General features: G+C 46.2%; 1 long non-coding RNA gene across 19 annotated transcripts; it reads left to right on the top strand.

Moving 5' to 3' along the window:
• The first annotated feature begins 40286 nt into the window (after window positions 1-40286).
• LOC120672881 lies at window positions 40287-49684 on the top strand. Of its 19 annotated transcripts, none has more exons than XR_005674374.1 (14): window positions 40287-41569; window positions 41778-41856; window positions 42752-42815; window positions 43927-44370; window positions 44553-44683; window positions 44760-44868; window positions 44995-45123; window positions 45255-45327; window positions 46168-46860; window positions 46967-47070; window positions 47241-47294; window positions 47615-47700; window positions 48774-48898; window positions 49165-49684. It is a non-coding gene; the product is annotated as an uncharacterized LOC120672881 (long non-coding RNA). The 19 variants fall into 19 exon arrangements; XR_005674382.1 differs by having other exon boundaries at window positions 40297-41569; window positions 41778-41939; window positions 44301-44337; XR_005674387.1 differs by having other exon boundaries at window positions 40302-41569; window positions 41778-41798; window positions 44301-44337.
• Window positions 49685-72089: the final 22405 nt, after the last annotated feature.

The following is a 72089-nucleotide window of genomic DNA, read 5'->3' as shown; positions in this document are numbered from 1 at the left end:
ATGTGAAGTAAGGACCTACCCTTTATTGCTTTTCAGCAAAAGGAAAACTAGAGCCTCACAGAACCCTGCATAGTCTAGTTAGGTGGGCTATGTATACCCGTTGACGGTTAAGTCTTCCTGAGTATTAGAATACTCAGCCTTGCTGTTGAAAGCTTTTTCAGATATGAGGTTTGAGGACCAGATCGCTAGTCTGTCTTGGCCCTGCTCTTTGCCTCCTGGCTGGTCCGTAGAATGGGATCCGTCTTCGGCCGGCAATGACCCCGATGAGTGATACCTTGCTTGGGCTAGCTTGGTATACTTTTGCGACGTGTTGTAGCCATCGTGTTTTCTTTCCGCTGCTTAAACTTTGAACATGAAACTTATGTCTTGTATAATGTTTTACTAAGTTTGGATCTGTAATAAGTACTTTGAAACATGTTGTAATCAGTACTATGCCTATGTTGTAAAATATGTATGGTTGTAATATCTCTGGACTCGCCTTCGTGCGGGGTTTGCTTGTTCGATCCGAGATCCAGTGGTTGTATCGGGACGGTACCCGACAGACCAAGAATTGTTCCGTTTGAAGTGCGTTTGAGCCGGTGTTGCCTTTAGGGTGATGGCCAACGCACTTGAGCTGGGATAATTCAGGTGGTTCTGCCACAAAGAACGAGGATAATTCGGGTGGAGAGTGTTGGAATGAGGAAGGAGGGGAGGCCTCTCGGTTTAAATCAACTCAGATTGATCCGAATGCCCCGGAGATGAACGTTTACAATGATTTGAACATTGCACGAAAGGATGAGGGCGAACGGGCTCGGAGCTAGGCCGGTCGGCCTCCCTTAGACCGGCCGGCTCCACCTTGTCAGGTGTGACCCCGAGCTTCTGGAATCTTCCTCCTCGGTCTTTCTATTTTCGAGCATTTGGGTGCTTTGGTCCAAAAATGGAAAGAAAAACATGGGGGAGAAGAAGAGAGACACTAAACCTAGGATACGGCCCGTTTAAGGTACGACAACAACTGTAGATGCGTGCTCTAACTCGGATAACTCGTAGACATCTACCTCTTCGAGTTCCGGTATTTCGGGCTCGAGGAATATTTTCAATCTTTGGCCATTGGCCTTGAAAATGTTCCTGTCATTATCCTGGAGGGTTATAGCTCCGTGGTCGGCGGCGTTAAGCACTAAGAATGGGCCTTCCCACTTACTTCTAAGCTTACCATGACCAAACAAGCGAATGCGGGAGTTAAAGAGGAGTGCCTTGTCTCCCGCTTTGAAATGCTTGATCTTGATTCGCTTATCGTGCCATCTTTTTGTCTGCTCCTTGTAGAACTTGGAGCTGTGGTAGGCCTTCTCCCTCCATTCATCCAGTTCAGGTAGTTGGATTTGTCGTTTGATCCCGGCTGACTGGAGGTCCATGTTCCACCTCTTGATCGCCCAATGGGACTTATACTCGAGTTCAACTGGAAGATGGCAGTTTTTGCCATAAACCAGTTGGTACGGTGTCAACCCTATCGTTGTTTTGTAAGCTGTCCGATAGTCCCATAGTGCCTTGGGTAGTTTGCTTCGCCATCCCTTCCCCATGGCATTGACTGTCTTCTGCAAGATATTCTTAATTTGCTTGTTGGACGTCTCTGTCTAACCACTTGTTTGGGGATGGTATGGTGTAGCAACCCGGTGGTCCACTCCTAACTCTTTGAGGCACTTCCTGAAGGTTTTTGTCGCTGAAGTGTGAGCCTCCATCGCTGATCACGACTCTAGAAACTTCGAAGCAAGGAAATATGATTTCCTGGAACATTTTCTTTGAGCTTTTTGAGTCAGCCGCAACACAAGGAGGTGATTTAACCCATTTGGACACGTAGTCCATTGCCACAAGAATGTACTTGCACTACTCTGACATTGGGAAGGGACCCATGAAGTCGACTCCCCATACGTCGAATATTTCCACTTGAAGATTGCTCTTTAGTGGCATTGTGTCTCAGGAATTGATATTCCCATGCTTTTGACATCTTGGGCAACGCCGCACCAATTCTTTTGCATCTCCATACATGTTTGGCCAGAAAAATCCGCTCTGCCAAACTTTTGCATGGGTACGGAAGGCTCCGTAGTGTCCTCCATATGGCGAGGAGTGACAACACCCAAGAATTTTGCAGGTCTCACACATTGGGATACAGCGTCAGAGTAGACCATCCGCACAAACTTTGAATATATATGGGTCGTCCCATAGGTGAAATCGGCTAAGGTGTATCAATTTCTTCTTGTCTTTTCCTGGAGGTATGTACCCAGCCACCATGAAGTTCACCAGATTTGCATACCATGGACAGGTTGTAGTAACCTTCATAAGAGTATCATCTCTCAAATAGTCATTGATCGGCAAGTCCAATCCTTACATTTGCATTCTGGAGAGATGATCTGCTGTTGGCGCTCCTTAAGTATCCATTTTATCCCCTGTTTAACTTTGATAATGGCATGAATTTAATATCAAAATCACTAACCATCCTAACCTCGGGCCAATTATTGGTCATTTTCACGTTTGCACATATATTTTGGAGGTACTTCGTTTTTGCAGGTTTTTGACCAATTTTGGAGCATGAAATGGCGAGGCCCACAATCATGCGATGACACGAAGAATGATGAAGGCCAAAGCCTGAACAAAGGATCAAAAGGCCATGATGATTAGAGGCCCATTCATGCACATCCACCCTCCAATGAAGCCCAAAAGACAAAGCCCACAAGATAAGATTGAGATACTTCGGAGCTAAGCAAAGCAAAGAGATATTTAAGGAAGGATTTTCCATCCTATCCTTCTCCTCGAAGAAATCTCAAAGATAACGACGTCTAATGGGGTGCAATCGTGAAAGACATGAACTCTAGAAGATTCCAAGGAGACTTGGGGAGAAAGTTGAGCACCAGCCGACGAAGGAAAGACCCAGGCCGGCCGGCCTAGGCTCATTGGGCCGGCCGGCCCAGACCTTTTTTAGGTCGGTTCGACCTCCCCTTTGACCGAGGGTTCCCTGAGGCTATTTAAAGAACCCTCCCCAAGGTTCACGCAGAGAGCAATTCGGAAGACGACGCCAAGGAGCAGTAGAAGATAGAGGGACACCTCTCGGAGAGCCGAGGGTCATGCTAGTTGTCTAGGGTTTGCCCTAGCCGACGTGGGAACCTTGCAAGGAAGACCACGTCGGAGTTCTGGAGCTAGGATAATCAAGATCAAGGTAGGGCCCTGGTTGTGATCTTGTGATGTACTATCATTCATGGTGAAGTTATTTGTGTTTCCGAATGTTTAGTGACCATGTTCTCCTCTTTCGATTTCGTTCTTTTCTTTGGGTTCGCTTCATCTTAGATCTATTATCGAGATAGATCACTTAGCATGATCTTGTAGTCATGGTGGCTAGAGGTTCATGGCGGAACTACCAAAGTGAGTTCGACTTGCTTTAGGGTATCCCGTTGAAAAGGGGGGCGTCGTGACAGGCCGTCTCCACAGAGTAGGTTGGGTATCGAGGGATCGGATTGGAGATTTTGGGTTTAAAGAGGCTTTTCATTGAGATTCACATCTATCTTACTTCACTTTATCTAGCTGGAACTACAACATATGCATGATCTAGGTGATCTAGATTGGTTATCTCTAACTTTCTCTTGCTACCTTCGGTGTTTGTCGTGTTTTTAGTAGATTAGATTCGTTTTCACCATCTCACACAAAGGAATCTCTATGCTAGTAGATTGTTTCTTGTCTCTTTGGTTCCGTGGATTGATAAACCTTGGGGGAATACTCTAAGGGAAAAGCTACACGAAACCGTGCGCTTGCGGTATATAAATCGGGGGCGCTAAGGAGCGTCAACATCTGCCACGCAGTTATCTGCTCCTTTCTTATCTCTTATCTCTAGATCGAACTCTTGGAGGAGCAGAATCCAACGGATTAGTCATGGCTTTGCATCCTTCATGGTCAAGAGGTACTTTAGTGCTGCATGATCTGTGTATACAATCACCTTGGCACTGACCAAGTAGGATCTGAACATATCCATGGCGAATACAACCGCCAAAAGTTCCTTCTCCATTGTGGCATAATTTAGCTGGATCTGGTCAGCGTCTTACTAGCATATGATATGGTATAACACTACTTATCTTTGCACCGACCGGTGAATCTCGAATGGAAGTTTTCAATCAGGTGGCTGGATGATGGGCGCTGATATAAGTGCCTTCTTAAGGGTGTAGAAGGCTACGAGGCATTCCTTGTCAAAGTTGAACAGGGCATCTTTTGCCAGTAAGTTTGTTAAGGCCCTGGCTATACAGGAGAAGTCCTTGATGAACCTCCTGTAGAAGCCAGCATGGCCCGAGAAACTCCTAACTCCCTTGACATTTGTCGGGGGTGGTAACTGCTCGATAACATGGATTTTCACCCGGTCCACTTCTATCTCTCTTTCAGACACTCTGTTCGAGGACTATCCCTTCTCTGACCATGAAGTGACACTTCTCCCAATTAAGGACTAAGTGTGTCTCTTGGCATCTCTTGAGAACTTTGTCCAAATTCTCAAGGCATTGATCGAAATCCTTGCCGTAGACTGAGAAATCATCCATGAACACTTCCATGATGTTCTCAATCAGTTCCAAGAAGATTGCCATCGTGCACCTTTGAAAGGAAGCCGGTGCATTGCAAAGACCAAACGACATTCACCGGTAGGCAAATGTTCCGTAGGGGTAGGTGAAGGTTGTCTTACTCTGGTCATCAGGATGGATTGGAATTTTATGATAACCAGAGTATCCATCGAGGTAGCAAAAGTATGAGTGTTTTGCCAACCGTTCAAGCATCTCATTGATGAAGGGCAGAGCGAAGTGATCTTTTCGGGTGGTTTTGTTGAGCATATGGTAATCGATACACATTCTCCAGCCGGTGACTGTCCGCTGAGGTTTGAGCTCATTTCTATAATTCCGGGCAACTGTCATGCCTCCCTTCTTTGGGACGACTTGAACTGGGCTGACCCACTCACTTTCTTGCACGAGCTATATGATATCTGCGTGTAGTAGTTTCAGTACCTCTTTCTTGACTACCTCCCTCATCGCATCATCGAGCCGTCGTTGATGTTCTCTTGACGGCTTATGTTCCGGTTCCATAGGGATGCGATGGGTGCATAAGTTGGGGCTGATCCCCTTCAAGTCTTGGAGAGAGTACCCGATGATGGATCGATACTTCTCCAGGACTGCAACAAGCCGCCGAGTCTCACTCTCTGTCAGCTTATCACTAATGATGACTGGCGTGGCTCTGTTGTTGTGGAGGAAGGTATACTTCAAACCAGGAGACAGTGGCTTTAGCTCTGGAAGAGGAGGTTGCGGTGTCTCCTCTTCACTGAGCTTACTCTTGCCGGCCGGATCTGATTCCTGGGCGAAGTGTGAGACATCTTCTTCCAGAATGAACTGAGTTTGCTCTTCCTGACTGATGTTCACAGCTTCCTACAATGGGTCTTGCTCCGGCCTAGCCTCTGCAATGGTGTTGCATGAACGAACTAGACTGACCGGGATCTTTTCGTTGCCAACCTTAACCTCGAGTGTTGCTCGGTCTCCATTTGGGTTGACAAGTGGTTCTATTGGCCATCCGATCAAGATGAACTGTTCACCTTCCGGGATATCGAAGACATGGAAGTCCAGGAAGACTTTGTTGGTGCTCATTTTCACGGGTACCACTCACAGAATTCCTTGATTTTCCACTATCTGGCAGTCGATCGACTTCAGGTGCTTACAAGAGAAGGTCAGGGGTTCTTCGGATGCAATGTGATTCACCAAGGTTTTGGCCATCGCATTCACCCCGACCTTTGGATCGTAAAAAGTTTCTTGTGGTACGGCGTCCCCAATAGAACAGAGGAGTATTCTAGGTCGGCGGTAGATTTGGATGATACTACTACTGGCCTCTGCTTCCTCTGTCCATTCCTTACTGATGATCGTAGAAAGACCCTCTATCTGCGATGTTGCTTCTGGAATGAATGCCTCAGATCTTGAGCATACACACTTATGCTCCGTCGGCATGCCTGAAACATTGCCGAGTTCCATGTATTCCTCTTCTGTGAAGAGGTCTGGTATGAACATTGGTATATCTTCATGGAGAGGCTCTTGATCTGAGGACTTTGGTGGTTCGATAATTTCCTCTATATATGGTGGAGGTGGAGAGGATGCAGCTGATAGAACCTGAAGTTGTTGCGTCTCATTGTGCTGCTCTACTGTCTCTGGTGGATCATCATATATGCCGGTATATTCGGTGCTGTTTAGGACCTTCTTCAAGAGAGTCCTGACTTCAGCCACTGTTTTGTACATGACTAACCCCTCGGAGGACACATTCAGGAAATGTGCACTCTCCAGCTTGAGACCATAGCTGAAATGTTGCATCAGTATTTCCTTCAGGTTTTGTTGTGGTGGCCCAGATTCTATCAGATGCATGAATCTAGCCCACGCCACTCTAAGTGACTCATCTCCTTGCTCGAATGTCATTAGTTGATTTCGATGAGCAATCACCTTGGAGATAGGGTAGAACAACAAGCAGAACTCGTCCTTCAGTTGTATGCAATCTCCTCCAACTCCTCTTGCAGTCCGGTTGTACCAAATTCTTGCTCCTCCTGTCAGAGAGAACGGAAATAGCTTCCACCGTAGGGTGTGTTGAGTCATACCGGGTATAATCAGAACAGAACAATTCTCTTCGAAGACCTGCAAGTGAGCATTGGGGCATTCGTCCTCTCTACCAGAGAAGGACTGAGAGCGAACCATGGCTACGAGACTGGGACAGATCTCGTAACCATTAGATAGTATGAGATGGCAGGATGGTGGTGGTTCCAAATACTCGCTAGATGGAACTACCGGATAACTAGGAAAAAACTCCATAGGATAAGATGGAAAGTCATATGGCTGACTATCTCTAAATCTAGTGTTGCTACCGTTCCCCGGCAACGGCGGCAGAAAGCTTGTTGGCACTCCTTAGCCTAAACGAATTACTCCGCAAGCGTACAGAGACCGATGTAGCCTTCACCAGGGAGTATACCTGGGATATCAAATCCAACGAACGGTAAAGCTTCAACCAAACCTAGAACTACTCAACCGGACACACCAAAAGAGAAAAGGTAAGAGGGAAGAGGGCCTAACTCCAGATAACTAACTACTCTACCTAGCGACAAGCTAACTACTGACTCGATCTGATTCGGTGGCCTCAGGGAAGGACTCAGACTGGTGTAAGAAGGGAGTCCAACGGCAGTCAGCACTACTGCTATGAAAACACCCGAATGTAGTAGGCTACGAGGGACAGATAGGGCTGTCACCACCTGCCGCCTACCACAACGGTACCGTGGGGTAGAACACAACCTGAGATAGCTAACCAAGCCTACGCACCACACCCACAACTATTGAGCTATTTGCTCCGACCGTGTACTTAGATAGAAAGTAACCTCAGATCAGTAGAACTTGCTACTTACACAGACTCAGGATCCCGCAGATCAAAGAAAGTAATTAAACAAGTAACTAAAGCAGAAAGTAAAGCTAGCGAGAAACTGAAGTTGAGACGAGGAACTTACTCAAAGATATATTCCTCCGAGGTGGATACAAAACATGGAGTAAGACCGAGAGAACTCGAGTCCGCTCCTTTAAGCTTGGTTTGCACCAAAGCTCTCACCTCACTCTCTCCCTATTCTAATACAAAGAGAGCACAAGAGTGAACAATCTTCTCTAATGGATGGTGTGTGTTACAAGTGAGAGGTGGAGTTCTATTTATAGTGCTTCAGGGTCGGTTCAGAGCTTGGCATTGGTTGCAAGCATGTAAGGTGGTTGTGCTTAACTTCCAGGCCAAGGGGGAGCCCCAGAGGATGACAAGTGGGGCTGGCCGGCCTCCCCTAGGCCGGCCAGCCTAGGAGTGGCTCTGATCCTGCACCGCCTTCTCGTGTACGCTTCTGATTCTCTCCTAAAGTCGATAAAGGTTGCGTGGCGCCAACGGTGACAGTTAGGGGCCGGCCGGCCTGGTTCTGGCTCGCCCCGGCCGTCCCTTGCTCTGTTGTGTTGATCACATGTTGCACATTTGTTCTCAAGTCGGTTCGGGTCTTACTTGAGTGGTTTGTCACTGTTTGTGGACCCAAATGAACTTGGTACATGCCTTTCGGTCTTAATGGATTGTTCTTGTGTCTAGCACTTGGTCTTTGCTTGATATCATGTTCAGGACCATCTCTAAGGAGTTGCACTGTGGATTTGCACAGGGGTAGGCCGGCCGGCCGGCGTGGGATTTCTCCCATTTTGGATCAAATTCGTATGTTGTGTTCCTGAAATCAAATAATCACCAAAACTCATGGAACTCATTAATGTTAGTGAAAAATGATGCATTATGGTCCTGAGAGCCTGAAATCCAAAGGAATGATGGCGGTAGAAATCACTGAAATCGACCGCCAATAGGACTATCAGACAAATGAGTGGTATAGTCCAGCCTAGACACCATGTCTACACTATTCCCTACTAACTCTAGAGGCGATCAGGGTTATCATTTTCTATCCGGAGCCCAACTCTAGAGTCAAATGCTACTCTATGAGCATACACTCATGTAATATAAGGCAGAGATGATAACTTGCAATCTAAACTCTAATTCTAAATAAGAAGGTCTCGAACACTTACAACCGAATAAGCATCCATCGAGATACAAGCGGACAAGAGCGCCGACAAGCCCGGCACATCTCCCGACTCCCCCTCACTCTCTGGTAGAGGTACAAATTGGAGAAGAGCGCCATTACCGGCGCCCCTCCTGAGTACCTCTACTCCTAAACTCCCTAAGACAACTCTCTGTCAAGTGAGAACTCAAGAGAAGAGTGAATTGTTGATGTGTGAAGTGTGTCCTCATTTGCACCCCCACCCCTTGTATTTATAGGAGGGAACCACCTACTATTCACCCGAGGATTGAGCCAAACCGACATTGGGGACCAACCACACCTCGCCACATGTCATCTGAGAGGCAGTGGGGCCCGTGGGCTGCCACCACATGCTCGGCCGACCCTGATGGTCGGCCGATCATACAACGTGTCCGTTCGGCCCAAATCTTGGTCTGAAGGCTGCTAGGTGGGCCCTCATGTCATGTATATAGGTTTGGGCTTGTCTTAAGTCGGTTTGGTGGCTCTGGTGGGCCCGTAGATCCTCGTGAACGTGTCTGATTCGTCAAGAAGTTGTTATGTCAGGTCCATGATGTGTCACCTGTCTCTTTGGGCTACATTCTCCTCTCATTTCCAAGCATAAGCAACCTGCACATAATATGTACACCAACACTTTGTGGAATTTGTTAGCAATAACTCCTACCACAAGTGTTGACGCTCGTCTTTCATATGCCCATATAGGAGTTGATAGCTTGCTCTGATGGTCGGGTTTGTATCTTGATGCTTGGAGCCTATTTTACCTGCATTTCTGCCTGAATTCCAATGTAGTAATATTTCTAAGAGGAAACATGGAATTGGCTCTTTCTGGATAACATAAGCAGGTATGATACTTTATTCTCATGATTTTAGGTTCAAGATGATGCCTGAAATTATTCGTTAGCGAGCATCAACACCCATCGCATTCCCTTGGATTCCACTATCGCACCTTCGAGGGAACCTCAGAGTAGGTTGAACAATGCATTGAGGGAGGTTGTCAAGAAGGAGGTCCTGAAACTCTTAGACGCCGCGATTATCTACCTCGTGCCACATAGTGAATGGGTTAGTCCCATTCAGGTAGTGCCTAAAAAGGGTGGGATGATAGTTGTTCCAAATGATAAGAATGAGCTAATCGCTCAACGTCTCCCTTCTGGATGGAGGATGTGTATTGACTATAGGAAACTCAACAAGGCCACAAAAAAGGATCATTTCCCGCTGCCCTTCATTGATGAAATGTTGGAACAGCTTGCAAACCATTCTTTCTTTTGTTTCCTTGACGGCTATTCCGATTGTCACCAAATCCCCATCCATCCCGATGATCAAGACAAGACCACTTTCACATGCCCCTATGGAACCTATGCTTATCGTAGGATGTCATTCGGGTTATGCAATTGTAACACCCTAATTTAAATTTCAGTATTTAATAATAAATTTAATTGGCTTTATTTAATTTTCTAAGGTTTATTATTCTTAGCCTTCCATTTAATCTAATTTTGTTTCACAAGTAAATAAAAAAATTTCTTAGGTCAACATGTTGTGCATTCATGCTGGTGCATAATTTTATTTGATTAAGTGTGGTTTTAATTCAAATTCAAATTTGAATTCAAATAGGTTTAGTTTGGTTTGAAATAGGAAATAGTGAAGAAAAGGAAATAGAAAACCCAACCCAACCAGCCCAAACCCAGAAATCAGCCCAACCCGCGAGCTGGCACAGTCCCTCTCCTTCCTCTCAATGTACTCAGTCCATCTCCCTTCCGGTCGGCCCAGCTCCCACGCAGAAGCCAGCGCTCCCCTCTCCCGCGCCAGCAGCCCAGCCCGGTCCGCTCCCTTCCTTCCCCGGCCGGCCCCGCTTGCCAGCCAGCGCAGTCGCGCGCGCCTCCGACCCTGATCCCGCGGCCCCACCTAGCAGCCGCAGTGAGTCGCTCCCACCCGCGCCGTGCGCGGACGCGTCTCCCCGTCCAACTGGCCCCACCTGTCGGCACCCGTTGTAACACCCGGTTTATAAAAGGACATAAACCGAGCAATCATATACGTGCCAGGATCAAGTCACACGTATATACAACAGAATGAACAATATATCATAGCACATATCACGTAAAAAGATATAATAAAGCGATTACAAATATCATTTATTAATGACAAAATGTCTAATACAGTGGAAGCATAGAATACATATACGAAGAAACTCTCGGAAGCAGGGCGCCACAGGGACGTCAACTGGGAGACGAATGCCTAGAAGTCCTTGTAGTCTTGGTAGCGCTGAGTGAACTCCCTCGCGTCGGCAGGAACTGAGTAGCAGTAGAGTATCCCCAAGAGGAAAAAGAGTAGAGTAGGCAAGAGTGAGTACACAACTTGTACTCAACAAGTATAACACAAACTATGAGGCTCTAAGGTTGGCTGACTCAACTGCATTAGCTTTTAAGTCTTGGCAAAATTTTATTAAAGCTATTTACTACAAGTTGATGATTTACCATAAACCCAGTTACATAGTAATTAATCAAAATTTATCATGTTACTACTGAGAACCATACCAAACCAAACCAAGCCACCCAGGGAAACCTGCCTCGTCAAAGGAAGATAACCCCACTAATCAAAAGGAGGATCTGGGCCGCTCATGACCGTGAGCACGGCTAGTATATCAGTTTTACACTCTGCAGAGGTTGCACATCTTTACCCACAAGTCGTGAGCTACGCTAGTTGTTCATCACACTTCATTAGGTGAGATGGCTAGAAAACTCACTACGAGGCCGTTACAAAGGATCACATTGGTAATGCGTAACCGCTAAGGATTCAGGCAATGCAACGATGGTGCCCACCACGAGGGGGTACATAGACCAAGCCTCATAGCGTAGGGACCATTGAAGCTCGACCCCCCTCTTGCCCCGTCGGTAAGTTACTCCCGAACCAAAATGACCTAATTAGTAAGCCAAGACCGTCCCATTCCAATCTTGTGGTAGCGCTGTTATCCCAGGTTGTCGCTCTATGAACCGGTCCTTATGGAGAGTGGCCAACCCAGCAGTAAGCACCGTGCTGGCCCCCTAAACCATGTTTCTAACAAAACATATTTTAACGAGACGTGAGCCCCTCAAACGGGCCACTCCCAGAATTAAGTTGCATATACCATTAATCAAATAAATTAAAAAGGACCAAGTGTGTTATAGCATAGCAACCTAGCACAACTAACCAAGATGCAACCCAAGGGATATATATAAGGTAATAAAGTGGCTAGGAAAGTCCTTATAGGCATACAGTATTAAAATGCAGTATGAAAATGTATTTAAAGTGATAGGTGTTGTTCATGTTATACTTGCCTTCCTCAAACTGCTCCTGCTGCTACTCAAACTGATCTAAAAATGGCTGCTCCGGGTACCGGTACTGGGACTCCTCAGATGGATCGTCTACTCACGAACACAAGGCCAAAAATAATACGCAACATAAACATACATGCAAACAATAGCAAAAACTAAGAAACAGTACAACCATACATGAAAACAGCAAACAAAACTATGCTAGAACTATTCTACGCGTTACAACGATCGCGTGGACATAAAGAACACCTAAAACGGAGCTAGAACGCGAAAACTAGGCCTAAAACAAGATCTAGGGGCTTAATTGTAAGAAAAACAGAGTTTCTGGGGGTTTTCTCCAAAAACCAGGGACCTATATGTAATTAAACATTAACTCTGGGTCCTAACTCGGAAAAATAGCAGGTCTGGACGGCGGGTTCAAATTCTAAAGAGCTCAGGGGGCTGGGCGCTAATGTCTGGACTAAAAAGGAAATAAATTTGAACTATCTGGATCGCGGGTTGAATAAAGAAAAACTGAGGGGCTCTTTATCAAAAGTAGCAGCGCGAAGGGGTATCTTCTAATTTGGGCCCCCAGTTTTGGATCTGACGGCCCGGATCAGGTCTGGATCTGTTTTTATCGCGTCCGTTGGGTTCTAATCGGGCGGCTCAGGGGATTTGGGTGCGCGGGCGGCGGCGGAGCTCGCCGGAGCAGAGCTCCCATGGCGGCGCTCGACCGGAGCAGGTGATCTGGGGGCTACAGGGCTCGGTTTGGGGCCGGGGTTTGGTCATGGAGGATCAGCGTTGAATGCGTGATCCACCTAAGGCGACAGCAAGGGCCGGCGAGGCTCAGGGCGGCGAGCACCATGGCGCAGGCGGGTCTGCGCGGCGAGAGTTGCCGGCGTACGCGTTCGTGCGCGGCTCTAAGCACAGGAGCGGTGGCAAACGGTCGTGCATGCATGCGCAGTGCACAGGCAAGGTGGAACGGGCTCGGGCGGGGTCGTGCTGCGCTACAGGGGTGCTGCCATGGCGGAGCGGCGGCGGCGGGACGCTGGCGCTGGTGTTCCGACCTAGGAACGGCCCTATGTGCTATGGTAGCTAGCGCAAAAAGAAGGAGAGACTATGCTGATGCTCACCGAGGGGTTGTGGTGGCCGGAGTTGCGGCGTAGGGAGGTCGTCGGCGAAGTCCGGCGGCGGGATGTGGTGGAGCTCATGGAGGAAGGTCGAATCGGGGTCGCTCTAGGCTCCTGGACTCCTTGGATCGGCGCGGGGTGCTCCTGCGGCGGCGGTGGAAGGGTCAGCGTGACTGGAGCATAATCGGCGGCGAGCAATTGCTCGAGGAATCGCTCACATGCGGCGGCGGTTGTTCTGCTCCGAGCGCCGGGGTAGCGGGCAGCTGCGGCTAGGGTTTGGGCTGTGGGATGGGAGGAGCGCAGGGGTTCCGCAGGCGGTTTAAAGGAGACGGCCGGAGATCTCGGGGTGGGAGCACGGAAGGAAGGTTGCGGGAGTTTCGGCCGGAGATCTCGGCCTGGCAGTTCTGCGGGGAAGACGACCCTGCCAAACGGGCCCGGCTGGTCAGCGGGGAACCGCGCGCAGGCTGGCAGGTGGGGTCATGTTTGTAGTGGGGGCGCGGGCGACACACTCGCGGCCGGAGTGTGGGAGAGGGGGCGCTGGGCTGCTGCTTCGCGTGAAGGAGAGCTGGGCCGCGTGCGCTGGTCCCTGGTGGAGTGCGAGGCAGGCTGGCGGTGGCGGGCCTGCGGAGGGAGCGGGGACGGGCCGAGCTGGGTTGGAAGGTTTGGGCTGGCCTGTGTGGGAACTTGGCCGCAGTGCTGGGCTTCGCGGGGAGAGGGGGAAAGAGGAGCTGGGCTGGGTCGCTTGGGTTGAGGCCCAATAGAGTTTTCCTTTCTTTCCTACTCTTTTCCTTTTCTAATTCATACACCACTCAAATCTATTTGAATTCAAACCAAATTTGAATTCAACACTAGCACTCAAACAATTAAAACAATGCATCAGCATGAATGCACGCACATTTTAGCCTTAAAATAAATTTTAATTAATTTATGAAGCAAAAATAAATTATAAATGCAAGGCTAAGCAAATTAAATCCTAGAAAATTAAATAAAGCCAATTAAATTTATTATTAAATATTGAAATTTAAATTAGGGTGTTACAAATCCTACCCCCTTACAGAAATTTCGTCCCGAGATTCTGGGCTGGCTAGCAAAGAGAAACAAGGATGGGATTAAGGTCTACGCACAACTGAGTTGGATTCTCGTACCCATATCTCTTGAGTTGGAAGTATGTTGAACCTCATGCTCAATTTGCTCTCCTGACGAGGTCTGGACCTTTACCATTCTTTTGGTAGGCTGCATCACAAGTTTGTTTCGATCTGACCAATTTTGACCAAGAACGATGTCAATTCCTGTTGACTCCATCACAATAAGGTACTCAGGGAAGGTTGCCTCGCCTATCCTCATGCTGACTCGAGGACATATGTAACTGGAGATCTGTTCTTTTCCTGATGATTTGACGACCATTCTCTTCCTTATGGGAAGCTTCAATATCTCATGCTTAGCAGCAAACTGCGTGCTGATGAATGAATGTGTAGCACGAGGGTCTATCAACACTGAGACTGGAAAAGAGTTGACCAGAAGCATACCAAGAATGACTGGACTATCACCCCGAATGGTTTCTGCTGACACATGGTGAACTCTACCCTGGAGGTACTCTTTTAGTCTCTTCTTGGATTGCTCACGCTTTGTACGATCACTGCACTCTGGTATCACTTGCTGCTGAGCCTGATCATTCTGGGCATCTTGCTTAGAGCAGTTCCCGGAAATAAGGTGGGTCTCGTCACCACTGGTATGCGGGATTGGTGAAGAGTCCTGGACTGGTTCTACCGGTGGCAGGTGATTCTGTGGGCAACTTTTGGCATAATGACCTTCTTGCCTACATTGGTAGCACAGGCGGCGGTGGTGAATGGCGCTACTTGGTTGACCTCCCTGTGAACTTATCATGACATCTTGCATTATTTCTTCTGCTCGCTTTTTGGACTCCTTGCGGCCATGTGGCTGAATCACATTCATAATGATGGTCAACCCATCAACATAATCATAGAGTGCTTGGTTCTTGACCTGTGTATCTCTAGAGCACTCAGGATCCTTTCTCTTCTGGATGGTCTGTTGCTCATCGACCGATGGGGAGTCAAGGAAAAGAGAATCCTCTGCTAGCTGCTCTTGATGGGACATCTTTCTCTTTGTATTTGAGAACAACCTCTGGTTCCTCCTAGTTGTGGCTTCATCTTCAGTCGCACGAACTTGACGACAAGGAACGCCATAGAATTGGCAACACGGGCAAGCTTTCTCACCATTCTTCGGATGGTATGTTGTTTGCGAAGACTGGTCTTGTAACGTCATCGGCTGCTCCATGGAAACTGTTGCATGAACACCATCACCCATTGCACTGTCTTCAAGGCCTTTTTGTTCTGCCGACATCTGAGCTGGGATAAAAGGAAGCATAGATTGGTAAGGTCAAAGAAGAGAGAAAACCTCACTATGTAAGGTTCTATCTTATTTGGACAACACTACCCAAGCATTACTGCTGCTAACTCTAGATAGATGTCACATAAACCCAGAAAAGAGAACTATAGAATAACTCTTCTGCCTCATCTGAGAGATTCTCAAATTCTCCAGTACTATATGTAGGCCGGGGTGTCACATCCCTACCCCCTTACAGAAACCGACGTCCTCGTCGGTGAATCCTGGAATATCACATCCTCTTTGCACTATTCTTCTTCTCAACAAGCATGACAGGAGAAGCCCAAGGCATGATAAGGTAGAGGGAAACAGAGTGGATGGTTTTACCCCCAACGATTTAACTCATCTTATCAATTAATTAAACTTTAACTTAGGAACTGATTTTCATTTAAACAAATTTAAACTACAAGCTATGCAATCAACCAAAGATCCAAATCAAACATGTAGCATAATAACAAGCATTCAAAGTTCATTCTTTAGTCGAGTTTAACACACCACTCGACCAACACAGCTCGTCGCAGAATGTTCTATCGTGCTATTATAAAGGGGTCATTTAACTTTACTTATGATGGTTGGTCGACTTACTTCCGGCCAGAGATCTACAAAAACTTATTCCATAGAGAAGATCAAGGCAAGACGAGTAAAAATCTTAGAATTCAAGGAGTATAATAGCAAAATAGTTTCAGCAGACAAGACTGAGAGAGAAAAAATACTAAAACTCGACTAGTTCTATCTAGGCTTTCGTCCTACAGTCGATATAGCTCTGATACCACTCTGTAACACCCGGTTTATAAAAGGACATAAACCGAGCAATCATATACGTGCCAGGATGAAGTCACACGTATATACAACAGAATGAACAATATATCACACCACATATCACGTAAAAAGATATAATAAAGCGATTAAGAATGTCAATTATTAATGACAAAATGTCTGATATAGCGGAAGCGTAGAATACATATACGAAGAAACTCTCGGAAGCAGGGCGCCACAGGGACGTCGACTGGGAGACGAACACCTAGAAGTCCTCATAGTCCTGGTAGCACTGAGTGAACTCCCTCGCGTCGGCAGGAACTGAGCAGCAGTAGAGTATCCCCAAGAGGAAAAAGAGTAGAGTAGGCAAGAGTGAGTACACAACTTGTACTCAACAAGTATAACACAAACTATGAGGCTCTAAGGTTGGCTGATTCAACTGCATTAGCTTTTATGTCTTGGCAAAATTTTATTCAAGCTATTTACTACAAGTTGATGATTTACCATAAACCCAGTTACATAGTAATTAATCAAAATTTATCATGTTACTACTGAGAACCATACCAAACCAAACCAAGCCACCTGGGAAAACCTGCCTCGTCAAAGGAAGATAACCCCACTAATCAAAAGGAGGATCTGGGCCGCTCATGAACGTGAGCACGGCTAGTATACTAGTTTTACACTCTGCAGAGGTTGCACATCTTTACCCACAAGTCGTGAGCTACGCTAGTTGTTCATCACACTTCCTTAGGTGAGATGGCTAGCAAACTCACTACGAGGCCGTTACAAAGGATCACGTTGGTAAGGTGTAACCGCTAAGGATTCAGGCAATGCAACGATGGTGCCCACCTCGAGGGGGTACACAGACCAAGCCTCGTAGTGTAGGGACCATTGAAGCTCGACCCCCCTCTTGCCCCGTCGGTAAGTTACTCCCGAACCAAAATGACCTAATTAGTAAGCCAAGACCATCCCATTCCAGTCTTGTGGTAGCGCTGTTGTCCCAAGTTGTCGCTCTATGAACCGGTCCTTATGGAGAGTGGCCAACCCAGCAGTAAGCACCGTGCTGGCCCCCTAAACCATGTTTCTAACAAAACATATTTTAATGAGACGTGAGCCCCTCAAACGGGCCACTCCCAGAATTAAGTTGCATATACCATTAATCAAATTAATTAAAAAGGACCAAGTGTGTTATGGCATAGCAACCTAGCACAACTAACCAAGATGCAACCCAAGGGATATATATAAGGTAATAAAGTGGCTAGGAAAGTCCTTATAGGCATACAGTATTAAAATGCAGTATGAAAATGTATTTAAAGTGATAGGTGTTGTTCATGTTATACTTACCTTCTTCAAACTGCTCCTGCTGCTACTCAAACTGATCTGAAAATGGTTGCTTCGGGTACTGGTACTGGGACTCCTCAGATGGATCGTCTACTCACGAACACATGGCCAAAAACAATACACAATATAAACATACATGCAAACAATAGTAAAAACCAAGAAATAGTACAACAATACATGAAAACAGCAATCAAAACTATGCTAGAACTATTCTACGCTCAACAACGATCGCGTGGACATAAAGAACACCTAAAACGGAGCTAGAACGCGAAAACTAGGCCTAAAACAAGATCTAGGGGCTTAACTTTAAGAAAAACAGAGTTTCTGGGGGTTTTCTGCAAAAACTAGGGACCTATACGTTATTAAACATTAACTCTGGGGTTTAACTCGCAAAAACAGCAGGTCTGGACGGCGGGTTCAAATTCTAAAGAGCTCAGGGGGCTGTGCGCTAATTTCTGGACTAAAAAGGAAATAAATTTGAACTATCTGGATCGCGGGTTGAATAAAGAAAAACTGAGGGGCTCTTTAACAAAAGTAGCAGCGCGAAGGGGTATCTTCTAATCTGGGCCGCCGATTTTGGATCTGACGGCCCGGATCAGGTCTGGATCTGTTCTAATCGTGTCCGTTGGGTTCTAATCAGGCGGCTCAGGGGATTTGGGTTCGTGGGCGGCGGCGGAGCTCGCCGGAGCAGAGCTCCCGCGGCGGCGCTCGATCGGAGCAGGTGATCTGGGGGCTACATGGCTCGGTTTGGGGCTGGGGTTTGGTCGTGGAGGATCAGCGTTGAATGCGTGATCCACCTGAGGCGACAGCAAGGGCCGGAGAGGCTCAGGGCGGCGAGCACCATGGCGTAGGCGGGTCTGCGCAGTGAGAGTCGCCGGCGCGCGCGTTCGTGCGCGGCTTTATGCACAGGAGCGGTGGCAAACAGTCGTGCGCGCATGCGCAGTGCCCAGGCAAGGTGGAACGGGGCTCGAGCGGGGTCGTGCTGCGTTACAGGGGTGCTGCCATGGCGGAGCAGCGGCGGCGGGACGCTGGCGCTGGTGTTTCGACCTAGGAATGGCCCTATGTGCTTTGGTAGCTAGCGCAAAAAGAAGGAGGGACTATGCTGATGCTCACCGAGGGGTTGTGGTGGCCGGAGTTGCGGCGTAGGGAGGTCATCGGCGAAGTCCGGCGGCGGGATGTGGCGGAGCTCGCGAAGGAAGGTCGAAGGGTCGCTCCAGGTCCTGGACTCCTTGGATCGGCGCGGGGTGCTCCTGCGGCGGCGGTGGAAGGGTCTGCATGACCGGAGCATAACCGGCGGTGAGCAATTGCACGAGGAATCGGTCACCTACGGCGGCGGTTGTTCTGCTTCGAACGCCGGGGCAGCGGGCGGCTGCGGCTAGGGTTTGGGCTGCGGGATGGGAGGAGCGCAGGGGTTCCGCGGGCAGTTTAAAGGAGACGGCCGGAGATCTCGGGGTGGGAGCAGGGAAGGAAGGTTGCGGGAGTTTCGGGCGGAGATCTTGGCCTGGCTGTTCTGCGGGGAAGACAACCCTGCCAAGCGGGCCTGGCTAGTCAGCGGGGAACCGCGCGCAGGATGGCAGGTGGGGTCAGGCGTGCAGTGGGGGCGCGAGCGACGCACTCGCGGCCGGAGTGTGGGAGAGGGGGCGCTGGGCTGCTGCTTTGTGCGCAAGAGAGCTGGGCCGCGTGCGCTGGTCCCTGGTGGAGTGCGAGGCAGGCTGGCGGTGGCGGGCCTGCGGAGGGAGCGGGGACGGGCCGAGCTGTGCTGGAAGGTTTGGGCTGGCCTGTGTGAGAACTGGCCGCAGTGCTGGGCTTCGCGGGGAGAGGGGGAAAGAGGAGCTGGGCTGGGTCGCCTGGGTTGAGGCCCGATAGGGTTTTCCTTTCTTTCCTACTCTTTTCCTTTTCTAATTCAAACACCACTCAAATCTATTTGAATTCAAACCAAATTTGAATTCAACACTAGCACTCAAACAATTAAAACAATGCATCAGCATGAATGCACACACATTTTAGCCTTAAAATAAATTTTAATTACTTTATGAAGCAAAAATAAATTATAAATGCAAGGCTAAGCAAATTAAATCCTAGAAAATTAAATAAAGCCAATTAAATTTATTATTAAATACTGAAATTTAAATTAGATTGTTACACCCGTTCACCCGCACGCCGCTCGCGCGTCGCTCGGTCGCCCACGCCAGCACCCGCGACCACCCCCACCTGTCAGCGGCACTGGCCCAGCCCCGCATGGTCCCGGGGCCGCACGCCGAGACCCTGGCCTTCCCCTTTAAAACCCCACGCCGCGGCCCTGCGACCCATCTCTACCTCTACAGCGCCACCCCAAACCCTAGCCCACCGCGCCCGCACAGCTCCGCTGCGAAGAGGCCCCTGCGCCGCCGAGGTCACGCTGCTCCGCCACACCGCAGCCTCCCCCGAGTTGCGCCGCAGCTTCGCCTCGAGCCCAGGAAGCTCCCCGAGCTCTCTGCACTGACCCTGGTCCACACCTGCGCCGGGATTTCCCCGGAGCGCCGCCGCAAGGTAACCCGGTCCGCCGCCCGTTTCCTCGCCTCCGGCGATCCCGGACCTCCCTGATCCCCTCTACACCTCCGCAGGACCTGGACGGATCGAATGGGCGGATCAGCAGACTTGGAGCTCCACCACATCGCCTCCTCCTCGAGCTCCGTCCGAGCTCCGCCTGCACGTCAGCGCCCGACCTCACCGCCGGCACATCTGCGTCACGCCCCCGCCCGTTCCAAGTCTCGGTAAGCCACCTCCTGACCTCCTTTTCCTTTTGCGCCCGCACCTGTAGACAGTAGGCCACCCTAGGTGCCAGAGCACCGGCCGCTGACGTTTCTCCGCCGCCGCGCCATGGCCAGAAATGGTCCTGCTGTACGAACTCCCACGCTAGGGCCACCAGTGGATCATGCGTGCCACGGGCATGCTCCAGAGCCAAACCCCGGCCCGAATTAGCCACGGGAACGCCGGGATGGCTTTCTCCGGCGAGCCCCGAGCCGCGTCGCCGCGAGTTTTGTCACCGGCGGTAGCGCGTTGCCGCCCTCTGTGCCCCATTGGATCTCAGCCGCACGATCTATTTTGTACGTCCAGGATTAGATCCCTCATACCGGTTCGCTGGCTGTTTTGCTAAAGAGACCCCCGCCTTTCCTAATATAAACCCGCAGTCCTGATCTATGTAAAAATAATTACAGATAGGTCCAGTTTTTAATGTTTAGGACCCTGAGTTTCTTTCAAATAGAACCTGCAGTCCAGCCAGCGTAGTTTTGCACGTTAGCCCCTAGATCTAACCATTAATTATGTATAGATCCCTGGTTTTTTGCGCATAAGCCCCTAGAACTCTGTTTTTCTTGTAGTTTAGTCCCTGAACCTTGTTTTGGGCCTAGTTTTCGCGTTCTAGCTCCGTTTTACGCGTTCTTTATGTCCACGTGATCGTTATAATGCGTAGAATAGTTCTAGCTTAGTTTTTTTTGCTGTTTTAATGTATTGTTGTACTGTTTCTTAGTGTTTGCCTTTGTTTGCATGTATGTGTATGTGCTGGACTTGTTTTGGCGTTGCAATCGTGAGTACACATTGATCCTTTGGAGGAGTACCAGTACCCGGAGCAGCCACCGTCTTCAGAGCAGTTTGAGCAGCAGGAGAACTTTGAGGAAGGCAAGTATAACATGAACACCACCTATCACCTTTAAATACAATTTCATACTGCATTTTAATATTGTATGCCTATAAGGACTTTCCTAGCCACTTTATATCCTTTATATATATCCCTTGGGTTGCATTTTGGTTAGTTGTGCTAGGTGCCACGCTATAACACACTTGGTCCTTTTTAATTAATTTGATTAATGGTATATGCAACTTAATTCTGGGAGTGGCCCTCTGTGATCTGTGCTTGAGTGACTCACGTCTCATTAAAAATTGGTTTTTGTTAGAAACATGGTTTAGGGGGCCAGCACGGTGCTTAGTGCTAGGTTGGCCATTCTCCTTAAGGACCGGTTCATAGAGCGACAACCTGGGACAATAGCGCTACCACAAGATTGGAATGGGATGGTCTTGGCTTACTAATTAGGTCTTTTTGGTTTGGAGTAACTTACCTGTCGGGCAAGGGTGGTAAGCTTCTATGGCCCTCGTACTGAGTGGCCTCATCTATGCTTCTATGTCTTGACGCCCACTAGACCTGCTCCGTAGTCGCCGATCCAACCCTCGCGGTTACTCCTTACCAACGAGATTCTTTGTAAAGGCCTCGTAGTGAGTTTGCTAGTCATCTCACCTACGGAAGTGTGATGAACAACTTGCATAGCTCCCGACTTGTGGGTAAAGATGTGCAACCTCTGCAGAGTGTAAAACTGGTATACTAGTCGTGCTCACAGTCATGAGCGGCCCAGATCCTCCTTTTAATTAGTGGGGTTATCTTCCTTTGATTAGGGGGTTTCCCCGGGTGGCTTGGTTTGGTTTGGTTCTCAGTAGTTCATAATTAATTTGATTAATTACTATGTAACTGGGTTTATGTTAATTCATCAACTTGTAGTTATTAGTTTTAATAAAAATTTTCCATAACTTAAAAGCTAATGCAGTTGAGTCAGCCAACCTTAGAGCCTCATAGTTTGTGATATACTTGTTGAGTACGAGTTGTGTACTCACACTTGCCTCCTCTACACTTTTCCTCTTGTTCTTTTGGGGATACTCTACTGCTGCTCAGTTCCCGGCGACGCGGGGGAGTTCACCCAGAGCTACCAGGAGTATGAGGACTTCTAGGCGTTCGTCTCCCAGTCGACGTCCCTGTGGCACCTAGCTTCCGAGTTTCGTACTTGTTTTACGCTTCCGCATACTCTGTATCAGACATTTGTCTTTTATGTAATAAATAACATTCGTACTCGGTTTATTATATCTTTTTACGTGATATGTGCTGTAATATATTGTTCATTCTATTGTATATACGTGTGACTTGATCCTAGCACGTATATGACTGCTCGGTTTATGTCCTTTTATAAACCGGGTGTTACAGAGTGGTATCAGAGCTATATCGACTGTAGGACGAAAGCCTAGATAGAACTAGTCGAGTTTTAGGTCTTCTTCTCTCTATCCTTATCTGCTGAAACTATTTTGCTATTATATTCCTTGAAATCTAAGATTTTTACTCGTCTTGCCTTTATTATCTCTATAGAATAGTTTCCGTAGATTCTGGCCTGGAGTAAATCGTCTTACCATCATAGGTGTAAGCTAGATGACTCCCTTCATAATAGCACGATAGAACGTTCTGCGACGCGTTGTGTTAGTCGAGTCGCGTGATAAACTCGACTAAAGTATGAACTTTTGAATGCTTGTTATTATGCTACATGTTTGATTTGGATTTTGGTTGATTGCATAGCTTAGTAGTTAAATTTGTTTAATGAAAATCAGTCTTAAGTTAAAGTTAATTAATTAATAAAATGAGTTAGATCGTTGGGGGTAAAACCACCCACTCTATCCTCTCTACCTTATCATGCCTTGGGTTTCTCCTGTCTTGCTTGTTGAGGAGAAGGATAGTACGAAGAGGATGTGATATCCAGGGATTCACCGATGAGGACGTCGGTTTCTGTAAGGGGGTAGGGATGTGACACCCCAGCCTACAGATAGTACAGGAGAATTTGAGAATCTCTTAGACGAGGCAGAAGAGTTATGTTATAGTTCCCTTTTTCGGATTTATGCAACACCTATCTGGAGTTAGCAGCAGTGATGCATGGGCAGTGTTGTCTAAATAAGATAGAACCTTACATAGTGGGGCTTTTCACTTTTCCTTAACCTTACCAATCTATGTTTCTTTTTATCCCAGCTCTGATGTCGGCAGAACAAAAAGGCCTTGGAGACAGTGCAATGGGTGATGGTGTTCATGCAACAGTTTCCGTGGAGCAGCCGATAATGGTACAAGGTCAGTCGTCGCAAACAACATACCACCTGAAGAATGGTGAGAAAGCTTGCCCGTGTTGCCAATTCTATGGCGTTCCTTGTCGTCAAGTTCATGCGACTGAAGATGAAGCCACAACTAGGAGGAAGCAGAGGTTGTTCTCCAGTACAAAGAGAAAGATGTCTCATCAAGAGCAGCTAGCAGAGGACTCCCTTTTCCTTGATTCCCCATCGGTCGATGAGCTACAGACCATCCAGAAGAGAAAGGATCCTGAGTGCTCTAGAGATACACAGGTCAAGAACCAAGCACTCTATGATTATGTTGATGGGTTGACTATCACTATGAATGTGATTCAGCCACGCGGTCGCAAGGAGTCCAAAAAGCAAGCAACAGAAATAATGCAAGATGAGACGTTATGTTCACTGGGAGGTCAACCAAGTAGCGCTACTCACCGCCGCCGCATGTGCTACCAATGCAAGCAAAAAGGTCATTATGCCAAAAGTTGTCCACAGAATCACCTGTCACCAGTACAACAGTCCAGGACCTTTCACCAATCTTGCGTACCAGTGGTGACGAGACCCACCTTATTTCTGGGAACTGCTCCAAGCAAGATGCCCAGAATGATCAGGATTAGCAGCAGGTGATACCAGTGTGCAGTGATCGTACAAAGCATGAGCAATCCAAGAAGGGACCAAAAGAGTACCTCCAGGGTAGAGTTCACCATGTGTCAGCAGAAACCATTCGGGATGATAGGTCAGTCATTCTTGGTATGCTTCTAGCCAACTCATTTCCAGCCTCAGTGTTGATATATCCTCGTGCTACACATTCATTCATTAGCACGCAGTTTGCTGCTAAGCATGAGATATTGAAGCTTTCCATGAGGAAGAGAATGATCGTCAAATCATCAGGAAAAGAACAGATCTCCAGTTACATTTGTCCTCGAATCAGCATGAGGATAGGCGAGGCAACCTTCCCTGAGGACCTTATTGTGATGGAGTCAACAGGAATCGACATCATTCATGGTCAAAATTGGTCAGTTCGAAACAAACTTGTGATGCAGCCTACCAAAAGAGTGGTAAAGGTCCAGACCTTGTCAGGAGAGCAAATTGAGCATGAGATTCAACATACTGCCAACTCAAGACATGTGGGTATGAGATCCCGACTCAGGTGTGCGTAGAGCTTAATCCCATCCTTTGTTTCTCTTTGCTAGCCAGCCCAGAATCTCGGGACGAGATTCCTGTAAGGGGGTAGGATTTGTAACACCCTAATTAAAATTTCAGTATTTAATAATAAATTTAATTGGCTTTATTTAATTTTCTAAGGTTTATTATGCTTAGCCTTGCATTTAATCTAATTTTGTTTCACAAGTAAATAAATTTTTTTCTTAGGTCAACATGTTGCGCATTCATGCTGGTGCATAATTTTATTTGATTGAGTGTGGTTTGAATTCAAATTCAAATTTGAATTCAAATAGGTTTAGTTTGGTTTGAAATAAGAAATAGAGAAGAAAAGGAAATAGAAAACCCAGCCCAAACCTAGAAATCAGCCCAACCCGCGAGCTGGCACAGTCCCTCTCCTTCCTCTCCCCGCACTCGGTCCATCTCCCTTCCGGTCGGCCCAGCTCCCACACAGAAGCCAGCACTCCCCTCTCCCGCGCTAGTAGCCCAGCCCGGTCCGCTCCCTCCCTTCCCCGGCCGGCCCCGCTTGCCAGCCAGCGCAGTCGCGCGCGCCTCCGACCCTAATCCCGAGGCCCCACCTAACAGCCGTAGTGAGTCGCTCCCACCCGCGCCGAGCATGGACGCATCTCCCCGTCCAACCGGAACCACCTGTCGGCGCCCGTTCACCCGCATACCGCTCGTGCGTCGCCCGCTCGCCCACGCCAGCACCCGCGACCGCCCCCACCAGTCAGCGACACTGGCCCAGCCCCGCACGCGTCCCCCTCCCCTCTCTGATGTGCTGGCCCCGCCTATCATCCCCGTCCTTCACGCGTCCCTCGCTCGCCCGTCACGCCGAGATCTCTGGCGAGCTCCTCGTCCCGGGCCTGCACACCGAGACCCTGGCCTTCCCCTTTAAATCCCCACGCCGCGGCCCTGCGACCCATCCCTACCTCTATAGCGCCGCCCCAAACACTAGCCCACCGCGCTCGCACAGCTCCGCCGCGAAGACGCCCCTGCGCCACCGAGGTCACGCCACTCCGCCACACCACAGCCTCCCCCGAGTCATGCCGCATCTTCGCCTCGAGCCCAGGAAGCTCCCCGAGCTCGCTGCCCTGACCCCGGTCCACACCTGCGCCAGGATTTCCCCGGAGTGCCACCGCAAGGTAACCCAGTCCGCCGCCCGTTTCCTCGCCTCCGGTGATCCCGAACCTCCCTGATCCCCTCTGCAGCTCCGCAGTACCCGCACGTATCGATTGGGCGGATCAGCAAACTTGGAGCTCCACCACATCGCCTCCTCCTCGAGCTCCGTCCGAGCTCCGCCTGCACTCCACTGCCCGACCTCGCCGCCGGCACATCTGTGTTACACCCCGCCTGTTCCAAGTCTCGGTAAGCCACCTCCTGACCTCCTTTTCCTTTTGCGCCTGCACCTGTAGACAGTAGGCCACCCTAGGTGCCAGAGCACCGGCCGCTGACGTTTCTCCGCCGCCGCGCCATGTCCAGAAACGGTCCTGCTGGACGAACTCCCACGATAGGGCCACCAGTGGATCACGCATGCCACGGGCATGCTCCAGAGCCAAACCCCGGCCCAAATCAGCCACGGGAACGCCGGGATGGCTTTCTCCGGCGAGCCCCGAGCCGCGCCGCCGCGAGTTTTGTCACCGGCAGTAGCGCGCTGCCGCCCTCCGCGCCCCATTGGATCTTAGCCGCATGATCTGTTTTGTACGTCCAGGATTAGATCTCACGTACCGGTTCGCTGGCCGTTTTGCTAAAGAGACCCCCGCCTTTCCTAATATAAACCCGCGGTCCTGATCAGGGTAAAAATAATTACAGTTAGGTCCAGTTTTTAATGTTTAGGACCCTGAGTTTCTTTCAAATAGAACCCGCAGTCCAGCCAGTGTAGTTTTGCACGTTAGCCCCTAGATCTAACCATTAATTACGTATAGATCCCTGGTTTTTTGCGCAGAAGCCCCTAGAACTCTGTTTTTCTTGTAGTTTAGTCCCTGAACCTTGTTTTGGGCCTAGTTTTCACGTTCTAGCTCCGTTTTAGGCGTTCTTTATGTCCACGCGATCGTTGTAATGCGTAGAACAGTTCTAGCTTAGTTTTGTTTGCTGTTTTTATGTATAGTTGTACTGTTTCTTAGTGTTTGCCTTTGTTTGCATGTATGTGTATGTGCTGGACTTGTTTTGGTGTTGCAATCGTGAGTAGACATTGATCCTTCGGAGGAGTACCAGTACCCAGAGCAGCCACCGTCTTCAAAGCAGTTTGAGCAGCAGGAGAACTTTGAGGAAGGCAAGTATAACATGAACACCACCTATCACCTTTAAATACAATTTCATATTGCATTTTAATACTATATGCCTATAAGGACTTTCCTAGCCACTTTATATCCTTTATATATATCCCTTGGGTTGCATTTTGGTTAGTTGTGCTAGGTGCCGCGCTATAAAACACTTGGTCCTTTTTAATTAATTTGATTAATGGTATATGCAACTTAATTCTGGGAGTGGCCCTCTGTGATCTGTGCTTGAGTGGCTCACGTCTCGTTAAAAATTGGTTTTTATTAGAAACATGGTTTAGGGGACCAGCACGGTGCTTAGTACTAGGTTGGCCATTCTCCCTAAGGACCGGTTCATAGAGCGACAACTTGGGACAACAGCGCTACCACAAGACTGGAATGGGACAGTCTTGGCTTACTAATTAGGTCTTTTTGGTTTGGAGTAACTTACCTGTGGGGCAAGGGTGGTAAGCTTCTATGGCCCTCGTACTGAGTGGCCTCATCTGTGCTTCTGTGTCTTGACGCCCACTAGACCTGCTCCATAGTCGCCGATCCAACCCTCACGGTTATTCCTTACCAACGAGATTCTTTGTAAAGGCCTCGTAGTGAGTTTGCTAGTCATCTCACCTACGGAAGTGTGATGAACAACTAGCATAGCTCACGACTTGTGGGTAAAGATGTGCAACCTCTGCAGAGTGTAAAACTGGTATACTAGCCGTGCTCACGGTTTTGAGTGGCCCAGATCCTCCTTTTGATTAGTGGGGTTATCTTCCTTTGATTAAGGGGGATTCCCTGGGTGGCTTGGTTTGGTTTGGTTCTCAGTAGTTCATAATTAATTTGATTAATTACTATGTAACTGGGTTTATGGTAATTCATCAACTTGTAGTAATTAGTTTGAATAAATTTTGCCATAACTTAAAAGCTAATGCAGTTGAGTCAGCCAACCTTAGAGCCTCATAGTTTGTGTTATACTTGTTGAGTACGACTTGTGTACTCACACTTGCCTCCTCTACACTTTTCCTCTTGTTCTTTTGGGGATACTCTACTGCTGCTCTGTTCCCGGCGACGCGAGGGAGTTCACCCAGAGCTACCAGGAGTTTGTCTCCCAGTCAACGTCCTTGTGGCGCCCAGTTTTCGAGTTTCGTACTTGTTTTACGCTTCCGCATACTCTGTATCAGACATTTGTCATTTATGTAATAAATAACATTCGTACTCGCTTTATTATATCTTTTTACGTGATATGTGCTGTGATATATTGTTCATTCTGTTGTATATACGTGTGACTTAATCCTGGCACGTATATGACTGCTCGGTTTATGTCCTTTTATAAACGGGGTGTTACAACAATGCACCCGCCTCATTTCAAAGGTGCATGATGTCTATTTTCTCAGACATGATTGAGGAAATCATGGAGGTTTTCATGGATGACTTCTCCATCTATGGGAAAACTTTTGATCACTGTCTCGAGAATCTAGTTAAGGTCTTGCAACGATGCCGCGAAAAAGACTTGGTGCTTAATTGGGAAAAGTGCCACTTCATGGTTCGCGAAGGGATCGTCTTAGGGCACCTTGTTTCTGAACGAGGGATAGAGGTGGACTGAGCAAAGATTGAAGTTATAGAAAAGCTTCCACCTCCTATCAATGTCAAGGGAATCCGTAGCATCCTAGGCCATGCTGGGTTCTATCGCCGTTTCATCAAAGACTTTTCCTAAATCGCTAGACCCCTCACGAGACTCTTAGCTAAGGATGCACCCTTTTACTTCAACGATGAGTGCCTTGCTGCCTTTCACACCCTCAAAAAGGCACTCGTATCAGTGCCAATCATCCAACCCCCAGATTGGACGCTGCCACTTGAGATCATGTGTGATGCTAGTGACTATGCCGTAGGGGCCGTACTCGGCCAAACTAAGGACAAGAAGCATCACGCGATTGCTTACACTAGCAAGACTCTATTAGGATCTTAACTAAACTATGCTACCACTGAAAAAGAGCTCCTTGCCATTGTCATTGCTATAGATAAGTTTAGATCTTACTTAGTAGTAGCTAAGATCGTTGTTTACACCGATCATGCTGCTTTGAAATATTTGCTCACTAAGAAAGATGCTAAACCCCGCTTGATACGATGGATCCTTCTACTCCAAGAATTTGACCTTGAAATAAAAGATAAAAAAAGGAGTAGAAAACTCTGTTGTAGATCTTTTGTCGCGAATGCATTGTACAAACACGCAGGAACTACCGATAAATGATTTCCTTCGGGATGACATGCTAATGAAGGTAACGGACTCCACCCCCTGGTATGCAAATATTGTGAACTTTATGGTTTCAGGATATGTATCACCAAGAGAAAACAAGAAAAAGTTGATCTATGAAAGTAGACTACACTTGTAGGACGATCCGTACCTTTACAGAGTTTGTTTTGATGGCTTGCTGAGAAGGTGTGTACCAGCAGCTGAAGGAACAAGGATCATTGAGAAATGCCATGCAGCACCATATGGTGGACACTATGGTGTATTTCGTACTCATGCGAAGATCTAGCAGAGTGGATTCTTTTGGCCAACCATGTACGAAGATACCAAAGATTTTGTTCGAAGATGTCGGAGATGCCAGCTGCATGGAGGGATCACCGCACGAGATGCAATGCCCTTACAGAACAATCTCCAAATAGAAATATTTGACGTGTGGGGTATCGACTTCATGGGACCCTTCCCAAAGTCTTATAATCGTGAATACATCCTCGTGGCAGTTGACTATGTGTCCAAGTGGGTAGAAGCAATGCCATGCCGTGCTGTTGAATCCAAGCATGCTCGAAAGATGTTTCACGAGATCATCTTTCCTCATTTTGGGACACCAAGAATGGTGATAAGTGATGGAGGGTTACACTTCATTGACCAGACCTTCCGAAACTTCCTGAAAGAGCTTGGGGCACAGCACAATATTGCAACTCCATATCATCCCCAGACGAGTGGCCAAGCAGAAACGTCGAACAAGCAAATCAAGAACATTCTGTAAAAGTTGGTTCACAAAATGGGAAAATCATGGAAGATGAAACTACCAGATGCACTTTGGGCATATCGTACTGCCTACAAAACACCGATAGGCATGTCACCCTATCAGCTAGTGTATGGGAAAACTTACCACTTACCCGTCGAACTAGAGCATAGGGCGCACTGGGCAATCCGGAAATTCAACATGAACTTTCAAAAATCCGGAATGTGCAGGAAGCAACAGCTTTCTGAGCTGCAAGAATGGAGGGATAAAGAATATCATAGTGCCAAGATCTACAAAGAGAAGACCAAAAAATGGCATGACAAAAAGGATCAAGCAGAAAGATTTCAAACCAGGAGATAAGGTATTACTCTTTAATTCCAAGATCAAGTTGTTCAGACACGGGAAGCTTCAGAGCAAATGGGATGGACCATACTCTGTCATTGAAGCCGCGCCACATGGAGTAATCACACTCCACGATGACGATGGTAAGATCTTCAAGGTAAATGGTCATCGTTTAAAAATCTTCCTAGATCTGATAATAAAGAGTATGATGTGATTAATTTCATTGAAGAAACCTAGCCTTGAACTCAATCTTCCAAACTGATAGACTAGGTAACCTTTATCATCCTAGGATCCTTTTTGTTTTGTTTTGTCCCCCAATAAAATGCAGGCAAATGAATAAGTGTGGGGGAGTCGCCCGACTCCCAGATCATCACATGCAGAAACGCCAAGGTAAGCACCTCCAGTTATGTCCTGCTTTTGACTTTAAACAAAGCCCTTCCGGGAGGTAGCCCGAGGATCACTAGAGTAAATCTCATGGTGAGAGTAAAATTTTGTTTTCATCTTGTTGTTTTGAATTCAGCACCAGGTACAAGTACAAGTGTGGGGGAGATCTCTCAAGATCATCATTGCCATACACGTTCGAGATCTCCCACAGATGTATCGCACAACATCATTTGCAACATGACAAGGGATAAGGCAAGGACACCACTATCTTGATGCCATCTTCTCAAAAAGCGATGGATTGTGAATCTTCTACCTCTCAATCTCCCCAACTTATGAGTTTAAATGAGAATCATTGCAAAACATTAAGATTAAACTCAAGATTATCCTCTAATCTTGTGCTTCTCTACTTTTGTCTTGCATACTTTTTATTCTTTGCTAAGCTTGAGCGTGTGAATCATATCTTAGGGAATTCATAATTGTTATGTTGTTGACCAGTGAGATATGGTTTGATGGAAGAATCCTTGCTTTCTATGCTTATATGTCTGGGAAACTTTGTCAAAAGGAAAACCTCCATAGCTTTACAACTCCACGTGTTTGACCTACCAAAGCCATATGTCGATCTTCGTGATAAAACCTTATACATATGTTCCTTGTTGTTGCATTGAGTTTCATCAAACTTTGTGACCCTAGTGAGATGTCTTTCATATTTGCTTGATCAAGATCATGTGCACTCCAACAACTAAACTTCTACACTGGATGTTAGCTATGCCATTTTCATCCATCCACAAAATGAAAGCTCCATGTTTAATGATCTCTCTCTAGCATCTCCCAAAAGAGGCATGGGCTATAAAAAAAAGAAGAAAAGAGAGAAAAGATGGCATGCCCAAGAAGCATGACCCAAAAGAAAAAAAATAAAATATATATATATATATATTTGGATATGTGAGGTCCAAAAAAATATATAGCCATATCCTCATAAAAGTGAGAGAGATCCATAAAATGAATATTTCATTTCCACCATCCACCTTCCACACGTGCACAATCTTGATCAACTTGTATGATTTGTCATCTGCATGGATCCATTGTTTGATTTTGCAATATATGTGACACAAGTGCATGATTCCACTTTCACCTACCATGAGCTCCACATAAGTTATCTTTTGAAGTAAGATGAAAAGAGGCAATGCCTTGGTGAGGATACATACACAATGAGTGACATGAGAGATTCTTTGGAGAAGTAAAGCTATGGTTGGTATTTGCAAAACTATTTTTAAAATCCCAGTCATATGGCAAGAATGTGGAGGAAACTGAAGTCAGCACTGTTCCACTTTTCAACTGCCCAAACATTATGGTAGACACATCAAATTTCGTAGGTAAGGGTGAAGCTTAGAATAATCTGTATGCAGGTGTCATATCATATAGAAGCCGGTTCCACCTTAGTTCTAGCCTTTACTCGAGGATGAGCAAAGAACTAAGTGTGGGGGATCTTGTTGACGGTCTCTATCGACCCATTTTGACCGTCAACTATCGTGCAAAAGTTGAGCATCAGAAGGAATAAATGTTAGCATAGGATGATTATTTGACGAATTCCACAGATGCTAGCCTGAGAATGTGTGCAGGCCATTAGCCACTACCTCCACACCGGAGCTGCTCCCTCTGTAGGCCAATACCTTCGACGAGCAGCTACCCCAGCGATTGACCATGGTCGGTCGAGGTATTCAAAATCCATCCTCTTTGCACAATCCTTCCCCTCGTCCTCCTCTTCTATGGAGCATATAGTGGGTCTGTATTCGCCCTCGTGTCAGCAACTAGTCACCAGCCACCAGTCACCAGGCTGCCAGAAGTACTTTTGTCTCACAACAAATTAGTACCAGCCACCAGGCATAGCCAGCCAAACAAGATCAGGACAGAGAGAGAGTGGGGGGGAGGGGGAGTAAGAAAAAGTAACATTTTTATTCTCCATGGGTACCTTTTGCAATGGATTACTGTATGGTCTGGTCTCACAGTGTTTCAGCACTCTGGACGGCTTTTCAACAAAATTGTGGTTGCTTTGCTTTGAACATAGGTTAATAACATGTAAAATCTATTTTAAACATTTAAGAAATGTCTTGTGAATACGAAATGCAATGGAATGCCAACATCAGGGATAACAACAGAATATTTGAGGAGCTTGGCCTTAGTAGTCTGGCAACAATTCTTAGTTCATTGCCTACAAATAAAAGCAACTTCAAAGGGGGAGGTTCAGGCACCAAGGGGAAGAGCTCTGGCAATAATGCTAGCCGGGGTGAAGGGTCTGATTTATCAGATTATATCCCTAAACTTATGGAGCCTGATGGTGGAGATGATGATACAGACTTAGAAGAGGAGGCGACACCCCTAGCAAATGAGGTGCATTTTCTATCTTTGCTGAGGGGGCGGGACATGGGATTACATATTTCCAATGCCTATAGAAGCTGCACTAGTGTGTGGAGTACATATCTGCAATACATAATACTGCTTCTGAGTTATTCATTTAAACAACTATTTTTTTAATTCAACAGGGCCCTATCCGAACTCAGCATAGGAAGGTGTCTGAAAAGAGGAAGAAAAGGGTTGCTGCCATGGCTCCAGGAGGCAGACAATCCAAGAGGGTCAGGTCACTCCCACTAGCAGAAGTTGTTCCTGCAGGTTCACCAAGGATACTGAATAGGCTAAAGACAACAGGAGCACCTGAACAGCATGTGCCTGAAAACATATCACCAGTGGCAGCAAACAGTATCGGTTGTGACATTCCTCTGCAGGCATAATCGACACCAGTTGCAGAAAATCGGGACTGGTCATATGCATATGATGGCGGCCTGGACTAAGATGAGGGACAACCCCATCCCCGAAGATGATCCCTTATCCGAAGGTTGGTTCTTATGTTGCTCTCAAGACTGTTGCACTAATTTTTGTATACTTATTCAATAATGTGGATTTGAATTGCAGTACCTACAGAAAGAGGTGGCCCGAGGAAGGCAAGGAAAGCAACCAGGGGAGTTATGCTTGACAGGATGACCAAAGCTATGGGAAGAAGGTTGCCCGTAACTGTTGCTGAGGGGAACCTAAGGCCGCATGATCCGTTGCAAGCTGCCAAGTTTGCATCAGAGGCTAGTGTTATTGTTAGGGGTCAAGTTCCTATCTTGACCCATTGGAAAGAATACAAGCAACATACAGAACATTTTGACGGCTTCATGGGAAAGCTATTTGTGAGTGTTGTTGAGGTCGTTAAGTGCAAAATATGACCGTCAACTATACTCACAAGAGAAGAAAACCATGCCTCTTACTCACATATTTGTATCACTAACCTAGCTCCATAGTTGTTTTGGAGAATTATTGATTTCAGGAGCACAAGTCCAGAATAAGAAGAAAACACGAAGAATACGCAGGCGAAGTCACAGAATATCGCGTTGTGCATAGCAAGAGCAAAAGAGGCCCACCTGACAGACCAAACCGACCAACCAAGCCCTGACACCAACTATCTGACATCAGGACACACCAGGCAGTCTCCCAGAGAAGACAGTGGCCAGAGGCGGCAAGATGGGGCCGGCCGAACCCCCCTGAGTCCCATCCAGATGCATTTTGGCGGGAAGATTGATCTGATCCTCCTAAAGGCGGTTTGACACGTTTCCATACAGAGGAGATGGCGGGAACTGACCTCAAGCACTATAAGAAGGGCCTCTCACCACACATTCAACACACGCCACCAAGTTCTCTTCCTTCCTCTCTTGAAAATGTAGTGTTCCAATGCAAAGCCGAGGCCCTGCCTAGGCTAGTGCTTAGAGTAGGAGGAGGGTGAGGAGTAGTTCGGGGAAGCGCCGGGCCTGTCGGCGGTCTTCTCCAGTCTTGTACCTCTACGGATACTGGCTTCCTTCAGTATGAGTAAGTTAGTATATGTGATTCCTATATTGCATAGTACTTTTGTACGGGTGAGATCAGTTCTCTTACTCGCGGATTCATCGCTCTGTATTTATATAGAGTGCCGTAGGTTGCTACGGGAATTCAGATGTAGTCAGGCTATGGTAGTAATCAGTAGCGTAGACATGGTGTATAGGCTAAGGGTTACCTTTGTTTGCCTTATATCCCAAGGTCTGTGAGGTAGGCCGCAAGTGGTGACAGTCCTGCTGGTCCTTAGTAGTCCTCCACATTCAGATATAGCGTAGTGCTGTTGGCCAGAGTCTCCTGACCATTTCAGGGGTAAGCCGGTGCCCGAAGCGAGTCCTACCCGAGAGATCGACCTTTAACTCATCTTTAGTGCCACCGCAGGAATCCTCTTCAGCCTTGCCACTTAATCTTGGTGTGTCCTTGGACCGACTAAGTTAGGAGTTAGTGCACACACGTTCCCTGTGGAAATGATACCCTTGAATACTCACGGGTGAAAGCTACGACGGTATCCGTGTGCTTGCGGATTTATTCGCATCATTAAAATACCTAACAAGTGCCTATCTGCTAGTTCCTCTTTTACATTGAACTCTTATATGGCCTTGGTGTAACTCGGATGTCAATTAATCACCAAGGAAGGTTAGCAATTGTCACAAGCCACAAGCCAACAAAAGATGCTTGTGTTAGTGTATTCAAGTTAGCCATATGTCAGAGGCGATATAGGTTGAAGAAGAAATACTTTGTTGGCCTCCCTCCTAATGAGATCCCCACAACCTCTCTTGTCTCATACATGACTAATGCACAGTGGTCTCAACTTGTTGATAAGTGGTCAAATATGCGCAACAGGGTAATTTCTCTTGTTGTTATTTGAGATATGTATGTATGATGGAGACTAGATAAGACATAATTTCTCATGCAGGGAGTCTCTGACCAGAACAAGAAAACCTATGGACGTGTCAAGTGGCCTCAAGCAACAGGATCTCGCTGCTACGTTGCCCAGTTGCATGAATATGTAAATCTCAACACTCTTGTAATGGAAGCTTTTCATTATTTTGCTTTGTTAATAAAATGAGCTCACACACACACATGTAGCAAGTCCTATTGTCAGTTATTCATGCTTGATCATCATGGTTTCATTGTTTGTTTGACCACCATTTTGGTATATCCATCAGCACAATAACAAGAAGAATGATACCAAAGACAGTGAAGTCAACGGGGAGGAATCCCAGGAGCTAGTTAGGGAATCTGATGAAGAACTCGATGCTATGGAAGCATTCAAAGTCTGCCATACCAACCACAAGAATGGTATGAGTGATGCCGCTAGAGAAGCAGTTGTAAGTCCCCCTGCATGGTTCCTTGCTCTTCCAGGATTCGGCTAGTTTTGTTGACATTTGCAATTCCAGTTCTTTAGCAATAGCTAGAATTTCATGATTAAATACGGCTTTTAGTTGTTTCTGTAAGGCTTTTGTCATCATTTTTCCAATGCTCTGTACATGCTCCATCATATGGTTTTAATATGCATGGCTCATGGCTGCCCCTTTCACTTAGTGGTGTGTCATGTTAACACTATTTAGTAGCAACTATCCAATCTATCTTTGTTCCCAGTATTTTTGATACACTACTTTCTTTTTATACAATCAGTGAAGTAATAGTTTATCTATGCATTTTGTAGATGTCAATGGAAACTATCCAGGCAGAAGCTGTTGCTGATGGGCAGGCACCATTGAGTAGTGCTGAGGTGGTGGTTTCCAAGGTAATCTCGCCTGACAGCTTCAACTCCACTTTCTTCAAGAATGCTGGTTTATCCAGTCGCTCCTTGAAGCCTCCGTCAGCTGCAGAACAAGCGCTACTTGAAGAACTTGCTGCGCAGAAACAAAAAGAAGCTGCTATCACTAAAGAATTTGCTGAGGTCGGGAAGAGGAGTGAAGCAGCAGAGGAAGCGTTGCTGAAGACCCAACAACTGTATGAGGACATGAAGAATAGGAAGAGAACAATCTCATCATTCAGAAAATCTTGCAGGTGAGCGTTGCTGGCATCTCTTCTTAGCCCTGATCCTGTCATTACCTCCGGTGCTTGTGGGTTCTGAACTATTTTGGTCGTGCGATGAACTATCTATTGTGTTGTGATGAACTATATATCTGTTGTCTGTAGTGGTGTGATGAACTATATGTCATTGTTATGTGGCTTGCTTTCTGTGATTTCCTGCCGCATCATTTCTTCTGTGACGAAATGCAGTCCGTTCGGCTAGCTAGGCTGAAATAGTTGGCTGGGCTGAAATGGAATGATAAAAATGAGGCTGGCGCCAGCCAGAACCGGCCCTATAAAAAGTTCTGTGATGAAATGGTTCTGTAACGAAAGCACCACGTGCACCCGCCACGTGCAGCACCTTGGAAGTGACACATGGACCAATAGGCACACGACACGTGGTCAAAAAAGAAACGACACGTGGGTCATCGAGAGAATGACACGTCGAATCGAGAAAGGACACATGGAAAAACTGGAAGATAACACGCGACCGAAAACAAACTGACAAGGTCAGTTGCTCATATTGCCACATGGACTGTTACCAGCTCGCCGTGTCGCTACCCTCTTTTGCGACACGTGCTGCCCGCCACATTACCTGCCAGTGTGGACGAAGCCACGTGGAGCGCCAGCGTGTCCTATGGTGCCTGCCAGCTCGGATGTGCACACGTAGATCCGGCCGTCCAGTGACGTTTCAGCGACACGTCAATGAAGCAAAAATGGTTCCGCGATGAAATTTCCTTTTGTCATGAAAAAATCATTTTAGTGATGTTTTGGTTGTTTCACCAAGGCAGACCTAACTCGATGCACTATTTTTGACGAATTGAATTTCATCACTAATCGTCACGAATTCGTCGCAGGATTCTTTGCACGATGAATTTGGATCCTTCTGTGACAAAAACTTTTCATCATCGATGCATCGATTTCCACTAGTGACAGAAAAGGATGAGGATGAGAGGCGGCCAGGTGGGCCGGCCGACCCCCTGGGTCGGCCGAACCTGGCTGGCCTCCTGTCTAGGTGCATTTCAAGGAGTCGTGCCCAATGCACCTCCTTCCATATGTGCACTTGGCGGGAACCAACCTCTAGAGCTATAAAAAGGGCCTCTCAAACCCCCCCCCCCTCCACACACACACACACACACACACACACACACACACACACATTTCATTCCACTCTCTCTGTGCCACCTCAGGTGTCAAATAGCCAAAGCAAGACAATTAGCATAAAACACCCTACATAAATGACCAAGGAAACTTAAATAAATATATCATGTATTGCTCTTGCAAATATATGTGTATATGTGTATGTGCATGTACCGATTGAGTGACATATATTTCTATAGGATTCCAGTATACTATTCACACTCACCACAACATGAACAATAAAATGCATCAATATACATCCTTGGTGGTGTTTTATAAATTTTCAAGAACGATCGCATTCAATTCAAATGAGGTCACATGAAATGACGAATAAATTCGAATCATAGAAAACATGCTTTGAAAATAATTATTAAATATTTGCTTAGGTAAAGTTTTGCTTAAAATGAAAAATGTTGAGTGGCTAAAGGTTGAACAATTTCATGCCCAAATGATAGGAGTTCGAATCCAGGCAGTCATAAATAAATAACTTGCAAACCAAGTCAAATATGTTTATGAAATTTTATAGGCACACCATGTCATGTTAAACAAAAGTCTAGTTGAAGCCTAGGAATAAAAGTGACAATATCCACGTGAAATGATAAGTCATTTAAATGGTAATTTTTGAAATAATTAAATAAATTTCAAACTATTGCTCAAATGAAAATGTTCCTGAAACAAAAGTTGTAGATCTCAAAAAATTGAACAAGTTTGGTATTCAAAAGTTTTTGATTTGACATTAGGAAGTATGAGAAAATGTCAGTTCTTCATCGGGACCCTGACTTTTGCTCTATTTATGGTTTTGCCCTTACTCTGTTTCTCCCCCTCGTCCAAGCGCTCGGCCTACGACGATGTCCGTACGCCGGCGCTAGCCACCTGGGCGGCCACGCGCCGTGCTCCCTGCCCAAACCACCTCAGAGGCCCCGTATTGCCGAAACCACGTGCTCCTGGCGCTCGCGGAGGTTGCCACACGCCCCTACCGAGCTGTCCGCCTACCACGACACCATGGCAGGCCGACGGCCCACGCGCTCCTGGTGCTCGAGGAGGTCGCCACACGCCCCTGCCGAGCTGTCTGCCTGCCACGACGCCATGGCAGGCCGACGGCCGCACTGAAGCCGCGTCCTGCTCCCGACTTGCCCTTTGTTCACCGCGAAGGCACTCCAGACCCTCCTCCCCTCCTCCACGCTACCTATAGAGGGCACCAGCACCCCTGCAGCTCACGCGAAGGAAGGCCTTCTTGCCATTACCGCCGCCTCCTCCTGCCTCCATGCCAACCCGCCTCTCTGCCCTGTCCCAGCCTCCATCAACCCCTGGAACGGAACTCCCTCGTTCCCCAGAACCTCCCAAGTCGGCCTCCCCATCCTCAGCCCCACCGGAGCATTGCCACCGGCGAACCCCATCGCAGCTGACCGCCGGCGCTCGTGGAGATGCCGCCTCAGACCACCTCCCCACGAGACAAGGCCACCAAAAAGGTGCGGCTCAACCTCCTCTAGCCCCTTCCCCACTTGCCCCTCGTCTCCAGTGAGTCTCCTTGCCAGAAATCCGGCCGGGATTCCTCTGTTCCCCTCCCAAGTCCATCCAGGGACCTAACTGTGATTTGAAAACTTGATTCCAGGGGGTAAACGGCAAAATATACATGAACATTAAGCAGTGGACTTTGAAAATGCATAACAAATCGTAGAAAAATTGTTAAAATTGAAACTAATATGTTTTGGAATCGTTGAACAAAACTCTACAACTTTCTTCACATGCACATCTTTAGATTCTGTCTACATTTTAATCTATGATAAAGATTAGAAATAATAGCTCATATTTGTTCTAGGAGTTGTACTCATGAATTGATGATGATTTTTGAATGGTAGCCTTACATCACTGTTTAGAGTCTCACATAAAAGTTTCATGATCAGAACCCAACTTTAACTAGGTGTTTTATCAGATCTTATTTTAAGCTAAGATTAAATATCACACTTGTGTTCTTGATGTTCTAGTGCATATTTTTGGATGAAACTTTTTCGGCACAGTTGAGATACTACATGAACAATAGTATAAAATTTTGTAATCCATTACAACTGTTTAGCTAAGCTTTTTGTATAATACGTGAATAATAGCACTACTTCATGATAAATAGTTTTTTTACCTGGAAAAATATGAAATATTCACAGAATGATTTACACCATATTAGAAATGCTCAGTAAAAGTTTGAACACCATAACTTGTATACTTTGTTCTGTATAAAAAGGTTTTGCTTCTAGCAGTGTCTATTTGTTTTATTTTTCATGATTAATCCGCTTACTAAAATTGAATGAAAATTCTACATTATTCTTGTTAACATACATGTAACAATCTGTAAAATTTTGAACATCAGTACTGTTGTATTTTGCTCGTAATAATTTAATTTTGACATTAGAGTAATCTGTTTAATGTATTTTTCATGCCCACAAGCTTTACTTTTTTAGCAAAAAAATTTACTGTAAGTTCACACTTCAGATTACTACATTTTGTAAAATTTGGAGCACCAGAAACTATTTCTAGCTCATCCATCCTATAAGGGACGGATTGAACTTTCCTATGGCCACCCCATAATTTGCCCCTGCTGAGAGACCAATTCCTTGTGCACCAACAAAACCTACCCAGGAAATCCCCCCACACCAGAATGAATGGTCCAGATTAGCTTGCTATGAAATTGGACGACCCAGGGCAAAAGGCTTCAACGCGCCGCGGGCTTCAACGCGCGCGAGTCCCAGTACCCCACCCCGCCCGCGCAGGTTCGAATCCCTCGCTCGCTCGCTCCGTCTTCCTATTTCGACCAAAAAAAACCCACGCTCCCTCGCTAGGGTTGAGTTCGTCGGTGGCCTGCTCGCACAGCTCCCGCACGCACGCGCGGCCGAGCGCCGCCGGTGGCCTGCTCGCACAGCTCTCGCACGCACGCGTCGGGAGGTCGCGCGCGCGGCCTGGGGAGCCCTGCCGGCGGCCCAATCGCGTGCCTCCCGCACGCGCCGGGGGAGCTGTCGGCACGGCTGGCGGAGGTCGCGGGTCGGTGGCCGGAGAGGGGCGTACGGCGGCGATGAGGCGGCCGGAGAGGGGCGTACGGCGGCGATGAGGCGGCCGGAGAGGGGCGCACCGTGGCGAGGCAGGTCTCACAGCCGTGCCTTCTCCTCCCTCTCCTCTCTCCGTCTCCACTCCTCTCTCCATCCCTCTCCTCTCGCGTCTCCCCCTCTCTCTCCCCTCCGAATCCGGCGACCGGCGAGGCGAGAGCACGGCGGCCGGCGGCCGGTTCCGGGGGCCGGCGGCGTTGCTACGACGCGGCCGCCGATGCGCAGATCTGCCTCCGGGCGGGGCCGCTGGCAGCACGACGATGAGCAGGGGGCCCCACAAGTCCCAACATCGGCAAGCTCCCTAGCTTTGGCGCCCACCTCCAGCTCGCCGGAGATGGTCGGATTTGGTGGATCCGGTTCCCCTCTACCTCTCCCGCCCCCTTCTTCTTCCTTATCCATGGGAAAAGTTGTTCCTATGGTTGGATTGTCTCGCCAGCTTTTGATGGCGGCGCAGGGAGCGTCCGCGGCGCTCCTTCCTTGGCGGCCGGAGTCGCAGCCGCGGCCGGCCCCGCGGCCCCCCTGGTTGGCTCCTTGGGCGCGGACGCTCAGGCCTCCGCCGTGGCCAACCCTGCAGCCCGTCGCCGTGGCGTAGGTGGTCAGGCCTCGGAAACCTGAAATGTACATTGCCCGTGAGTGCAATGTACACCATGATTTCCATGTGGGTTTACTGGTACTGACTTGTGACTTGCGTGAGAAGCATTCGAGGTCTTGGAATCGTCAGACGTAAGCTGACTGAGAGTGGAGATCCCTTCTCCTTTCTCTATTCGATTTTTTTTTCAATCAATTATTTCTTCTTTCTCCTTTCGTTCTGTACAAGATTCAGGGATTGGAGTCTGAGCGAGAGCAGCAGGGCCATTTGATTCACTGTAATAATCCTTGCGCACAACTCTAAAATTTCATGTATTTTATTTTGGATTGGAGAGTGTAATTAATTTGGTTAACTGTATTTACCTTTGAGCATGTATGCCCAGCACCATGATTAGAAGTACCTTCAATGCATTTTTCAGCATACTACTTCATTTTGGATGATTACAGATTATTTCAGAATGCTGATTTATTGATGTTACTCTGCAGGTCAACTCTGTGTGGCCAAGGGTGAGTTGCAAATGGCGTCTGACTCATTCAAGATTGTGTTGGATGAAGATGGAAACAAGTTATGGCATCATTTCTCATATGCTAAAATGATCTGAAAATAAATTGGTTAAGCAGCAGAAACTTGCAGGTTTCAGGCTGCAGGTCTGAAACTAAACTTGCAGGTTTAAAGTGCTACTCCAAGAATGCATGATCTGACTGATCTGATCTGAAAAAAATGACTGATCTAGATATCTTGTTCTTTCTGCAATCAATGAACATGTTATGATATAGCTCTACATGCTTTCACGATGGCAACTTTGCAATGTCGATAAATGATAGGCCATGGCTTATTTGCTTATATGCCCCTATTTGCAAGGGCGTATGAGCAAACTATTAGCTATTGCTGCATTTCTTTTCTTGCCTGTGGCGTTAGCACGGGTGCACTTACTAGAGCAGGAATTTTATTTGCAGCTGATTCTAAGAGAATGCTTAAGCAAGTAGCAAACAGTCACGCAGACATGTCTTAACTTCAATTCTGTGTGGTGCCTACTGTCCTTGAATAATTTAGTACCTCAAGAACATTTTGTGTACTTTAGTTTAGTTTGGAAACATTATGTCGTGGAGGAGTGGGGTCACCTGATGGAATGCTTGGACTTGCCGAGCTAATTGGGGGTCACATGTTTCGAATTGTTTGTCGCTAACCTAGAATACCCAAAGAACAAGTCATAGAGTTTTGCTTCATAATTTTCTTGGTTCTTTTTGGGAACCATATTAACTGATGATGTTTTGCTTCTTTCAATTTCCCCATCAAAGGTTATTAGTTGATTTACTTACAGCATGTTATGCACCACCATCGCAATTTACTTACTGCATGTTATGCACCACTACCGGTAGCATTGGTGTAAAACGTGTTGAACAGTGTATATTTTCATGAAGAGAGGTACATGTTTTTAATGAAGTTTGTTCCTTTTCAGTGTATCTGAAGCTAAGCTTCCAGAGTATCCACAGAAGACTGAAGCATTGCATGAACATTTGCAGGTAACATGTAGATATCATGCAAAGTTTTATCTATAGATGATTTCCTTGCATCAGTGGGGTTTTATATTTCCTTGCATATAATTGACTGCTAAATTTTACCCATTCAGAACTCTATATCTGTATATTTGCAGACTATTCTGTACTGATCTATCCGCTGCTTTAGCTAACTTTGGTTGTTTTCGATTCTTACTGCATCTTAAATATGTTTTTTTTATACCCCATAAGGCACCGAATGAATTTAGCTAGGACCACCCACAAAAAGAACTGAAGAAGCCAAGAAGGGTATGGAACTTCAAAACTTCTGACCCCAATTCCAGCAATTTTGCAATGAATTTAATTAATTCAGGAATTAAATCTCCAATATTTGTCAATATTTGGTAATGATATGCTATGTTGAGAAAGAGATATTCAGATGCATCACTAATGATAAATTCATAGCACGGGCACCTCTCTGTTTTATCGCTTCTGTGCTCGTAATTCCTAAAAAAAGAGCTGTCTTTTCCCCTAGGGCTTTGGAGATTGCCAAGATGAAGAGTAGATTTATCATTCTTTGTGTTAAGGCCTGTCTAATGGCTCAGCTAGGAGCTGCCAATGTCATGCTAATGGGGAATAATCTAACCTTGTCTTTTGACGACCAAAAAAGGAATTAGACCCCACTGGGAAGAGCACCAAGAATATATAGTCTACAAGGACATGCTCAACTGGTGATTAATGTTGAGTATAATCTAGGTTTAGTTGCAGCTCTTATTTTTTGTTGGATAATGTGAGTTTGCGTTTCAGATTATATTATTGATATTACTGACTTCTCTCTATTATCATAATATCATCCCAAGATTATTATATTGTTGATGATGCTACTTTCCCATCTTAAAACTTACTTGTGCCTTTGATTTTACTAAAGTCCTTTTTACCACACATGCACTTTTCTTGCAACAAATTTCTGCACTAGCAGAGTTTCAGTTAATGGATAGTGGCATGCAACAAATTGACGTTCTGTTTGTGTTGTGCTTCTTATAAACCACACATCTCTCACCTTTCTGCTGACTTTAGTTTTCTCATATTAATTTTGGTCTGGTAATCATCATGTTTTCTTATGGTCTTCCCTGTTCAGTTTTGTTAGCGAACACATCAAAACTTTGGAGGAAATCGATGTGGAGTACAAGGAGTTAGCTTTAGAATCTAGCATCGATTCAACAATTTGCATGTCAGATATTCATTCAAATGTCTAACTGAACCTATGGAACAAGAATTGAAATCTTGCCTTTTTCATTTTATCATCTGATATCCAGTTTTCTAAGTTATAGTATATCATTTTTTCTTTAGAGGAGTTCATTTCCAAGTTAAAGAAAAAATTGCAGTAGACCCTTTTATGTTTGGAGGATACAAGTGTTCATTTCCAAGTTAAAGAAACGTTGCATGAGCATCCCCTGTGTTTGTGGAAAATGCAATATGAACTTTTACATAGATTTAATATTTGCATGTCAGGGGCTCAGCAACAAGCAGCAATCTGCCAATCTGACAGGTCATCAGGGGCTCAAGAATGTCACTTGCCATTGTATTTTTTGTACTTCTGAAATTCAACAGATTTGAAATCAGATTTATGGTTTATGAGAAAAAATCATTCGAAGCTAGGAACCTATATAGCTTTCCAATCCCGCCCGCGATGAATTTGATGAGTCTTTAACTTTTGGTTGGTCAGACATGTGTCTGATTCTTGCTCCTGTGCTTGTGTTGTAGACCGAGAGCATGGGTGGAGGCCTCCAGGAGATGCAGTGCTGGCATGCCCGTGGAGTGGAGGTCGCCGTGGGGACGCAAACGCCATATGGAATGTAGGTTAGCTGTTTGAGGAAATGCTCGAGGATCAATCGGTATAAATTGTGGTTGATATTGTCTTTCTAAGTGAAATTGCAACTTTCATTGATTCTGATCACTAATTTTGAATAGGCGATTGTGCCAACAAGCTTGCAGTTTATAATGATGGATATTTGGATGGTGGCAAAAAATCTCATGCTTTCATTGCTTGCAGAGGATGTCAAGCACTTGCATGCTACAAGTCATACCTCCTTCTCCATTTGCAATATATTATTTGGTTGTATTGTGTTATACTGCTATGGTGAATCAGTTTCTGCTGTTTCACCATTTCCATGTTTGGGACTTAAATTTTGGCATATATTTTTAGGCATTTGTCCCTGGTAGCCGTGCTGTCATCCTGTCACAGTTTGGGTGGTGGTGATATGATGGTATGCAACCAGGGTAGCCACTAGCCAGCCATTATCAATCCCAAATACCATTTGGAGCAGCCATGCAGGTCAGTTCATGAATCCTTGATTTGTTCACTAAATAAGATGTTGTCAAATTCCAGGAATCAGTAGCTTAATTTACTATTTATTGATTTTGATTTTTGTCTATCGATTTTGATTTTGCCCATTTTCTTACCAGCTAGGAGCAAGGTTGCTTCTGCAACATCAACTATGAAGTCAGTGTTTTTGCAAGAGGTTCAAATGCAGGATAGGTAAGCTTTCTATTTCTCTGGAATAATGTCGTCCTGATCATCGTCGTCGAGTCGTTGCTGCGTATTGATTACAAATAGCTTTTTTAAGTCATGTGGTGTGTTGCTTTGGGTGCCTACCTGCAGCTTGTTTGATGAAATGTCTAGGCGAGCAATGTTACACCGAAGTAGAAGTTGCTATTGCTTTTACTTGATGGGTGCCTACCTACTGCCGATGTTAGGGTTTCAAAATTTTGGGAAAACTTCGACATTGGTGTTGGGTACCTGTGTGTTCATTCTGTTTATGCTCTTGTTCTTCCAACCTTTGTAAATAATTATAACATTACTGGCAGATGGGTTATCATTTTCAAATGGCACTATGAATGTGTTTGTGTAATCAACATAATAACTCTGTTCTTTGTGTGAAATATATATTTATTAGTTTGGATTATGGATCATATGTGTTGTTTGGTGTACGTCTAAAATTTATCCGTGGCGTTAGCACGGGCACCTTACTATTACCCCATAAGGCACCAAACAAGTTTTTCTAAAGCCACCGGCCTGCGGGCTCGGAGCCGGCGGCCAGAGTGCCGCGCGCTTCCCCTCCACCGGCCTACGGTCTCGGACGCCGCCGCCGGGACGCGCACCGCCTCCGGGACGCGCGCCGCCTGCGGGCTCGGCTGCCGCCGCCGGCGCGCGCGTAGGCGCAGGTTTGGGGCGCCGCCGCTGGCACACGCGCGGGTTGCGGGCTCCACACGACGCCGCCGGCCGCGTCGAGACGACCCTAAACCCCCCTCGCGACCCTAACTTAATCTGATTCCCCCCCCGAACCCTAACCCCCCTGACCCCCCGTTTCCTTCGCAGGATCCAGCCGCGGCCGGCGGCTCCGCCGCGACAAGGACGAGCTCCCCTCCGACAGCACCTCCGGCTCCGACTTTATCGCCGACTCCGAGGACCAGGTGGGAGACGACGACGACAAGGGGTTCGCGCCCGATGAGGACGCCCCGCCCGCGATGGCTGCGCCGCCACCCCGCCGATGCTGATGCCGGTGGGGGGTGCCGAATCGGGCGCGGAACTGCGCTCCTCCGCTGCACGCGGTGACCCGCCGCTGCAGGCCCTCAACCAGATCTAGAATCGGGAGGGGCGGGGGCGGAGATCCAGGGCGGGGACGCGCCGTGCTGCCTCGCCTGCCCGCGCAGGAGCCGCGTTGCTCACCCGAGCGCGAGCAGCCGCGTGCCCCCACCCCTCCCGACGGCAGCCGTGTGCAGGCCCTCCGCTGGCCGCGGCCCTCCGCTGGCCGCGCGGCCGTGCGCAGGCACATGGTGCCCCGCCACTGCAGCCGCGCCCTTCTGCTTGCCTGCATGCACGCCCCGCCGGCCACGCGCCCTGCAGCGTGCGCTCCTCCGGGACTCCCGCAGCTGTGTACACGATATGGACGGGCTCAACAAGTACTTCGCCGTCCGGGAGACCGGGACTTCCACAGCTGGGTTTTCATCTTCTCCGCCGTGGGTGACATGCTGCTCAAGCTGGGAAGCCGGTGCCTCCGGTTAGTCACAGGTACCACGCTCCTCACATTCCTCTCGCCACACATTACCTTGCCATGCCGAGAGGTCCGCGCCGTCTGTCTCTTGTTGCCGTAGCCAGTTCTTACTCCATTACTCAGCCAAAGCAGTATGCGTGGAGCCGCATCCCAGCAGGCAAGATGGGGACTTTTCTCTCTGCGTGAGCACCTGCAGCACAATGGAACGTATCTGCTCGTGTGAGAAGGTAGGCACAATGCCCTCTACATGTTTGTTTTTTTTTTTTTGCTCTCAGGTTAGAACGACTGTAGCAGCCCTATAGATTGCTGGGATGCTGTGGGTTAGCATGCCTATCTGTTAATGTTAACGGAATATCTGAATCTTGATTTCATTCTTTTGTTATTTTGCACTCACCAGGTTTAGGTTGTTTAGGAGAAGAGAAGAACACCAAGCAAGCAGCTAATTGTTAGGGTATGTGCAATTTCCATAGCGCTCACTTATTGCCCTTGGTTATGAAAATATCTGGTAGTTCTCTTCCTTCTACAGTTGAGTTGTTCACTTGCTCTCTTATGTAAATGTAATTTTCAAATTCTAGCTCATGTGAACCCAAAACATAACAGACCAACCAAAACACAAGTGGACGCATATTCAGTAATTGTTGAAATTCTAGCTCATGTGGACGCATATTCAGTACATATGATTTACTCAAATCTGGTATCCATTTGGGCCATGCTCATCTAACCTTGCCGATGCTTTGATCAGCACTAATGAAAGAAATATATGGTATGCAGGTAACAGCAATTAGCTCATTCACCGCATCGAGCTTGGCTGGTCATGTACTAATTATTTTTCAAAGGGACATGCTCTTGTGAACAAGGTTATCCCCAACTCCCTTGTGGTTATGATATACTCAATACTTTGATGCCACAAAGAAACGGCTGCTTGAAAAAGAGGATGACTAATTTCCATTCTTTGATACTTGAAACTTAAGGCACACAAAATAGAAGCATAATCAATTAATTCAGCTTTTCATGTGAGTGAAACAAATAAAAAAATAAGTAAATAAACTGGTAGATAGCTAAAACTTTACATCCATATCTGCTTTGTGGTCATGACTATTACAGCTGGACATCCAATTTCAATCGGACCCAAAAGTGCCCAGAATTGCACTGGATAAGCTACCCAGTAACTAGACCAGACATCGTTTTCTGCCATTTAGATTAGTTGTCTTGCAGATTAGTCTAACATGAGAGTTCATTAAGTTTATAGCCAGAAAATAAAGGCAACTCTGTACTAACGCTATGCAATGGTACTCTGCTTAATTGGATGCTCCTTTTCTGACTTGATGTGTTAAGTTTCATCAGTTTCATTAGTCCATGACTGAACTTATCTTTTGTTTGGACCCATTATGCCTTGGTACTGTTTGCAAGTAGACAAGGATCATGCTGGATTGCAAATGGAATCCGCAGAAAATGTGTAACTAGAGAGGGTGACATTTAGCATTATGATATTGCAGTGCTTGAAAGCGAAAACAGTTAACGCATTCCAATACACGCAGACTGTTTGATGACATGGCATCCTATATAGAGTATATATTACCTTAAGCTCCCCAAGTTTACATATTGGGCTTAGCTGTCAATGCCTACCAGTCATGTGACAAGTTTACCTTAAACTGACACACTGAAAATTAAAAGTGATCAAATGCATGGATAGCTATAAATTCAATGCAGGTAACGGTTTGCCAGGTGAATTTGAAGGTATTCTGTGGCACTTGCTGTATCACCGATTGGATTTTGTCACTGTTTCTTTATTTTGAATCATATGAATCGCATGCTTTGGTAGTCTTCTATTAGACCGAGCATATAGAACAATATAGCATCTTATTATACCCCTCCTGAACAGAAGTATTTAATTTTCTTCTGATTATTGAGTATTGTTGTGATTTTTTAGTTAGTGGAAGCATGCATCAAACCTCGCAAGCTATGAGCAACAGGATGCACATGAATTTTTTATCTCCATACTTGACCATATCCATGAAAATATAAAGGATGATCAGCACAAGTCACATGCCCAAGGTAGTAAGCTTCTCTTTTGAGCAAATGTAAATGAGTAAAATCCTGGACCTGAGAAACCAAAAAAAGAATTTGAGCAAGACTTTCAGCTTTTCACCAAAAAAGGCAAACATGAACAGAATAGTCTTCCTGTATTATTAGGTGAACAAATCAGCTTAATTTTCTTGGATGAAATGTAGAATAACCTTTTTACTTCGGTGTGCTGTAATGCTATTCTTGAGTAAAATAATCTCAGTTAATGTCGCATCCTAACATTGTTTGCATAATAGGCCATGGGACTGTTACATTGCCCACAAAGTGTTTTCTGGTGCGCAATGGGGAACGGGGTTTGGCTGAGAGACTTGATGCTGATTAAAAGTTATGCTGTGAACACTGAGATGAGAGGCAAGAATCCCTGAAGCAAACGTCCATTCGCAGGCTTCCATTAGTTTCCTGCTTTCACATAAAGAGATTTGAGCACTGCTGAGCAAAAGTTCAGTTTCATTTGATGATATTTATTGGTAGCCTTTTCACAACCTTGACAAAGACATATACAAAGATGAAGCCATATGAATATGGATTCCGTGTGTTATTGTTGATATTCTGTTATGTTATGGTCTCACTGGGAAGTTCACTGATACAGCTACAAGCAGATTTATATTGATTGCTCTTTGTCTAGCAATTCTTAAGATGATACATCAAAATTAAATGTATGATCCCATAAAGTTGTGATTTTACTCTATGCATATGGTTGTCCTTTGTGTAAAGCAAATATTTTTCAGTTTGAACTATGGAACAAATTATGGATCATGTGTTGTTTAGTGTATGATTAAAATTTATCCGTGGCGTTAGCACGGGCATCTTACTAGTGGAATGAAATTGCCAAATGTTCTTATACATTTCTAGCTTGAAATAAAAATCACCACACAATTCATTTTATGAAGTAAAGTGATTATATGAGCTACTCTTTAAATATTTTCCCAAAAAATATAATTAAGAGATTTGATAATAAAACTTGTTCTACAACTTTATAGTGAAGGAAAGGATATGTAAATCGTTGTCGTTTTTGTAACATGAACACTTTGCATTCATATAGACGCGACTACTCTCATCGATGGAACGAATGAGTTGGTGCCAAGTCCGAGAACGAACTACATGAAGCTCAACCTAATCTAACTAAGTTACTGAAGACTCGGACCAATGTTCGGAAGAGCCCAAGGCTAATTTTTTTTAACTATGAAGGCAAGCCCCGGTGCATTCAAATGCCTATTATTTTCAAATTATGCAATCTATGTTATACCTTATTTATCCGTGCATTTAAGTTTGCAGGAGTTAACTGAAACCATAGATGCATGATCCTAGGTACCCATGTTTTGAATACTAGAGGTTAGGATCGACTAGATGCTCAACTAATTAGGACCGGTAAAAGTCGAGTAGTTTCCTGCTACTCGCGAGATAATATGTTCTGACTGTTTTATCACATACTGCAATCATAAGGCTTGTGGCGGGATCATGGGACCCCGTCGGTTTAGTAATAAAAAGGTACTAAGGTGCTGTGTGTGGTAGCTTTGTTAAGCATTTGAACTTACTAGCCACATGCCGAGAAATATGGTAATCAGTAAGCAGAGTACCTGATTGGACCCGCGAGTGGACTTTACTTTAACCCTCTTTGAACATTGAACATTGTTCTCATGCGGCCAACATGCGGATGCAGAGTAGCCGTACTCTGTAGTCGAGGTGGGTGACCCTGATCCACAAACGGGAAAGAAAGGAAAAATGTTGCGTGGGTGACTTCGCTCCCCATGCGTGTGTGTTGGGTTTGCCTTGCAAGGTTATGAAACTCGATTCGAATCGTTTCGCTACTCACGGACAATGAGACTACTTAACACTTTTGCCACAGAGTAATGTTGGCGCTCCTTAAGTACCCCTTTTATCCCTTGTTTATCCTTGATAATGGCATGAATATAATATCAAAATCACTAATCGTCCTAACCCCGGCCTAATTATTGGTCATTTTCACACTTGCACATATATTTTGGAGGAACATCGTTTTTGCAGGTTTTTGGTCTATTTTGGAGCATGAAATGACGAGGCCCGTGATCGAGCGCTAACACGGAGAAAGACGAAGGCCAAAGCCCAAAGGGAGGACCAAAGCCCATGTTGATTCGAAGCCCATTCACGCACATCCATCCTCCAAGAGAGCCCAAAGGACCGAGCCCACGAAGATGAGATCAAGATACTTCGGGATTAAGCAAAGCAAATGAATATTTAAGGAAGGATTCCCTATCCTATCCTTTCCTCGAAGATATCTCCAAGATAACAACGTCCAAAGGGGTGCAATCGTGAAGGACAGAAACTCTAGAAGATGCGAGGAGTCTACACGCCAAAGATGAGACCGAGGCGAGCCCGAAAAGGGGTAGGCCAGCCGGCCTAGGACCATGGGGCCGGCCGGTCCAGACCTTTTTTGAGGCGGTTCGGTCTCCCCTTCGACCGGTGGTTTCCTCGGCTTATAAATAGCTCCCACCTTATTTAACTCAGGGCATCCATCCACCCAGAACTCGACAAAAACCTAGGGTCAAGACCGGAGGGAGACGACGGCCGCCGCAAGTCTTCGAAGTTGTCTAGGAGATGGCTTAGGCCGACCCTAGCTGCCGTGGCCTCCCTGTGTGGTTGTGCCATGGCGGAGTTCAAGAGCTAGTTGGATTCATCTATGGTGTGCACATGGCGGTGATGATCCAAACGAATCTATTATGTGAGTAATGATAATCATGTCTTCCGAATCTATTAGCGATCATGTTCTCCTCTTTCGATTTCGTTCTTCTCTTTGGGTTTGCTTCATCCTAGATCTATTATCGAGATAGATCGCTTAGCATGATCTTGTAGTCATAGTGGCTAGAGGTTCATGGTGGAACTACCAAAGGGGGTTCGACATGCTTCAGGGTATCCTGTTGAAAGGGGTGGCGTCGTGACAGGCTGTTGCCACTTAGTAGGTTGGGTATCGAGGGATCGGATTGGAGATTTTGAGTTTAAAGATGCTTTTGATTGAGATGCATGATTTACCGCTCGTTAGCTTGAACTACAACTAGATGACGATAGGCCTAGTCATATCTTTGGTTTTGCTATGATTAAGCCTATGTTCATGGATGAGATCAACCTATACACATCACTCACATCTTATATAGGTTTACTCTTTATATGCAATTCATGCTTCATGTTAGGATAGATCCGTTAGATTAGATGGAAAACCCTAGGTCGTTCATTGCCGATCCGTGGATTGATAAACCTTGGATGGAATACTCTAAGGGAAAAGCTACACACGATCCGTGTGCTTGCGTTACGTAATTGAGGGCTCTAAGGAGCGTCAACAAGCTTTTCTGGCACCGTTGCCGGGGATCAGCAACACGAACCCTAGGGCGATCTATCTAGTTTTTGGACTAACCCTAATTTTATTATTGCATATATCCTGTGTTTCTTGTTTGTGTCCATGAATGCTGGTAAAACCCTAGACACAAAGCGATTGAGAAGTTCTCAACGTCCACACTTTGACAAGTCCAATCTCACTCAAGCAAGTTGATGGCTACGTAAAGACCCGCTCTTTAGTGGTAGGTGCTAACTTTTGTTAGTGGCCCAGCATCCGCTATCGAGTCCCCACTCCCCAAAGCAAAAGATGATAAATAAGATACGCCGCTATGTCAATTGATTTGAAAGACTAATGTTTTTGGGAAAAATTGTTTGTTCAAGCAATAGGTATGAAGCATGCCCGCGAAGAAAATCGTGCGATCGGATCATCATCATCTCCAAAGTGTTACTGTTGTAATGAGTTTTTCGTCCAAGAACAGAGAAGTACCATGAGCAAATAATAGATTATTTTGAAGCTCCATCAAGTCTACTTTCCAACGCATCAAGAATCATGAATTTTGGAGATCGGTGTGAAGAGTTATGGTAAAATCTTTCAACACTGCGCGTTCTGAAATGTCTCTGGACAGAGCGTAGTGCCGGAGTAAAACGATCATAACTTCTTCATCCGGAGTCCGTTTGGGATCAATGACCACTCGTTGAAAAGGTAATTTCATAAGGATTTCCATGGAGTAGAATTTTTGTACATGTTCTGTGCAGGATGATCAAGGAATTCAACGAAGAAGAGGCAGCAACAAACAATGGAGAAAGTGATGACGATGTCACAAGATGTTTGGAGAACCTTGTGCACAAAAGTTGATGATTTGAAGTTGACCAACACTAGAGGCAACAATATTAGAGGAACCATGATGCCACCCATATTCTCCATGGGATGCTCAAGAAGCTTCTAGTCGAGTGCAATCAAAGAAAGAGACCGCTCTGATCATTGACACAAAGCATGGGAGCCTCCTTCGATCCCGACACCTTAGGCAAAGCAAGAACCATGGAGACAGACCATTGGAACCAGGCTACTCACTGGTGAATCAATGGTAATGACCTTGAAGCCAAGGATGCACAACAAGACGCTCCGAAGACCACAAGATCAAGATCAATCTCATCTTCGGATCGATTCGTAAGAAGTCATTGTTATCATCAATATTCTGCTCAACCTCAGAAGCAAATAGTAGCATATTTTTGGATATTCAAAAGCTCCACGAAGTTCCCGTCCCAACAAATCAAGAACCAAGTCAATCGGAGATTCCTACAAGCGGGTATGGCCAAAACATTGAAGGTTGTGCACTCTGGAAATTTCTGGACAGCACGCAGCGCCAAAAGTGAAACGGGCATAACTCCCTCGTTTGGACTCCGTTTAAAGCGAATGACCACTCGTTGGAAAGATAATTTCATAAAAATTTCAATAGATCTATATTTTGGTATATGTTCTGTTGAGTATACAGGAGAGATTCTAAGAAGAAGAGGCAGGAGCAACGTGATGAGAACAAGATAGAGAAGATGACGATGATAACAATGAAGGCGAGCTTGGGCGATGTTTTCATCAAGCGTACATGATAAAATTCAGAGGCTTGGAGCAGAGGAAGAACCCCAATGACATTGTCAAATGAAGGCACAAGCGGTCGACCTTCGACAAACGAAGATGTTGCAAACAAACCACGACGGATTACAAGAGCGCAACATTCAACACATGGAGACGTGAGAAGCAAATCACGACGAACCACGAGGAGTGCATCAAGATGACATCTCGCACAAAGCACCACGACTCCAATGAGTATGAAAAAGCTCTGAGGCTAAGGTATACAGTGAATTCTCAAGCTTCTATTGGTTTTGTTGATAATCGTTAAAAATCTCATGCTCGAACCAATAGTCGGAATGAAAGTTTAAATTCTATGCCTTGTTCTTTTCATGATGATAGGCTAGAGTTTCTTGAGAAGGTTGATTTCATGCTTAAAGAACCTCTGCCTAATAATGAGCTCCGCGCTATGCAAGAAACACATGCTGCTTTTAACTACACCATGCCTTGTTGATGAAATTTAATTGAGGATGTGATTATGTTGCATATGTTTACAAATAATTGCAAATCTCGATCTTGCTTTGCGCTTGGTCAAGCTCATGACCCTAAAAGAGTACATGTCGGGAGAAGTCCCGAATTTCACTAACCATGCAAGACATGAAACTCAAATGATGAGGAGGGAAACTGTGCCCAAAATTTTGAACACCATCATCAACATCTTCAAGTTTCAAGAACGAACGTCGCTAAGCTTCATCAATTTTGTGCACAAGTCCAAAGATTAACAATGTAAGAAAGTTGAATATTCAGATCTCCATCAAGTCCTCGGTTCAATGCATCCATGATCGATACAATTGAAGACCCACGGGAGGAGCTATGTCTCAAACATCGGAGATGCACGTGCTGAAATCAGCACGGGGCAGATTGCAGTGACGGGAAAAAGGGGCATAACTCCCTCAATTGGAATGCATTTTGGGCAAATGAAGACTTGTTGGAAAGAAGATTTCGTGCACCTTGCATTGGACCAATTGTTTGGCGCAATTCCCAATCTGGACAGAGAGGAAAATCCGTGAAAAGAAAGGTAGCGACAAAGGACAACAAAGAAGGAGGTGACCATGATGTGAGAGACGATTGGGCAAATTTTCCATTAAGCGTGATTGATCATGTCCAACATGGGAAGTGGAATAAGAGCTGCATGGAACACCTTCACTTCTTGCATGAAGGACCATGGCTTCGCATCAATGAGAAGGTATGTAAGAAAGTCGACCTCTATGATTCTAAATGAAGCGCTTTGCGGGAGGCAACCCGTTCATTTTATTTATATATATTAATATGACCGTCTACATTGCACTATTTAATCGGAATATCAAGTAACATTGTACCATTGCTCTAATAAAAACCACAACTTCATGTTGTTCATTCTAAATGTTATTGAGGGAGCACTTTGTTATTTGATCTTGGGAAACTTGTAGACCTTTTTGTGTGCCTATTAGTATTTTGAGTCTTTTTCTTTGTGTCTTTTTAGAGAGATTTATGAAGCATTGCACCACCCTTTGATTCTAAACTTGTGGCTAATTAACTTAGGCTAACTTTTTGTTTTGTTTTAGACCACCTCATCATGTCATATCATTTTATTCACCCACCCCGTGTTGCATTGCATACCATGTTGTTCGTCTCACCCTTGCATTGCATTGCATGTTGCATTTAAAAAACACCTTTTCTAAAAACATTGACTAGCCTCGCTTTTGAGATCCTAAAACCCTTAGGAAAACCACTCATAGAGCAATCCCAAAACCATAGGGTATGTTTTTCATTCAAAAAAAAATCTAACTTTTGTTTCTCTCTAGTTTTTTTGAAACCACCTTAGATAGAATTTCTATACCCAACACTCTCTCTCTTCAAAATTTTTGGTTTAAGCAAAAAAAATATAGGAAACCCATAAACCTACTTCTAAAACCTTGTTAGCTCAGTCGCTTGGTCCTTTTTCGATAAATAACCTTTTCTTTGACAAAAGCCTAACTTCTTATGAAGTGTCGCGAAGGCTTTTTGTCACTCTTAGCAATTGTTTTTGAATAAACTAGTTGCGGAACAACATCGAAAGGTCCTTTCAACCTTGCTAACACTTGTTTTTGCTAACTTTGCATTTGCACTTTGCATCCATTCCATTGTTCATGCACTCATTTTGCTAGCTTGGTCTCAACTTTATTGATGAAAGCTTTCATATCCATGTTAATGCTTCATGTGAGCATTTTCCTTTTTGCAATATTGTGTAAACATGGTGTTTAGACATGATTGAAGACCATCATCATTTAGTTACCAAGCTATGAGGTTGCATTTGGTTGGTTTATAAGCTTTGCAATGCGCTTTATTTTTTCTTGTGCTATGAAGGCCTATTGATCTTGGGATAGACATGGTGTTTTGACCTTGGTTAAATAAGTCTTTGTGGCTATGGAGAAGTTCGGCAATCTAGTTGTAAATATGGTGTTTAGAACTAGGTGTAAACATTGTCTTTGTTTATATACCTTCCTCTCATTTGCATTTACACTAGCACACACGTACACTCACTAGGTTTTTATTTTTTTCGCTAAGCTAGCTATGCCACAATTTGAGATCTTAGGAATGGTAGGTTTGTTGGCAATTGTCTCTACTCCTGACTGCCACCCCGGGGGTAGTGTGTGTTTAAAATGTTTTGCAAGCATGAAGAAGTGCTCCCATAAGTTCAAGACCAAAAGAATTTCAATCAAGATCATTAACATCGTCGAAACCCGAGAAGGACGCAGCTGTTTTCATCAATTTGAGAACATGTTCAGAGCTGTACAAGAAGCAAAAATTTGATATTCAGAAGCTCCATCAAATTCCCATTCCAACACATTCAAGATCAATGAATTTGAAGACCCGTACAAGGAGATATGGCAAGAACATTGGACGTTGCGCGTTCTGAAATTCATCGGGACAGATTGCAGCACTGGGATAAAATGGACATAACTCTCTTGTTCGGAATCAATTTTGGGCAAATAAGGACTCGTTGGAAAGAAAAATTTATGCACTTCGCAATGGAGCAATGTTTCAGTACATGTTATGTTCTGGAAATTGAAAGAAAAATTCATGAAGATGAGGCAGCAATGGGACAATTCGGAATTGAAGGAGGCGACGACGATGAGAAGCAAGGATTGGGACCATGACTTAGTACAAGAAGAAGTTGAAGGAAATTGAGGCAACAAAGTTGAAGACACATTGAAGATAATATTCATACACATGAGGGAAGGACTTCAAGAATTTCAAGATGGTCCATCTTCTCCTCCCACGCCTAGCATCATGCTAAGCATGGGGGAGGATTTCGTGGACAAGGAAGAAAGATCTCATGGAGTAAGACAATCACAGTTGCCACAAGATGCTCATGATTCTTCTTCCATGCTTAGCACAATGCTTAAGTATGGGGGAGGCCGCGCTACACTTCATTACGAGCATCGAGAAGGACGGTAATTCTTCCTCAACTCTATCTTTTTCTAAATGCTTGTACATATATGCCTTCAACCATAGATGCAACCTTTGTATATATCTCTCAACCTATCACATGGCTACTAGGAGTACAACCTAGTTTTGTTTTTGTTTTCAATAAGTGTAGGATCACCATCACTTTGTGCTCACCACATTGATACATTTTGGCAATGCCTTATGCTTATGGAAAAATGATGAAAGTTGCCGCTTTGTTTTACCTATGCTATGTTGTATATGACTTGACCATTTGCTCTCAATTAAATGGAATTAAAATGATTAAATACCGGCTCTTTTATTTGTGGAGGTTAAATGACTAAATTTTAAACCCACATATTCTATGTTGCTCTTTGATTTAAGTCTACCGATGACCTTACACCTTGTGATTGTTTAATTTGAAAACTTAATTCCTATGCTATCTACATTTGTGAATCTCTTGCAAAGTTCTACCCACCAAAGCCTATACATACATATTCTTTCATGATGAAACCTTTAGATTGCAAACTTATATTATGATGAATTGAATTAAGATTGATTTCTTTGGTACGAGACTAAGAAGCTGGTCATTCCGTTTTTTTTGTGTAACCTTCTTTTTGCTAGCTTATTTATCCATGAATTGTGAGTTTCTACTTCGGGAATTTTACAAACCTCACTGGATATCCACCCTAAACCAAAAATATCTTTTTGTGATTACCTCCTTGACCACAACCCAATTTGAGTATGGATTATCATTTCGACGGATTCAAAAGAATCAAGGGCACCATATAAAGAAAAGTTTTGGGAGACAAGGCTCCCCGAGATTCAAGTGGTTCTACGAAGAAGAAGGTGAATTTGAGATACTTACCCTAGCTAGTTGGTTCTCCCACTATTCATACTCGAGGACGAGCATTCGTTCAAGCATGGGGGGATGGCTGGGTAAGTATTCTATGCTATCAAAAGTTCTAAGGAGCAAAAAGAAAAGAAAAAAAAGAAAGAAAGAGGAAAATAGAAAAATGATAGAAAAAGAAAAAAAGAGAAGAATAAAATGCTCCTTAGCTCTTTTTGGCTTCATTAATTTTCCAAGTTACTTTGAAGAACTATTCCATACTCAAATCTTCCAACCATGTGCAATCCGATAACGAGAACTTCATTTGTGTCTCGGGATCATCCATTTGCCACTTGCACATGTCCACCTATCTAAATGTGTGTGTTTCATCTTTCCCCCTCTCCAACATTATTTTCCAATGGCCTTTTTGACTAGTCTCGGTAATTCCATTAGATCTCCCTCTTAGTTTGATAATATTTCAAGTATAATGTTTTGCTAGGATTGTTTTTACCTACCAAGCTCCACATAAGCCTTCCACTTTTATATATTGTAACACCCTAATTTAAATTTCAGCTTTTATTAATAAATTTAATTGGCTTTATTTAATTTTCTAAGGTTTATTGTGCTTAGTATGGCATTTAATTCAATTTTGTTGCTTAAGTAATTAAAATTTTACCATAGGTTTAAATTTTGGTGTTGCATTCATGCTGGTGCATAGTTTTAATTATTTGAGTGTGGTTTGAATTCAAATTTTGATTTGAATTCAAACTTTGTTTGAATTAGAAATAGAAGTGGGAGAGAATTAGAAAAGGCAAAACCCAAAACCCAACCCAGTCCGGCCCATCACTTCCCCCTTCCCTTTTTCCCGAGCCCAGCCCAAGGCGGCCTAGCCTCTCCCCGCGCGGCCCAACCGGCCCAAGCACCCCAACAGCCCAGCTCCCCTTCTCCTTTTCCTCCTCCCCGCGCACGCTTTTCTTCTCCGCTGCTCGGCCCGCTACCGCTGCTCGGCCCGCATCGCTCTCCTCGCCCTCTCCCGCGCCAGCGGCCCAGCAAGCGCTCCCTCCCTCTCTCCGCTTCAGCCCGACGCGCACCGCGCGCACACACCCGACCGATGGGGCGGCCCTACCCGTCAGCCAGCGCGCCGCACGCTCACGCTCGGCCGCTCCCCACAACTCGCTGACCCACTGGCCCCACCCTCCAGGCCCTCCTTCAACCTCGCGCAACGGATGCGCTCGGCCCGCCGAGATCCCCGGCGAAACCACCGGGGATTTCCTTCCCCAACCGCGCCCGCAATCCCCTGCCCTGCCCTTCTTAAACCCAGCCGCACCCCCTGCGCCGCCACCCCATCCCGCTGGCTCCGCATACACCCCTGCCGCCGCATCAGCGCAGCCCCGCCGTGCCGCCGCTCTGCGCCGCCGTGGTCCCAAAGCCCCGCCACACCGCTGCGCCACCAACTCCGCAAGACCCCGCAACAACTCCGTCGTGCCACCAGGAGCTTTCCCCAAGCCCGCTGGCCCCGAATCCGCCCCTGCCACGGCCGGAATTTCGACCCGCATCGTCGCCGGTGAGTTGCACCACCGCACAATTCCGCGCCGCCGTCTACCTCAGAGCTTCTTTGACCCCTGTACCACCTTCGCAGGGTCCACTCGTGTCTTCCCGGCGAGTCAGCGGACCCGGAGGAGCCCCGCACCACCCCGTCCACGGCCACCGCACCGTTTCCGCCGCCGAACCCCGCCGGCGACCCATCTGCGCGACGCCTCCGGCCACCAGGAGCCCCGGTGAGCACCTGCGCCTCCTCCAGATTCTTTTGCGCTAGCTTTTGCGGCATGTAGGCCTTTCCCGAGCCCAAGACGCCGTTCGGCGTAGCGCCGCCGTGCACAAGGCCGCCGCCGCCCTTGCCATCCCCACTCCGGAGCTCCCCGAACCCCGATAACCCCATAGGTGGATTACACGTTCCACACCGAACCTCCACGGCCAAACCCCGGCCCAAACGGAGCACTGTAGCCCAGAAAACCCTTACTCCGGCGAGCCGCCGCCGCGGAGCTCTGCTCCGGCGGTGTTCCGCCGCCGCCCCGAGCGCCAAAAGCCCCTTCGTCCGTCCGATCCGAAACCGACGCCCCAGATTAGATCGTAGGTTGATTAAATCCAAACCGCCAGATCTGAATCCTGCGGTCGAGATCTGTAGATAACGGTTCGGCCCGTTCTTTTTGCATAAGAGTCCCTGGACTCTCTGCTATTCAACCCGCAGTCCACTGCCCTTGAAAAATAATTACAGTTTGGCCCAAATTTTTGCACGGACCCCCCTGAGTTTTCCAGAAATCAAACCCGCCATCCAGCACTCTTTCTTTTACACATTAGACCCCTGAATTAATGTTTATTTACGTTTAGGTCCTCGGTTTTAGCAGAAAAGCCCCTGGGACCCTGTTTTTCTTACAATTAAGCCCCTAGAACTTGTTTTTAGCCTAGAAAATGCGTTTTAGCTCCGTTTTTAGCGTTCTTTATATCCACGCGATCGTTGTAACGCGTAGAATAGTTTTAGAGTAGTTTAGTGTGCTGTTTTTATGTATTGATGTACTGTTTCTTAGTTTTTGTTAATGTTTGTTTGTATGCTTATTTTCGTGCATTGTTTTGGCCATGTGTTCGTGAGTAGACGTTGATCCATCTGAGGAGCCCCAGTACCAGTACCCGGAGCAGCCGTCTTCGGAGCACTTTGAGCAGCAGCAGGAGCAGTACGAGGAAGGCAAGTATAACATGAACAACCTATCACTTTAATTACAATTTCATACTGCATTTTAATACTGTATGCCTATAAGGATTTCCTAGCCACTTTATATCCTTTATATCTATCCTTTGGGTTGCATTTTGGTTAGTTGTGCTAGGTTGCTGCGCTATAACACACTCTGGTCCTTTTTAATTAAATTGATTAATGGTTTACTTGAACTTAATTCTGAGAGTGGCCCTCTGTGTGGATGAGTGGCTCACGTCTCGTTAAAAGATGGTTTTTATAGAAACATGGTTTAGGGGGCCAGCATGGTGCTTACTGCCTGGTTGGCCACTCTCCATAAGGACCGGTTCATAGAGCGACAACCTGGGACAACAGCGCTACCACAAGGCTAGAATGGGATAGACTTGGCTTACTAATTAGGTCTTTTTGGTTTGGAGTAACTTACCTGCGGGGCAAGAGTAGTAAGCTTCAATGGTCCCTGCTCCTCCGGCTTGGTCTGTGCTTGGATTGCGCTCCTGTGCTTGTACCCCCGGAGGTGGGCCCCATCGTCGCCGACCTAACTCTCGCGGTTACGCCTTACCAACGAGATTCTTTGTAAAGGCCTCGTAGTGGGTCGCTAATCATCTCACCTAAGGAAGTGTGATGAACCTCTAGCGTAGCTCACGGCTTGTGGGTAAAGATGTGCAACCTCTGCAGAGTGTAAAACTGGTATACTAGCCGTGCTCACGGTTATGAGCGGCCCAGATCCTCCTTTTGATTAGTGAAGTTATCTCCTTCCGACGAGGGAGGTGCTTCTCGGGGTTTACCTTGGTGGCTTGGTTTCGGTTTGGTTCCCGGTAGTTTCTTAATTAATCCTGATTAATTACTATGTAACCGGATTAATGGTAATTCATCAACTCGTAGTAAATAGCTTTAATAAAATCTTGCCAACACTTAAAAGCTAATGCAGTTGAGTCAGCCAACCTTAGAGCCTCATAGTTGGTGTTATACTTGTTGAGTACAAGTTGTGTACTCACCCTTGCCTTTTCTCTACTTTTTTCCTCTTGGCTACGCTACTGCTGCTCAGTTCCTGCCGACACGAGGGAGTTCGTCCAGCGCTACTAGGACTATGAGGACTTCTAGGTGTTCGTCTCCCAGTCGACGTCCCTGTGGCGCCCTGCTTCAGCTTCGGAGAGCTTTATTCGTATTTTTGTACTTCGCTTCCGCTGTATCAGACATTTTTGTCATTAATGTAATAAATAACATTCGTATTCGCTTTATTATATCTTTTTACGTGATATGTGCTATGATATACTGTTCATTCTGTTGTATATACGTGTGACTTGATCCTGGCACGTATATGATTGCTCGGTTTATGTTCTTTTATAAACCGGGTGTTACAGAGTGGTATCAGAGCCGTATCGACTGTAGGACGAAGCCTAGATAGAACTGGTCGAGTTTTAGGACTTCTTCTCTCCAATCCTTGCCTGCTGAAACTATTTTACTATTATACACCTTGACTTCTTTGACTTTTACCCTTCTTGCCTTGATTTCTCTCTCTGAAGAATAGCTTCGTAGATTTTGGCCTGAATCAGTCATCTGACCACCATGAATATTAGGTAGGTGACCCTTTTATAATAAAACGATAGCACGTTCTGCGACGCGTTGTGTTAGTCGAGTCTATTGCTAAACTCGGCTAAGTCGTGAAAATTGTCTGCTTGTTATTATGCTACATGTTTGATTTGGATTTTTTTGAATGACTGCATAGCTTAGTAGTTTAAATTTGTTTAAAGAAAATCACTCAGATGTAAAGTTAACTAATTAATAAAATGAGTTAGATCGTTGGGGGTAAAACAGTCAACTCTATCCTGTCTACTTTATCATGACTGAGTCTTTTTCCGCAAAGAGTTATCATATCCATCTGAGTTTATCCTTGCAATATCCTTACTCGTGAAATCTTTTGTTCAAATCAGATGGTGAACACCAGGAGCACCGGTTCCGGTTCTGGCCAGCAGCAGGGTCAGAACAACCAGGGTACCGGGATCCCGATGCCGCCACCTTTGACTCCGGAGCAGTACTTCCAGCTCCAGATGCAGATGATGGCCACCCTGAACAACACTGTTCAGGCTCTTCAGCAGGCTCACACTCAGCCTCCGCCTCCACCACCGCCGCAGCCTCGCGACAGGCGTGCAGAGTTCCTGAGGGGTCACCCGCCGACGTTCTCTCACACGTCTGACCCTCTTCAGGCTGACGACTGGCTCCGTGCAGTGGAGCGTCAGCTGGACATCGCCCAGTGCGATGATCGTGAGCGCGTCTTGTACGCAGTAGGACAGCTGCGAGGGGCAGCTTTGGACTGGTGGGAGTCCCACCCAGTCCATGACCGCGAGTCTCTCACTTGGCTTCAGTTCAGGGAGCGTTTCCGCAGCCACAACATCCCCGCGGGCGTTATGAAGATGAAGCAGAAGGAGTTCCTTGCACTGAAGCAGGTAAACTTAAATATAATCATTCAGCGGTTTCTTTTGAGCTAATGCCCCCTTGTTCTATCCTTATGAATCTTGAGTTAATCTTCCGATATCTATCTGTCTTTGTGAATTCAGCGGACTATGTCGGTCATGGAGTATCGTGATCGCTTTCTTCAGCTGGCTCGCTACGCCCCTGCCGATGTTGCGGATGACCGCAAGAAGCAGGAGCACTTCATGGAGGGTCTTGAGGACTACCTCCAGTATGCGCTGCTCAACCTCTGCTTCGACGACTTCAACCATCTGGTTGACAGTGCGCTCAACACTGAGCGCAAGCACTTGGAGATGGAGGACAAGAAGAGGAAGATTGTCCCCGTTGCTTCCGGCAGCAACACTCGTCCTCGACTCCAGCAGCCCCAGCAGTACCAGCCTCAGTACCGGCCCTCTCAGCAGTACCAGCAGAGGCCACCGCAGCAGTACCCGCCTCGACAGCAGCAGGCAGGTCAGGGCCAGAGGTTACCGGCACCTCCGGCTCGTACTGCTCTACCAGCTCCACCGGCACCGCAGGCTCCATGTCCGGCAGCTCCTACCGGACAGCAGGCTCAGGGACCTCCTCGCACCTGCTTTCACTGCGGCCAGCCGGGGCACTACGCCAACGCTTGCCCCCGGAAGGCGCAGGCGGGACAGCAGGGGCGCCCAGCTCAGCCCAGGGCGCCACTTCAGGGCAGAGTGAACCACGTGACGGCCGAGTCAGCGGCCGAGGCTCCCAACGTGGTTATTGGTACGTTCATGGTTAATTCATATCTGTGGCGGAACCACCCAAAACTACTGGGCCCGGGTGCACTGATCTTCGTTGCTAAGCAACTCTGACCCAATCTGGCACTCACCGGTAGTTCCTCGAGTGAAGCCTCGATAAAAGCCACGCTATTCCAGGATCAGCAGACAACACTCACACGAAGGTGAGCCCAGAGATTACAACACAAACCATTTCATACATCTCAGAGTGATTGCAGCGGAAAGAAAAATTTATTACAAACCATGTTCGGACTAGTGAAGTACTACGGAGTTCCAACTCCTCAAATTATTCAAGTCTCAAAGTTCAGCGGAAGCATTAAAAGATAACTAACGAAATAACGTGACACATCGGTAAAGCCCGTACGAATGCGTCACTCAGCGGGAGGGTGATTAGCACCAGCTGAAGGGCCATCCCACCCAACAGACCAACCCGGAGGCAGAGTGCAAGGCCAAGTAAGACTCGCAAACAGATCTTCAAAGTTAGTACCTGAAAAACAGTGCCACAAGCAAGGCTGAGTATACTAATACTCAGCAAGACTGACCCGTCTCCGGATATAACATAGTCCGATAGCTAGACATGCAAGCTTTTTGGTTGGTAAGGTTTGTTTGCCAAAAATGCCGCTAAGTGTTGATACTTACTTTCAGGTTTTACTTAGCCAGATTCTAGTGGAATTAACCATTCTAAATTTGCAACTAACTCTACTCAAACATGGTAGAGCAACCATTTAATCAACCAGCAGTATTTTCATCATCGTATTCCACTTGTTACTCTATGTGACCGAAATCATTAAGCAATCTCATGCCGTGAGAGGCGGACGATTCTGAATCGAATTTCAACCTGGCCAGGGGAACCTAGACCACACGCATGGGGATTGACTTCGCTCCCGCCCACGCTACTTTTCCCCTTTCTTTCCAGTCCGTGGATCCGGAACACCCTCCCCGACTACAGAGTCCGACCACTCTGCACCCGTACGTCGCGACATAAAAATAAACCCTACTTCTACCAGGAGGGTGCGAGATCGTTCCACTCGCCGGTCCAATCAGGTACTTAAGCTTACTGATTACCATATTTCTCGGTATGTGGCTAGTACTTTCAAACGCTTAACAAAATGAGCCACACACCGCGACCTTAGCCATTTTTGACTACACCAGCGGGGTATCACAACTACACAACCCCGCCTGTTGTCCTTACATTTCAACAGGAAAAAAAAGTCAGTACATTTCCTATTTGCTCGCGAGAGGCAGGGAACCACTCGACTTCTACCGTGCCTATTTAGCATGGCAACTAGTCGATAAAAAGATCCGGTATCAAACATAGGTTCCTATGGATCATGCATCTAGGGTTTTCGATCAACGCCTAGAGAACTTAAATGCAGAAAACCAACTGTTACCATACATTAATAAATAGATAGCAGAATGGCAATTCGAAAAAATAGTGGGATTATGCTCCGGGGCTTGCCTTCTTGGGCACTGTCAGGCAGAAAAGCTTCTGGGGCTTGGCCCAGGTCTTGAGACAAGTTAGTACAGTTCAGATTAACCTCCTGCTCCGCACGAGAGTCCGCGGGCACCAGTTCGTAGTCTCCGTCCGCGAGGTTAACCGTTTCTATATGCAATGCAAGATTTTGAGTTATTCAGGGATATAATTTCTTTCCTTCACGATAAAGTTGTAGTCCACGAAAGTTAGTTTAGTGATGATTTCACATTTCATTGCATGGGCAATCGTTTATAGAGTAGCAAGCATAACTACGGTTATTCATGAATGAGTGGGGTTTTGGGTTTTCATTTTCAATTTCAACACATAGCATGCTTTCATTATTCCTTAACAACACAACTACTAAAGAGCTAGTGATGAAACACTAAAGTAACTCAGTTTCAAACTTGAACATTCAGGGTATAAATTTCAGCATCTACCATAGAGCAAAAACTATAACTATTCATGCAAATGGATTACTCTAGTTGCTTCATCTTTTTGTACAGAATGTTCAACATGGGTTCTGGTGCTACAAATTTTATGCAAGCAACTTCAAAGCATAAACTCAGTACTGAAATTTTTCCAGATTTTATGCACTTATATAGCAGAGGTGATAAAAAGATTAAAAACAGCAAGCCATTAACAAAGATTAAATCTACAGAATGTTTTACTAAGGATTTGGTTCTCAAATTTTTACCCGAGACTAGTCCTGAGTTAAACATACTCCAGAAAATTTTTCAAGATTTAACTCACTATGATAAATTAGTTATTCAGTTAACTTAACATGAGTCTGCATGAATTTCTCAAGATGCATTTGACCAGTATTGCATTTGAACTTTTTATCACAGGTAGAACATACTCTAAACAAGATCATGCCCAAAAATAAAGATCATAAACATTGTAGATTACTCAGAAAAAAAATAGTAAATCTAGCCCTAAGATGCTAAGCATGATTATTCGACAAAGCCAAACTCAGTAACTGCAGCTCAAATTTTTTTTTTGACAGGAACACAGAGCTAAAAAGAGACTCCAGAAATAAATATGGATTTTTCTGAGCATAAGAACTATATATGAGGAATTAAGTTGATTAAACAAGCATAAATCATGGTATATAGCAAATTAACTCTAATAAATTTGAAATTTAGAGATTTGCAGGGATTCAGTGGCACAAGGCTGTAGTAAAATTTTCAGAGCAAGTTCATGTACATATTTTCCAGAATTAAATCGAGAATGCTAACAACAGATTAGAGAATCTTGATTGTTCTAACCTGATAACTGTTTTGGTTTGGTGTCATCTTTTTACTGTGATCTTAGCATCCCATTAGTTATAACATATCCAAAAATCAAGGTCATTTGATGAGCAGAACTTCATGAACATGCATAAGGTGATTTTCTTAATCTTTTCCCTAGATTAAATTCGGTTGAGTTTCTGCAAATGTGAATGTTACAAAATTTGTAGATTTTGTTACAAGGATTCCAGATCAGTTGAGTTTGCATTTTTCTGATTTTTCTGTGATTTGTTTCGCATTTTAGAAGTTCACTGGTATGCACTGTAAAACTTGCAGAGACACCCTTGAACGAAAAAAAGAAATTACAACCGGGTCCTTCGCCGGCCTTCTCCGCCGTGGCATCTTGCCGGTGGTGTTCTGCGGTGCAGGGCTTACCGGGGCTGCCACGGGGAGGCGCGTGGGGGAGAAAGGATCGAGGAACACCTACCCTGGTCGACGTTCGAGCGTTTGGAGCACAGGTTCAAGCTCGTCGGCGTTGATGGCGGGTCGGTTGTTCAGTTCGCCGGCGCTGGAGGCGAAGGAGGGCTCGGGGTAGGGGAACAAGGTGCGCACGAGCACCGCGTGAGCTCGTGGATGCTTCTGGGGTAGCTGTCGGGCTCGGTCTTCCCCGGAGCTAGCCGGTCCGCGGTGAGCCTGAGCTCGCCGGCGGCGGCGCAAAAGGGGAACGGCTTCGGGAGGGGGTTTGGATTCGATTCCGCGCGTGTGGAGCTTAACTGGGAGGTGGCGAAGCTGCTGCGGTGGTCGGAGGGGGCAATGTGGGGCTGGGCTAGCCGGTCCGCGCGAGCTGGATCTCGGCGGCCATGGCGGAGCGGCGGGAGGAGGAAGAAGGGGAAGAAGGGGCGCGACTGTGGGGTGCTGGGGGTCTTTATAGGCCAAGGAGCTCCTGGGGGAGGAATGCAGTGACTGGGGGCGGTTGATTTGGTCCTGGGTGGCTCGACGGCGAGCGGGCGGAGGAGGCAGCGGCGCTGCGCCGGCCGGGGTGTCGTGGCGGCTCGGGAGCGGCCTGGGACGCGTGTGGGCGTGGGAGGGCGCCAAGGGGCAGGCCAGGTGGCGTGGAGAGGTTTCCCCGGGTCCATTTGGCCGCGGGCGCGCGGTGGACGAAGTCCACCGGCGGCGTACGGCGGGCGGCGAGCGAAACAGAGCCAGCCGGGAGAGAGAGATGGAGATGGGGGCTCTTTTGCGATTTCTGAAATTTCCAGGGACCTCTCGGTAAACTAAAATTATCTCCTAATTGGAGGGCTCAAATGGAAAAGTGTTGAATACCACTTTTGCATAACTTTTCAAGATCTTCAACTTTTGTGTTATGCAAAATTTCATTTGAAACTCACATTTTGAACTATTGGTACATTTGCATATTTGCACAAAAGGGCTTTAGTTTTATTCAGTTTTTGACTAGATTTTGGCTGAAGTTCAATTGAGCACATGTCACTTGAAACACCTCTCATGAGCAACTAAAATTTTGTGCACAATTTTTGAAATAAATTTTGAGTTGCTTCCCACTCCTTTTTCTTTTTCCTTTAATTTCTTTTGTATGATTTGTCTTTTATTTGATCCTTTCTTTTTGAATTAATTTCTCAAATGTTTCTTTTAACTTTAACTAAGGTACCTTGATTGTATTAGATGTGCTAACACCTGAGGTGCCACAATATCCAGCTACAGTGCTTTTTGATACTGGTGCTACGCATTCCTTCATTACTCAGTCTTTTGTCGAGCATCATGGTATCCATACTAGCACATTAAAGAGGTGCCTGTTAGTATCTTCACCGGGAGGACAGTTGAGGTCTCACACTTACTGCCCGAGAGTCAGTGTTTCCTTGAGGGGAGTAGAGTTCTGTACTGATCTGATGGTGCTAGACACCAAGGGCATTGATGTCATTCTAGGAATGGAGACTCTGGCCAAGTGGGGAGTTCGGATAGATTGTGCTCAGAGGACAGTCTTGCTATCAGCTTCCAGTGGCCAAGAGGTTGTTATCAGTGCAGTAGAGCCTTCTGGATTTCTTCATCAGATGGAGGCTAGACCCACGGACGGTATTCGCGTGGTGTCTGAATTCCCGGATGTCTTTCCGGATGATCTGCCAGGTATGCCGCCTGAACGCGCCATTGAGTTTTGTATTGATCTCTTGCCTGGCACAGCTCCTATTGCAAAGCGGCTCTACCGTATGGCACCTATAGAGCATGAAGAAGTTAAGAAGACTATTGATGAGTTGCTAGCCAAGGGCTATATCCGTCGTAGCTTCTCTCCTTGGGCTTTTCCATTATTGCTGGTAGATAAGAAGGATGGCTCGAAGAGGATGTGTGTGGATTATCGGGAGCTGAATGCAGTCACTATCAAGAACAAGCATCCACTGCCCCGTATTGAGGATCTCTTCGATCTGCTTCGAGGTGCTCGTATATTCTCGAAGATTGATCTTCGTTCGGGTTATTTTCAGCTGAGGATCCGTCCTGGGGATATTCCGAAGACGGCATTCACCTGCAAGTACGGGCTATATGAGTATACAGTCATGTCCTTCGGCTTGACTAATGCCCCGGCTTTCTTCATGCATCTGATGAACATGGTTTTCATGGATTATCTGGATGTCTTCGTGGTGATCTTTATTGATGATATTCTGATCTTCTCCAAGACAGAAGAAGAGCATGAGGAGCATCTGAGGCTCGTGTTGCAGAGATTGAGAGAGCATCAGCTGTATGCCAAGTTCAGCAAGTGCGAGTTCTGGATTGACGAGGTTCCATTCCTCAGTCATGTTATATCTCAGGGAGGCATTGTTGTTGATCCGAGCAAGGTGAAGGATGTGCTAGAGTGGGAGACACCGCAGACAGTAAAGGAAGTCAGGTCTTTCTTGGGCTTAGCAGGATATTATCGGAGGTTCATTGAGAATTTCTCCAAGATCGCGAAGCCTTTGACTTCTTTGCTGGAGAAAAATGTGGCTTTCGTATGGACTGATGAGCGTCAGAGGGCCTTTGATGAGCTGAAAAAGAGGTTGACTACGGCGCCAGTCCTGACTCTGCCAGACCAGACAAAGAGGTTCATGGTGTATTGTGATGCTTCGAAGGATGGTCTTGGGTGTGTTCTGATGCAGGAGGGCAGAGTGATTGCTTATGCTTCACGGCAGTTACGTCGGCATGAGCTGAACTATCCCACTCATGATCTTGAGTTAGCCGCAGTTGTGCATGCTCTGAAGATTTGGAGGCATTACTTGTATGGGCAGCGATGTGATATCTACACTGATCACAAGAGCCTCAAGTACATTTTCACGCAGAATGAGCTGAACATGCGGCAGAGAAGATGGTTAGAGTTGGTCAAGGACTATGACCTGGAGATTCACTATCATCCGGGCAAGGCCAATGTTGTTGCAGATGCTTTGAGCAGGAGAAGTTATGTCAACATGGCCGTGTCTTTCCAGATGCCTCCAGAGTTATGTGAGGAGTTCGAGCAGTTGAGTCTGGGTTTCTTGCATCATACTTCCAGTGCAGTATTCGAGGCAGTACCGACTCTAGAGTCAGAGATCAGGCAGCATCAGAAAGATGATGAGAAGCTGCAGGAGATTCGTGAGTTGCTCAAGAAGGGCAAGGCTCCTCATTTCAAAGAGGATGATCAGGGTACCTTGTGGTACAAGAACCGGATCTGTGTTCCAGATGTGAAGGATCTCCGGAAGTTGATTCTGAGTGAGGCCCATGATACAGCTTACTCTATTCATCCGGGCAGCACGAAGATGTATTATGATCTGAAGAAACGTTTCTGGTGGTATGGGATGAAGCGTTCAGTGGCAGAGTACGTGGCTATTTGTGACACCTGTCAGCGTGTCAAGGCTGAGCATCAGAGGCCAGCAGGTCTGTTACAGCCTTTGAAGATTCCAGAGTGGAAATGGGAGGAGATCACTATGGACTTCATTGTTGGATTGCCTCGTACTCAGAAAGGGTACAACTCCATTTGGGTAGTAGTGGATCGTTTGACGAAGGTTGCTCACTTCATACCAGTGAACACTACTTACTCCGGTGCCAGACTTGCGGAGTTGTACATCTCTCGGATTGTCTGCTTGCATGGTGTGCCGAAGAAGATTATATCTGACAGAGGGTCTCAGTTCACTTCTCGTTTCTGGGGGCAGCTCCATGATTCGTTGGATACGAAGCTGCGTTTCAGTACGGCTTATCACCCTCAGACAGATGGGCAGACAGAGAGAACCAACCAAGTGTTGGAGGATATGCTGAGAGCTTGTGCTATTCAGTACGGTACTAGTTGGGATAAGTGCCTGTCATATGCTGAGTTCTCATATAACAACAGCTATCAGGCCAGTCTGAAGAAGTCTCCCTTTGAGGCATTGTATGGCAGAAAGTGCAGGACTCCTCTCTATTGGGATCAGATTGGTGAAAAGCAGCTCTTTGGCCCTGAGATCATAGATGATGCAGAGCAGATGGTCCAGGCTGTGCGAGAAAATCTGAGGATTGCACAGAGCAGACAGAAGAGCTATGCTGATGGCAAACGGAGAGATTTGACTTTCAGTGTTGGTGATTATGTATACCTGAAGGTGTCTCCGATGAGAGGAATCCGCAGATTCAATGTCAAAGGGAAGTTAGCACCTCGGTATGTGGGGCCATTCAAGGTGCTAGAGCGGAAAGGCGAAGTTGCTTATCGCCTGGAGTTACCTCTCAGCATCTCAGGAGTTCATGATGTCTTCCATATATCTCAGCTGAAGAGGTGTTTGCGAGTACCCGAGGAGCAGGCACCTCTGGATGGAGTCGACGTCCAGGAAGATCTGACTTATACCGAGCATCCGGTGAAGATTCTGGAGACATCAGAGAGGGTCACTCGGAACAAGCGCATCAAGATGTGCAGAGTTCAGTGGAGTCATCACAGTGAAGCTGAGGCTACTTGGGAGCGAGAAGATGAGTTGAAGAAGACATACCCAGATCTCTTTGCTAGCCAGCCCAGCTAAATCTCGGGACGAGATTTCTTTAAGGGGGTAGGGTCTGTAACACCCTAATTTAAATTTCAGCTTTTATTAATAAATTTAATTGGCTTTATTTAATTTTCTAAGGTTTATTGTGCTTAGTATGGCATTTAATTCAATTTTGTTGCTTAAGTAATTAAAATTTTACCATAGGTTTAAATTTTGGTGTTGCATTCATGCTGGTGCATAGTTTTAATTATTTGAGTGTGGTTTGAATTCAAATTTTGATTTGAATTCAAACTTTGTTTGAATTAGAAATAGAAGTGGGAGAGAATTAGAAAAGGCAAAACCCAAAACCCAACCCAGTCCGGCCCATCACTTCCCCCTTCC

Source organism: Panicum virgatum, chromosome 2K (assembly GCF_016808335.1).
Source record: "Panicum virgatum strain AP13 chromosome 2K, P.virgatum_v5, whole genome shotgun sequence".
NCBI classification, from domain to species: Eukaryota; Viridiplantae; Streptophyta; class Magnoliopsida; order Poales; family Poaceae; genus Panicum; species Panicum virgatum.
The sequence above is the reverse complement of the archived record's forward strand: the minus strand, read 5'-3'. Positions and strand labels throughout refer to the sequence as shown.